The sequence below is a fragment of the Daphnia pulex genome, chromosome 10 (assembly GCF_021134715.1).
Source record: "Daphnia pulex isolate KAP4 chromosome 10, ASM2113471v1".
Taxonomy (NCBI): Eukaryota; Metazoa; Arthropoda; class Branchiopoda; order Diplostraca; family Daphniidae; genus Daphnia; species Daphnia pulex.
Window position 1 is genome coordinate 10,138,609 of NC_060026.1, and position 66,769 is coordinate 10,205,377.

Here is a 66,769-nt window from a genome sequence, read left to right on the forward strand (position 1 = left end):
ACAATGTGTCATTTGTTCGCCATTTGTGCGCCATCGCATAAGGGGATAGCGGATAGCTGTGCTACCCTAGTTGTTGCTCGATCAGAAACCACCAATCTCATTCCACGCCTTCAGAAAGTCGGTGGGAGAGTAAGTTATACTCTCTCCAATCTGAATTTTTAGAACTGAAAGACAGTTGCTAGAAAAGGCCGAGCCCTTTCTCGACCGCCACCTTTTCGTCAAGAAAGTACCCAAAGATTGTGACGAATCACGGATTAATAATTTTTTTTTAATGTAATGTATGGCATTAACTCTTTTTTTATTTTATGAACTTTTTGCTCCGTGTGGGGTTATCTTGGCCAGCCGTATGGTTGTTGATTTCAATTACCATTCGTTCATCGTAATATTCAACGAAAGAGATTCTGTTCCTTCAGTGCTTTAAAAACAAGTACATTTTTATAAGGGGTCAATAGGGTCAGCTCATTGCAAATTTCTACTCGAGGTCATCCTTAATTGGCCAGGGTCACCTCCTTCTTTGTAGAGAGGGAAGGTTAGGATTCCCTCCAGATCTACTAGAAAAGTTTGCGACGTGCCCAGTTTGTTTCGAGATTCTTGTAAGAATGTCGACACCAAAGAAGAAGAAGTACGCTCCGGCGGTGGCCGAAAACGGAGCATTGGTTACCGCAGTTACTATTAAATTGAGAAAAGTACTCAATTTCCGGGCGAAATTGAGGATGTACGCTGACTACGATCGCCAGCATCGTCGGTGTGGAATGATAATAAAGTCCACGAAGAATAGAGTTTGTTTTATAAGAAAAACCACACCGAGAAAATCCAGCAAGTCCCCGCAATATTTAATAGTCGAAATATTTAAAAAATAAATTACAAAATTTTGAATTTTTGGGTTAATAAAAAAGAAAAAAAAGCGGGATGCATTCATATCTTTTGTACATTCTTATTCATAATTAACGCTCATTCATCGTCTCGCATCGTCTCTCTCTCTTATACGTGTTTTTCCTTGTTTTTGCCGACTCTGTAATAATAGGATTATATATTCTGAACTCGCATCCTGCAAATCTCCACTTCTTTTTTATTTTTTCGGGAGCTTTTCTTCTTTTGTTTTTATCCGGTTATGGCCAGACCTACATAACAAAACAAAAGATTGGGAGGAAATTAAATAAAAAAAAATCTATACTGATGGAATCTGCTGAAACAGCTAATACTACATTAATTTTCGTTAATTTTCAGATTTAACAGAAGATTGGCGATCTTCCCCGCATGATGGAATGTCCCCAATCTAAAGATGGCTTTGGTGGTGCAGGCAAAACAGCAAGAAAATAATTTCAAGGGAGGAAATTGAGGAAGAGGAAATTGTCAAGCAATGTTTCGAGTATTCAAAGTGGTTGGTCAAAAAATTGTCAAAGTGGTAAAAATTTCAAGTTGTAATTGTCAAAGTGGACAAAATTTCAAGTTGTAATTGTCAAAGTGGACAAAATTTCAAGTTGTCATTGTCAAAGAAGTGTAAAAATTTCAAGTGGCCATTGTCAAAATGGCTGAAAAGTTTGAGTCGAATTGTAAATAAGAAAACTTTTTCTAAATGTCTTGTACGAATAAATTTACAATCAGGTTAAACATTCAGTGATGTTACATTACGAAATGGGTAAATGGGTCAACTCGTGATCGCTCTTGGTTTTCCACCAGAAGTTTTTTCAAGCCTCGCCAGCACGTCAGTATCAAGAAATTTCTTGTTGACTGGTTGCAGTGAGAGCGGGATGGAGCGGTGAGGAAAATCTTTCAAGAAAAATTTAAAGTTCGCAAAGGGTAGGAGAAGTTGAGAAAATGTACACTAACGTGAATCAGTAAATGTTTATGTTTTTTAAATGTATTAATATAATTTTCTAAATGTGTATTTTCTTTTTCGTGCTAAGACGTCATATCCTTCTTTTTATTGGAAGATGCAGCCGCTAGAAAGCAGCTGGTGGAGCTGACTGGGAGATTGGCGAATTTGGAGGAAAAGGAAAAAGATATGTTGGAGTAATTTTTAAATGTTTTTTTTTGTTTGTTTGGTGTTTTTCTAACATTTCATTCATTCAAGATAAATATAATATCCTTTTAAACAACTCCTTTTTATACTTTTTCATTCTAAAAATAAACACACTTTCTCGATCTGTTTACTTTACTCAGCCTTTAAAAAATGAGAACGGAATAGAAATCTTTTGAAAACTATAACTTTTAATACTTTGTGTACTGTCTACTGTGCTTGGCCTTTGCTTTTGTTACATTTTTTCGCAGAAGTTTCCACGGAAAAGTGCACTTTCTTTTGAAGTGAGCTGCAATAGAAGAAAGTAAGTGGGTGCAAGTTTGTGATTTGGGAATGAAATTCAAGCAATCCACTACAGAATTTTATTCCAGGTATGTATTTTCATTATTCCTGCTTCTATTTGTACAAACGTTAGTTTTAACAATTGTTAAATTCCTGTTAGAATAAGAGAAAAAGGCATTGGAAAAGTGCGGCGTCCAATATCCGATTTTGTTGGAAAAATTGCTGCACTGCTTCAGAGGAGGGCATGGTTTTCATAGTGCAGGACACTGTTGCTTTACAGGGAAATAATAATGGGATTGCAGTGGGTGTGGGGGTTAGGGCGGCAAATGTAGATGGTGGGGAAAACTTGGCTATAGATGGGAATATGGAATTTTTGGCTGGAAGAAATGCTGAAGTAGATGTTGGCGGGGCACATGCAGCAGGTGGCAAGAAGAAGAAGAGGAACAAAAGGAGGAAAAATTTAAAAAGAAAATTTCACACGTTGTTCGTCCCGGAACTTTCCATGACAGAGGTAACCCAGGATACCATATTCAACCCGTTAACTTCGTCACTGCGAGTTAAGCCTCCCCAAGAAGATGCACCTTATGTTTTTGGGTCTGCACCAGTTGTCGTGTGGGTAGGTACTGACGTGTGTACTGGTCGTGATAGTCCGGGTGGAGGCCCCGTTGCTCGTCACGTTGTTCGTCCCGGAGCTTTCCATGACGACGGTTACCCAGGATACCAAATTTGACCCTATAATTTCGTCACTGCTAGTTAAGCCCTTACCTCGCGCTTTTTCTTCTTCAATTCGGAAACACTGCCGTTATTAATGGCATTGCGAAGGTTATCCAGGACGACTTGCAAAGTAACTTATTTGCATACATCCATTTCCCTTTACGATCGATCCGAGGTCGCAATCTTAAAGATTCGGGTTTATGTTTTAGTCAGTTGCGTGCAGACATTGCTAGAGTAAAGGTGTGCACAGCTGTGAGAGCAAAAATAACTTTTCAATCCGCTTCTCACTATTCAAAGTCTAATATACTGGTGCTGCGACTGCCTTGTACTGTTGACAAGTGACTGTTTCAAGTAGTAAACTGTGAGTTTGTCATTTTATACTAACGGGATGCAATAAATGCAAGTTTTGCATTTTTTTTTTCCTTCAGATGATTCTGACTGCAGCAAAATTGTTTCTTGCTTCTACGTTGATTGGTTCTTCTGATGAAGAAATATTAATTCAAGGATACCTTGAAGAAGCAAAGAGCACGTCCATTTTTCTGCAACAAGTGGCTGCGTTCAGAGAGATCCTGAACATCATAAGTTGGAAGTTCACGAGCTACAAGAAAGGTACGTCAAAGACTTACAAACTGTTGTGTTGCATCTTACATAACTCACTTTCATTCATTTTATTAAATTAAAATATTTTGCAAGAAATCCAGGAAATCAAGTTTGCTCAAGCCCTCCTGTTGCAAATTCAGCAATCTGTAAAGCGCCTCAAGTTCTCAAAAGTACGGAACAAAAAAGGATTCAAAGCAGGCAAGAAGAACAACACACCCAACAAGAATAAAAGAGGAAGAAAAACAGAAAGAACAAGAAGTTCTAACTTGATTGTCCCAAGGGGATTGCATTTCCTCACTATAATCCCCCATTTTTCCTTATAACGTCTACCCCAGTTGATCTTTTGGTGCCTTCTTCCTCCAAGACATGCATCCAAAATGGCTGAATTCCCCCTTCCCTAAACATACATATAGGTTTCTAGAAAATCTCTCTATTTCTCATAACTTTTTATGGGAAAAGAATTTAAAAAGGGGGTAGTGCTGCAACAGTGGAATGTTGAGAGAAGATTGACTCTTTGAAACGTTTAAGGCGCAGAGCGTGAGAACTCTGCTCAAAAACTATAACTTACATCGATTCCCGATGCATCGCAATCTTACAGTGAAAAGTCGTTTGTCACTGTAAATCGAAGACAACGACTTTGTCGAAACCATGGCCTTAAAACTGAAGAAGATGTTTGCTGAGAAAGATGCCGAACTGACTGCAGTCCAGACGGAGCTGTTTGAACTAAAAAAAGTGACTCGAGAAGAGAGAGCCTTACCACAACCGTCACCTTTTCGTAAAAAACGTGCCGAAGTTTTACTATCTGGAAATTTCTAGAAGTAATGCTACGCTTGCCTCTCTATAAAGAAGGAATGACCCTAACCAATCAATGACCTCGAGGGGGAATGGATCAATGAGCTGACCCCATTCCTTCTCCTCCCTGAGAGGTCAGCTCACTGCTGTCGACGAACATTTTGTAATTGGCGTCACCGACAGCATCTATCAAAAGATGTCTGAGAAAGACGGCGAAATTTCTAAGTCTCAAGACGACTTTAAGGTTAAAAAAAAGTTGCTTTTGAATCGGTCCAAGATGCGTTTAAAAAAGTAAGTTTTTTAAACGAGGACGAAGGCTCTGTAATTTCCATCTTCAGCAAATTAAGAAATTTGTAGAACAAAAAAATTTTGAACTGTCATCTGTTAAAGGTGATTGTCATCAACGGTAGGAAAGTTATTAAACAAATTTGTAGCAGGCAGAATGTAAAATATGTAATGCTATATTTTTATATTCTGTCCTACGAATGAAATGAATCAGGCACATAGACTGAAAATTTCCAATGTATACTGTGAATCCTATCCCTAACATCCCTCTATTATTACTTCGAAAATATATTGTATTGCAAATATTTTAATTTTTAAATCTTTGCGTATTTTTATGAGCAGTAGTGAGACATACGTATGAGTAGACCCAAAATGTAAAAATAAAAATAGTATATAAGATATTTATAACACCTTTTCCTCATAATTTATTTAGTTATCTTATTTCATAAAGTGATGATAAGTTAACGGGATCTCGTTCCTGTTGACATTCGAGTTCCCTAACTTTCTTCGGCATGAAATGAAAGTTTTCTGCGCTACTCACTCTTTGGGAGGGGAGGGGCGACGTTGTCAAGTTACAAAAATGCCAAAGAAAATTTTGGTTTCCAGAAATTTCAGAATATCGTCAGTAAGTCAATTCCAAATTTTGCTTACTTGACGCCGTTGCCCTAAGAAATTTTCACCCTGAATTTCAAAAATATTTCAAATTAGAGTATTAGTGTTCCTAATTCTGGGCACGGACTATGACACATTTGCGTTTTATTAGATTGGTCAAACGTCTTCCTTAATTGAGATCAACCATAAATGCCCTTGCCAAAATTCGGGACAGTCACTAGCGCCATCCATGATTAGGAATTACAACTCAATAAAAGAAGTCGAATATGAATAATTCGACTGTGACACATAAAAGTATAACATGACTCCATTATAATAACACCTGTTTATCTTACACATAAGTTTAAAACTTACATCTAAAAGGGATTTACAAATGGTGGAAGAGGAGGACGTGCTGGAAGACCCAGGAATGTTGTTGGTTGTGGTGGGAGATGTGGTGATGGAAGAGATTGTACTAGAAGAGATGGTGCATGTTTGATTCTTTACCCCTTGTACCTGCCATACTTCCGTAGAGTAAAAAAAATGTTTTTGACTGCAATTTGCTTGCCTTTTGCCTGCCGTTTGCCTGCCATTTACATGCCATTCGCCTTCCTTTTGTACTGTTTGTCATCTTTATTCTCTTGTATCTTCTGTTTTTTTTTGTCCCTTGAAGTACAGTCAAAATTAAAAATGATTAGTTTGTAATCTGAAAAGGAAAGGAAAGAAAACGTTACGTTAAATGTGTACACAAAAACAAACTGATTTTAACGAAATACCCAAAGTTTTTAACTTTTACGTAACTTAAGATAGAAAAGCAAGCTTATCAGCTCGCCGCGAAGGGATAGTCGTAAGCCAGTTGAAAACTGTCTTAAATGACAAATGACCTATTGTTAAGTCGGACTTATTCACAATTCACACTTTTTTCACAGACTTTTTGGTCATAAGACGGGATTTTTCTGTCACAGTTCAATATCCTTGCAAGTTATTTACGTTTAGTTTGCTCAACTCATATTTTCTTATTTTTACACATAAAGTTCAATGATTGAATTTTAAAAATAACCATCTTTTAGTTTAATTACTGCAAAACATAAATGCAAATCTGCTTGTTGCGTCATGGTTGGGACATACAGATTGCGTCATCACGGGGATGCTATGGACATCTGGCGGTGATTTATTTTGACCTAAAGTAAAAAAGTCGTAGTCGCCACCGCCAGATGTCACTAGTCATTAAGCTGTTATTTTAGCAGTTTTTCATTAATTACAGTCCTGTAATTAATTAATTAAGTCAATCCGCGCCAACTCCACAAATCGGTGGCGCGATGAAACCTCCGATTTTCTTCAAATTTGCAGTAGGTCAAAAACTACTGTGCAATCACAACCCCCAAAGGATTTTAAAAAATATGTAGCCGTTAAAAAGTTACGGGTGTTTTAGTTTTGATTTTTGACACTTTCCCGTGGGCCGCTTTTGAATACACTTTTTTTTAATTTTCATTTTGCCTCGTCCCCTTATTACTTAAACATATGGCAATACAACTATTCGATAGAGAATTTGATTTTCTTTCGAATGCTTATTGAATTTTTAAAATATTTTCAAAAAAAGAGGAGTTATGTGAAAAAAAGAGTTCAAAAGTTTGCCCACTTAAAAAATTAATTGTTATTAAAGCTGCTAACCGATTTTTATAATTTTTTCTTTTAATAACAGAGCGTTTTTAGAACTGTTAGCTGATTTTTTTTTGAAAATTGTGTTTTTGGTTGTTCTTCTGTAATAATTCATCAAACGCAAACCGTTTTCCGGCTTTTCACCGGTTTCCCCACACCTTGCCCTTGAAAGGGGGTGGAGCCTAATTCTCTTCGGGTTTGGCCCGATTCCATTTGCGGCTGTTGCCGTAAATCTTATTTAACAGAATTATAACTGTTTTCCTCGGTGTACCAACACAAAAGAAGTAAATCTAATAAATGAGCTTTATTCATTTGGGTTTACTACGAATTATGAAATAAGCGAAATATGTTATTTATACAAAGAAACGTCATTTTATGGACTAATTAATTGCGACCAAGGACATGGTTGGAAGCTCCGCGTAATGGTTACTCGGAAGGGTCAGAACCCTTCTGTTTTTTCATCAGATCACTTTAAAGTTTCAGTCGCTTTAAATATTTTGTGCCGATCAGTGAGCTGCTTACGAGAACTATTATAGCAAATAATGTTGTATAGTATAATGAAGATGAACGATACAATAAATAAAGTCGATAGATTCTCACACAAGACAATTACTTTAATTTTTAATGTTAAATTTAAGCGAAAAACCTATTTTAAAAAACCTGGTAATCAGCGTCCCGTGCGGAAGCCCCAATTTTATTTTCGAAAATTTGCAGACGAAACTACTAGAAATCGACACTTCGTAGACCTCTAAGCTTATAGACCATGGTACTATACCGCTATTACTGCTTATGTGTAGTTCGGTCTTCCAGCTATTCCCCCATTAGTGTAACAAATGCTACCCATCCCCAACCTGACTGGGAGGTACCGCCTCTAGCGTTTGCGATTCACTTACGATTAAATCTACAGCTCAAAATTGCAAACTGTTAGCGCTAGTGGCGCCACCAATGGATTTGGTTGGTTTGGATTTTTGAAGAAAATCAATACAAATCCAAATCAAATCTTTCAGTTTAAAAATTTTCAAATCCAAATCAAATCTTTAAATATTTTGGATTTGATTGGATTTGATTGATTTTTTTGGTCAAATCTAATACACTGCTTCCCCATCTTTTTTAATATAAATTTCTTATGCAGCGACATTTCTGAAATAAAATTGTTTGAAAATTTTGACCTTGTCATTAAATTTTGAACTTTGGCACTTACCTTAACACATACTTATTAATAGCACCGATACAACTACAATTTGAGTCATCATCCCAGGTTTTTGTATTCCTTGAATTTGGCCACGTATCCCATTCTATTAGGTTTCCACACAGTAAGGTTAGATGACTGGCGTTTTGCTCTTTGTGTGTGCTGTGCGCGGTGGTAATCATGTCTAGCCGCCTGATTCCCCGGCCTTGGACGGGCCTAGGTATACTAGTCTTTTGTTTATAACTATTCGCGCGCCCACATTTCAAAATACCAAAAATAAGCGTATGCGAGTGATCGTCGCAGGACTCGATTCTGCAACCTTCGGATCCGAAGTCCGACCCCTTATCCATTAGGCCACACAACCATTAACAATATCCATGGGTGCACAATCACAAATTCCTAGCAACGCTGCTGTAGGTTGGGAAAAATTGACGTTGGCAGCGATAGGATTCCAACCCATACCCCCGAAGAGACTGGTGGCTTAAACCAGCGCCTTGAACCACTCGGCCACGCTACCACATCTGCAATGTTAACGTGCCTCTAAATGATACTTTAACATGATCACATTACTCCGCATCTGATGGCCCTGCACTGGCTCCCGATTAAGAGCCGTATAGTGTTTAAGATCCTCGTTTTAACGTTTCACTGCCTTCATGGATCCGCTCCAGCTTACTTATCTGAACTCATCAAGCCCTATCGCCCAGCATTGCAGTCCCGATCGGCAACGTCTCCTAACCTTCTATGTATCCCTAGGATTCGTCTTGAGACGTACGGTGCTCGCTCTTTCAGTCATGCCGCTCCGACGCTCTGGAACAAACTACCGGAGGATATTAGGGCGATCAATTCTATGTCGTTGTTTAGATCTCGTCTCAAGACGCATCTCTTTAAGATAGCATACATGTAGTTACGCAAGTTTGTCGCTGCCCAATGTAAGCGCTTTGACCATTTCATGAAAAAGCGCTATATAAATTCTGTAATAATGTAATGTAATGTAATGTAACATGTCGTATACTTTAACTACTCGTATGAAATATGGCATGGGCTCATCCGGGATTTGAACCCGCCCCGCGTTCAAAAACCACGCTTACTCTCTCTCTCTCTCTCTCTCTCTCTCTCTTAGAGACCGTTGTTGCGCATAGTCGGAAAAAGCTAAGTGCATTGCGGCTATTGTAGCAGGCGAAAAGCATTCTGGAAATATCTTTTCTACTCTTTTAAAAATTCGAAATCTCCATGAAATAAAATGGCAGTGATTAAACTGTTAGGTTTCAAAATGATCCAATTTTCGTTTTTCAATTTTTATTTTTCGTTCAAAAATTCGTCGCACTCACTTCAATTCTTTTTCACACAACCATTTATTACATCCATATAACCTTGCATGTTTGCGGTGCTTAAGTATGGTCGCTGTTATTTTGCGCAGTCCTGTCTCAAAAAAGTCGTAGAGTTGTTTTTCAAGCAGATGTTGGTGGTTGCATGATGAATCACCATTAAACCACTTTTCAGAACGTTTGCTCATGCAATTTGAAAAACGTTGTTTTATACATATAACTCAAGCTACGTTCTATAGAGGTATATCTTATAGATATCCTGGAATGTCCAATAGCTGGAAAAACCATTGAGGACAGTCAGTTTATAAATATTGAACCAGGTGGGATGTGAACAGAAAACATTTTTGAAAAGAAAAGCTGTAGAGTTCCTGGTACTTCAACATGTTAGCTTTGCGGTCATAATAATGTAAAAAAAAAAGTTAATCTACGCATGACAGACTATAAAAGCGTGAATGAAATATAGTTCTAAACATGAGTTGATCGTCTCATTACCAGAATATTAGTCTTCTTTCGAGAAGTGTGGGCAGATTTTTAGTTTAAAAAATTTATGCAATGTCAGGTTTTTTCTACTTTAATATGCCGATCCTAGTCGGTTTATTTTGTTTACTGGTAATATAGAAACACATTTCTTTACTTTAATACTATACATAAGTTAGTTATCATATTCTTTCTTGTATAAATACGTTAAGAGAGATAAGGAATATAGAGTTACAGAAAAAATATAAAATGTAATAACCAATACTTATATATATATATTAGATATTTTTATCAGTGATTTTTTTTTCCATTTTTTTTATATTTGTATTTAACAGATGCCAGATGTGAGCGCCTTTTTAATAGAAGGTATGTTGAAAACTTATGAACTTAAATAAGTCCCAATTGAAGTTCAGAACAGTCCAGACTTATTACCAATTGTGAGATATATTGTTTTATTCTACCAATTAAAGATGACTTGCTCGCATCTCTCGTCAAACGGTTCGAGTCTGAAGCTTCACAACGGTCAACAGAAGAAATACATATCCCAGAAGATGAGCTAACGGAGGCACTAAGAATTGGCAGAAAATATGTAGATCAGTGGGAGAAACTGGAAAACCAGATTTCAAAGGAAGTCCGCAAAACAGAGGAAAATCATGGCACAACCAATGTTGGAGAAAAGAATATGAATTATCCGTGTCGCCACGCTTCCAAACCACGTGATCCAGAAGTGGCGGCAGAGTCAAAAGAAGCCGCTGTCTATTTAGTTGCTCGGAAGTATTTGAGTGATAAGTGAGATTTTTACACAAAAATGGCAATAATAAATCCCGTTTTAAGGGGATTTTATTCATTTTTGCACCTTAATTATTATTATTATTTTTTATTATTCAAAAAAAGATTGGGAATCCCAGCTGAGAAGATTGGAGATTTTGGTCAGACGACAAATTTTAGAAACGGTGCTGATGACCGACAAACCTGCGATGCTACATCCAAGTTCCGTAATATCGATGGAACGTGTAACAATTTGGTCGTTCCATCTTTTGGAAAGTCAGGTTCTATCTTCTCTCGTCTTATTGTCAACTCGAACGAGGGTTATGGTGACGGTATGAAGTATATTGTTAACCTAACTTTTATAGGTGTTCTCATTTAGCTTTTATATTATTGTTACTCGGAAATAAAAAGGTATTGGAGCGATTCGTACAAGCAAGTTGACGAAAAACCCTTTGCCAAGCCCTCGTTCAATTTCAACTGCCGTTTTGGTGAACGACAGTGTTCCAAATCCCGCAGTAACTCTTCTGGCGATGCAATGGGGCCAGTTCCTTGATCATGATCTAACACTTACTCCCACTTTCAAAAACAGTAAGGACATTGAAAATAAGTATCAAGACAGCAAATAATAACATAATCCTTTTTCAATATTCATTTCGAAACGGGGAATAGATGGGCAAAGAATTCGCGTGCTGCTCAACGGATAGCATAGGCACTACTCTTCTGACCACTTCTCATCCCGAATGCCTTCCCATTATTATTCCTCTGAACGATTCAACTTACAATCCATCGGCCGACGGTACTTTCACTTGCATTCAATTCATACGGTCATTATACGGAAAAAATTTGGACCGGCCCGGGGGAAGAATAGAGGGAAGAATAGGGGAGAACAAAGGGGTCCGGCGGTTTTCCCTCTTCTATTCTTCCCCCGGGCTAGGATTTCGTCCCTGCGCCACCAAAATTAATCGGAATTGTTTTTTAAAAAATCGGGAAAAATCAGAGTTTCATTAGAAAAATTTGAAACTTTGTCCAAATGTAGACGACTATGTCGTCTACCGTTGGTAAAAGTTTCAAGTAAAAATTGATTAATTTCAATTTTTTATGATTTTTTAACTAGCATACACTTTAGCTTGGAAACATATGGCGAGCGCGCCGATGTTTCCAAACTTTATGTCTAGCACTTTGGGGCTAAAGTTCAATTTACTAAAATCTGAAAAAAATCATGGTGAAAGAAAATTCTTTCGTCACCAAGAAGATTTTTTTAAATTTGCTTTGCGATAACTCAAACGTGAGTTATCGCGAAAAAAGGGAGACACATTGGCCCGTAAGCCGCCGTGTTAGAAGCGCGGAAACACTCGCCGTGTTTCCAAACTTTGTGAGGGTACTGTATATGTTTAGGCAAATGATTAATAATTTAAAATAAATAGTCAGTTCCGTACTCATGAAATTTCTACGCTACAAAACAGAATCTACTCAATTTGATATTCAAGTGAATAATAGTGATGAGCTTTTTAGGATACAGGAGTCAGCGCAACCAGAGGAATCTGGGATTGAGACAACATGCAGGTATCCTGCAATTCGGTAACTCTTGACGTGGTTGAAAATATAATGGATTTTTATTGTTCTGTTTTAAAAAAAATTATACTTATCCTTTGTACGATATGCGTGCTTGTAGAATGGTAAATGCTAACCAACATATAATTTAGAACATTTTTTTATTCTATCAATAACACAATAAGCGTCATTCATCAACTGGGGCTGAAACCGTAGTATGATAAACAAATAACAATTGAATGAGGAAATATAATTCCGTAACTTTCTTATTGAGTCAATAAAAAAAAATAAAGATCTAAATTAAAATTGTTTAAACTTCTGGGTTTGCTTGAAGAAATCATCAAAATTTGCGAATCCATTATTGTTGTCGTTATTAGAGACTCCCTTATAGCCACCTTTATCTGTATCTGCACTGTTTTTGTAGGGATATGCAGGATCTGAATATTGGGGAGGATAAGTAGGTTCGTTGTAATAAGCCGACGGTGTTTCAGGATAAATGGAAGGGGAGTAAGCTGTGGGATCATAGCTTGTAGCGTATGGGGGAGAATAAGGTGCTGGGGGATTGTAGACTGGGGAACTGTAAGCGTGAGGACTGTAAGAGGCAGAACTATATTCAGATGAACTATAATCTGGGTGACTGTATTCTGGAGGACTGTGATCCGAATAAGGACTGTACGAAGATGGGTTGTAAGCTGATTGGCTATAACCCGGAAATGGTGAAGCCTTATTGTTTGGCTTGGGTGCACCGTATTGTCCCTTGGGTGGCCCGTGTTGTGATTTAGGGGCTCCATAATTTGGTCTGGGTCTCTTATGCTTGTCGTGTGATTTCAACGGATGTCGAAGATATTCATTGTAACCGCCTTGGTAACTGTCATGATGATCACGCCTCTCTGATTGATTTTTCTTGAAGGAGTGATCCATTTTTGGTTCAATCATTTCGTCGCTTGCTGCAGATAAGATTCCATCAAAGCTAACCAATGTTAAAGCTAACAGTATCGGTAAGATCATAGAGAACAACTGTGCGCAAAAAAAAATTCAAAAGAAATACAAAAAATACAAAAAATTACTAGGCTATCTACATAAAATAAAGAAGTGCCCAGCTGAACCTGATATACATACTTATATACAAAACTTATTACCTTGGGAATGCCGTGTTTCATGCTGATGAAAAATTAAGCGTTTGATATCTTTGTATTTCTTGTTATGCTAGATGAATTTCGAAGCTAAGAAGAAGCCTCGGAAGAAGCTTTGCAATGAAACTTGAGAACTGATAAAAATACAAAAAAAATGTTAACGTATTTATATCCAGTGTGTACATCCAGAGAAGTCTCCGCCTTCTCCAACCGATCCGTCTGCTTCCTTGTTTTCTCTCGTGTGGTTTACTGGTTTGAGCCACCCATATACTTCTGGCGTTTTCCAAACATATTTTCCGATATTTTATAACCTGAATTCGGCAGAACATTCAATGGCTTTCTTTTAGTTTCTTTTGCTGATCGATCATATTGGAGAAGATAAAACCAGTCTGAGAAAGGTAAAGAATTAGTTCAAATCGATTAACCAATACAAGGACAGCTATCCGAATAGCACTTTGTTATGCTGGCTTAATCGGGCACCTCTTGAAAATTTTAAACTATCGTGTTTCGAAAATAAAATCTTTTTTTAGTCCCTTTTATGTAAAGTCAAGACGCTAGCTCCAGTTTATTATAAGCAAGGGGGAATCGTCAATACCGCTAACGATCTTTTTGTTGAATGAAAGGTCCAATTCAAAAAATAAAAATTGTGCGACGTTTTTTTTTAATTTGAACGCAAAATTACTATCATTTTATTAAGTAAATGGAGTAGAATTAATCAGGATCGTAAGATATCTAACAACAACTGCTGATCCAATCACGGAATGATCCGCTAAAATAACAAATTTTACCTTTCACGCTTAAATACGTCAAACAATTTTTTAAGTTGTTAATTAAATGTGCTAAATAAAAACAGAAGTGTAGCGGATGTGGTTCGTGTCGTGAGCACACAGCGCTCGGCGGTATAGTAACCATAAGAATCAATACAGTTAGTTCCGCTCTGATAGAAAAAATAATAAAATTTAAATTTACCTCTCATTCAAGCTCACATCGGACAATTGTTACTTATTAGATTTAATCTGACGTTATGCAAGTGTTACAGTTCTGAATTATTCAACATTTCCGTTATTGTTGGCGGTGGTGCTTATTACACGAGACGGAGAAATGTTGCTCTACACGAGCTGTGAAGAGCGTGCCATGAAAAGCTAGATTCAATTTAACCAAAATGTATTATCTGCTCAATAAGATAAAGATATGAATTGGAAACGCAATAGTGGATTTAAGGCGGATCGGCCATTCTTTTGCACTTCGCTTCTAGGTTCCTTATACCGTTCCATGTTCCAAGAAAGTCTAAAAAGCTGATTTTATTTTTCTAAAGCTGTTAATAATCGTTTTTATCAATATCGTTTTTTTTTCACTCAAATATATTTTTGCCTCAAAATGCCCGATTCACCTCAAATCCGCTTTCTAGATTCCACTTTTCCGATTCCGCCTTTGGGTTAGTCCTGAATTTGGTTCGTCAACAATTGTTTTTTCCATTTTTGGCGTGTTGTTTTCAATAATTCCCTGGTGTAAATAATTCCTGTTATTTACAAAAACTTGTCGTTTGCTGTTCCGATTACCTTGCGTGTAGACGGCAAGTGGGAAAACGATTCGATCGTAACTGAACCTTTCGCGGACCTTCCATATCCGCTTCCTACGTATTTTACCACTCGTCGTTCCTACATTTCTCAGCTTATCTTTTACATATATAATTATATACAGACTATATATTAAGTTACTATGAAACACTAAAAAATGATTCGATTGACGAATATCTGTGCCCATCATGCTGGCCTTAATTCGGAACGGGTTATATTTGTTTTAAGCCATCCGGAAAAGGTAGTGAAACCATGGTGGTGAAACTAATTTCAGCTTGCATGCGTGACCTCAATTAGTGTTTTGATCTCCGAGGGCTTTATAATGATTAACATACTTGTTGAAATGAGTACAAATATTTTCTCCGGTGCCTAAGGTTACTTATTCGGGCTTGGTAAATGAGACGTATAGTGGAATATAGCCTTTATTGACATTTGTAAAGCTTCTCTACTGCTTTCAGTAGTTGGTGGACTCGTCGACTCCGCAGTTGCGCGGTTGGTGTATTTGATTACAAATAGCAGACGAATCGTCCACGTCCATAGATCGCAACCACAACAAATGGTAGTACAGGAAGCAAGGTTTAGCTTTCCCACAACTAATTTTATGTGCGTTCAATGGAAACGTCAGGTTTACAGATTATTAATGTAATAATTTAGACTTCATCGAGGTGCTTAAATCTATATTTATTTTTAGACAAGATGTCCTCAATCCTTGCCCGTATATTATTTTTCCCTTCATTAGCATACAATGTAATGATGGAAAAGATATCAAGCAGACAGTGGTATAATCACGTCGACAATCATGTAATTCTGGGAGCATTGCCTTTACGATATAAAACTCGAGAGGTACTAATCACTTTATAGAGGTATTCTTTCATTAACATGTTTTACCACTCAATCTCAAGTTTTGGAATTTTTAAACAGCTCGTTGAACAAGAAAAAGTGAATGCAATTGTTTCCCTTAATGAAGATTATGAAGTTAGATATTTAACAAATCAACCAGAGGTTTGCTTATTTAATTTGTATTAAACTTCTATTCATAAAAATATTTCATTACAACAGGAATGGAAAAAGCTAGGTGTTGAAAATATTCGCTTTTCTGTGGTTGATATGTTTGAAGCACCTCCTCAAGAAATGCTCCTAGAGGGTGTGGAATTCATGAACAATACAGTCTCTAAAGGCGGTGTGGTATATGTGCACTGCAAAGCAGGTCGATCAAGAAGTGCTGCTCTAGTTGCCTGTTACTTGATGAAGGTATTTATATTATTGATTGTCATGTATAATAACAGCAATAAAGTAAAAATATTTCTCTGTAATACTTAGAAACATGGCTGGACTCCAGTACAAGCTATTTTGCATCTCAAATCTGTGAGGCCACATATTCTCCTTCCTCCTAATAAAGTTGAAGCCTTGGATACTTTCTATAAAAATGAAGTTTTGTGCAATTCAACATAATGTGTTATTGTGACTAGATGGTAAGAAGTTCACTTTGTCTCAATATGCAAAAAAAGGAAGAAAAATAAAGAAATTTTAATCTTATCAATTTTTTTAACTCTACATAGCAATAATATTGTCCTGCTTTAATTAATTTGAATAACTACTGTATATACATACTACCATTTGATTATCTAGAAAAGCTGCATGATTTATAAAGCTATCGCCTGTTCAGCTTCTCCCCGCAACTGGCAGTACGAAAAAGATACAGAAAAATTTCTGAATTCCATGGTCGTAAACGACGGCCGACAAAATGGCAAAAAGAATTGTGCAATCCCTTTCCGCTTTTTCCCCTCCAAATTTCAACAAAATGGTTACAAATAATAAGTGAAGCAACAAATTTGATCTAATAGTTAGAAAACAGTACAGTTGTGGGCTTAGTGTGGACAGGACATGGTGCGCTTATTACCTCTCTTCAACAAGCAATTTGATCTTATTGTTGAGGTAATTTATGTGGTCTTAATCATCACAAACACAGGTACGATTTAAATGAAATTTGTTGTTTACTGCCTAATAATTCGTGATTGATATTATTCATGTAAGGTTTATTATATCAAGACAAAAGATGTGCAACAGATTTTTGCAGTATCTCGAGAAGAATTTTTCTTGCTTCGGTCAAGACGTAAACGACGATAATTCAGCTGAGGAGCGCAGTGACAGGGATGATGACGATCACAGTTCTTCTCAGAGTGAAAACAGTTCTTCTGAAAGAGAAAGTTTTCAAAGTTACAGTGATGATGACGACGATGAGGAAGGCGCGGGAGAAGACGTTGTGGAGTCTACCGGAAGGAGCGCAACTCGGAATTCAAGCTATGAGGATTGTTATTCCAAAGCAATGGGTTCAACAACGAATAGTATGAAGAATGTGGAATCCCTCAAATCTTTCAATGGACCAAGTAGAAACAATTCACCAGAAGAAAAAAAGAACAAGTACGTACCGGTAAAAATTAGAAGTAACGTAAGAAGCCAGAAAATTAATCAGGAGATTCCAGAGAAACTATCAAAAAGTGACACCCGTCACGCAAAACAGACCCGTCAGCAGCCCGAGGGCAGCCGGAAAGTTTCAAGCAAAACCGCCACAACAACGCTGCCGAAGGAGGAGATGAAGAAGAAAACTCAGAGCAAACTTTCGAATAAGGCGCCAACTGCAAAAGAGGATAAAAATTTCAAAAAGAAAGATGACAAGAAAGCAGTAGGTAAACAGGATCGCAAAAAAACGCCAGCTGGTGAAAAGAAATCTCCATTAAAAAGCAAAGAAGAAAACAAGAATTTCAGAACTAAATCGGTCGAAAAACCTAAAGAAAAATTGGAAAAAGAAAGGAAAAGTCCCCCAAAGGAAAAACGGAAGACGGAAGAAGTTAAGCAAAGTGGGAAACATTTGGAAGCAGTTACAGACAGCAGCAAGAAATTGAAATCAAAATCAAACAAGACTGAAATAATGAAATCGGCTCCATTGCAGAACAAAACTGTCGCTAATAAGAAATTGGAACCTAAAATGCCCATGAAGAATGGATTGAAAAAAAATAACATCAGTAGAGCTGGTACGTTTGCTAAAAGGACAAGAAGTCTTCCTGGTCGGAGTGTTCCAAAATTTACATCAAAATCTATCCATAAAAGAAGACTAACAAAATAAAAATAACTTGCTAGACCTACTCGTGATGATGAAATTATTGAAACCAAAGCTTCGTTTCCCACCAGCGACTTGCCATTCTAATATGTCCAGTGTTATAAAATTGTACAAACAATGTTGGTTGTTGTAACATTTTTGGATTTTTGTTACAATATAAATTTAATGTGAATTTTTTTTCAAGACCTTGACCTTTTTTTTTACCTTAGCGAAAAATTACATGCAACATTTTTCAAACGTTTATTAGGTCTCGCAACCAGGTCGCAACTGAGATCGCGTAACTTCAGATTTCAAAATTTATCTTGCCCTATATGGAATTAATATAAATCTTTTATGTACTCTTAATTTTATCCGTTTTAATGAAGCATTTTATTTACCTCAACTTTTAATTAAAAAATTCTTACGGATTTCCTCTATGAATCTGTACAAATTTTCGCGCTCAGTCCGAAAAAGCTATTGCAACGTCAGGCTGACGTTGCTATAGTGTATTTTGGCTATTGCAACGTCAGGCCGCTAGGTGCGCTGCAGTCTGACGTTGCGCTATCCCAGCGCATAGCTATGCTGGAGGCTTGGAGCAACGTCAGGCCGCTAGGTGCGCTGCAGTCTGACGTTGCGCTATCCCAGCGCACTGAGTCCCTTTCGATAGCTTGGAGCAACGTCAGGCCGCTAGGTGCGCTGCAGTCTGACGTTGCGCTATCTTAGCGTACCCGAGTCCCTTTCTTAAGCTTGGAGCAACGTCAACCAACTACTTAATTCTAAAATTCGTGTATAATGTTGTATACCTGCATCCCGACCTGCACAGTATGTATAAACTCCTATAAATTCATAGAGAATCAATCTGAATTTGCGCTATCATTCTTCACTTCGTCAGCCAACTCATATTTTAATGCTACGATCAGGTGCGCTGTTGTCTGACGTTGCGCTATCGTAATGGGCCTCTTAGTGTAGTAAAGTATTTCCCGGAGCAACGTCAGGCCCTTTAATTCTTACGTTTGCTACCCTCTACTGCTAGGCTATTACCCCCGTCATAGGCGCTGGATCAAAATCATTGGACATATGAAACTAATGCTTTAATTTTTAAAAGTGTCCAAAAAGAAAAATAAAGAGAACCAGTAAAAGTTGTGCAAATCGGTGAGCTAACGGAACAATAATGAGAATACCATCTGATGGAATTTCTTCCTGGCGGGATTTGGCAAAACATTCATACAGTATTTAAGCGGGATCCTGTTATAGTATTATAAAGCTGTAAGAATGGAATGGGATGCAATATGATAGCGCAACGTCAGACTACAGCGCCTAGCGGCCTGACGTAAGTTCAGCATGGTCATAAAGAGAGGCTCAGCGGTAGGATTAGATTAGGATCAGAGATTCGGGTAAGCAACGCAAACGCTCCAGCAATATATGTATAATGTAGGAATATATAGCGCAACGTCAGATTGATTCTCTATAAATTCATAGGAGTTTTAACATATTATGGCAGTATAAAACATTATACATGAATTGTAGCATTAAGTAGTTATTTGACGTTGCTCCAAGCTTAAGATTAAGAAAGCGACTCGGTTGCGCTGGGATAGAGCAACGTCAGACTGGCGACTGCAGCGACGAAGTCAAGTAGGATAGAGACGATAAAGAACGTCAGATTGATTCTCTCTGACATATTATGCAGCTATTACATATTATTAGCATTATTTGAAATTTATATTCTCTACATATTTTGTAGCATTAAAATCAAATGGTTCATTAACGTTGCTCCAAGCCTCCAGCATAGCTATGCGCTGGCATAGCGCAACGTCAGACTGCAGCGCACCTAGCGGCCTGACGTTGCTCCAAGCCTCCAGCATAGCTATGCGCTGGCATAGCGCAACGTCAGACTGCAGCGCACCTAGCGGCCTGACGTTGCTCCAAGCCTCCAGCATAGCTATGCGCTGGGATAGCGCAACGTCAGACTGCAGCGCACCTAGCGGCCTGACGTTGCTCCAAGCCTCCAGCATAGCTATGCGCCGGCATAGCGCAACGTCAGACTGCAGCGCACCTAGCGGCCTGACGTTGCAATAGCCAAAATACACTATAGCAACGTCAGCCTGACGTTGCAATAGCGACGACCCGCTCAGTCGCTCACTTACGTGCAACGCCATCTACACCTTGAGTTGGGTAGCATAACATTATTTACGTCGTTATCCTTGTCTGTCGTTCGCCGTCAAATCCAAAACAAGTTTGTAGAACTTGTAGAACTTGTAGAACTTCCAAAAGCGGAAATTTAGAAATGTTGGAGAGAAATTCAGGGATTCCTCTAGGTAAATCACATATTTCCTATATCAAGAATATTCGTCGTACTAGCAAAAATGTTGACTCTTTTTAGATCTTGGATGGGTAAACCGCTCGTGTGTCAACGATCAAGCTGTCAAGGGAAGGATTCAAGACTTGCTGACGAGCCGCTCAATACATGCTGACCATCAAGTGGAATGGCTGGCAAGATCCATCCAGTGTATTGACCTCACTACACTAGCTGGTATTAAATTATGGCCTATGTATGTATGTGGTTATTGGTATTTCAACTTTGATTATTTCATGCAGGTGATGATTGCCCTTCAAATGTGGCAAGACTTTGTTCTAAGGCTGCCTATCCGTTGAGTGATAGTATTGCCAGTGCGCTTCACATTGGTAATGGACTGCTAACAACTGGAGCAGTTTGTGTGTATCCTGCTAGAGTAGCTGATGCTTGTCTAGGACTAGAAAGGCTGGGAGCAAATATCCCAGTTGCCTCTGTTGCAACAGGATTCCCCACAGGACAAACATCTCTGAAAATTCGATTGGCAGAGATCGAGTTTGCTGTTCAGAGTGGTGCCAAGGAAATTGATATTGTCATCAACCGAGAACTAGCTTTAGCTCAAAACTGGAAAGGTATATTGTTAGTATAAATTATCAATATGTAAATATATTTTAAAGATTTCAAAGATTAATACTATTTTTTGCTGGATTAGAGTTGTACAATGAGCTTGTTCAGATGAGAAAGGCATGTGGTGAATCCCACATGAAATCCATTTTGGCTGTGGGAGAATTGTGCAATTTAACCAATATCTATAGAGCTTCCCTTGTGGCCATGATGGCTGGTTCAGACTTTATCAAAACTTCCACTGGTATGGTTTATTTTCGATATATTACTAAACAGAATTATATCGTCAATTTGTTTAGGGAAAGAGACTGTGAATGCAACACTGCCCATTGGTCTGGTCATGTGCCGCGCCATTCGAGCTTATAACAGAAAGACGGGCTTCAAAGTATTTTATATTAACAAGCTTATCTTTAATGTTAATACATTTTTTACTGGTTATGAAGGTAGGATTCAAGCCTGCAGGCGGTATTCGAACTTCCAAGGATGTGCTTCAGTGGATGACGCTTATGAAAGAAGAACTGGGTGATGATTACTTAACACCTGAGCTGTTCCGCATAGGAGCATCGGCTCTGCTTAACGACATTGAGCGCAACCTGACCAACCACTTTACAGGCGGTTATTTTCTGGCGGAAGAAATGCCCATGGCTTGAGAGACAATTGGACGCACACATTCCCATATGCTACGCTCTGTTTAAAACCCAGAATCTCTGTAGTTATTTGTTATTGAGCTTAGAATAATACATTATATAGGATCCACGGGGAGGAAACAAATTATATTGATTTTGAAGACCACATTTATTAAATAATTGATTCGAAATTTCAAATAAATACGGGATAACAAGGTTAATGAGTGAACTAGTATCAACATGCGTCAAATGCGAATGTTGGAAAGACGAAAATGTGAAATTAATGTAATGCAATCATTAGATTTCTAGCCACTGTACTGGACACCAGCACGGTGGCGGACTCCCCATTTGAAATTGGCTTTAGGATCGGTTTTGACAAAGGTGTAGACAGGTCCAACATGCCCTTTGTAGCCTTTGCCTCCTGCAGAAGGTGATAGAAACTTGTCGTCACGAGTGACACGCACATTTTGGGGTGCTACAAAGAATTTCATAACACTAATGACCAAATATTTAACTCGATATATTTAAGGGAATTTATACCTTCCATCTGTCCATTGCTTACGACAAGACGAGGATTCTCTGCGGGATAGGCATCGGCCAAAACGACGACAGCAAGCATAACCAGGGCAACCTGAGTTAAAGACAAAAGAAAGTTTAAAAAATGGTTGCACATCAAGACTAAAAAGCTGTCGAAATGTTTTACAATTTTGATGTACGACATTCTTGGTAGCTGGCTGGAACGAGTGTGCTGAAAAACAATTGACAACCGAAGTTTTTATAGGAAGCCGTCGTCGTTATGGAATCAGCGTAGCAGGGAAGTTGTCCCACATTTTTCTTATAGGTAACGAGTGGTGGGGCGGGTGGTTCACGTTTCTGCAGAGACACGCGACGTCGTGAGTGGAGGAAATAATAATGGCTAGCGGCGTCATTGCACTTTGAAAACTTCCTCCTCCTTGCTGTTTGCGTGAAGAACCGATTACCGATGGCTTTATTTCTGAGTCATCGACTCCACCGACTCAATCATCCAAGGGATCACGCGCTCACTCAATAATATACCGCTTGCGGTCAAAAGCCAATTGAAACGGTCCCGACTACTGTAGGTCAAGCAAGGCGTCGAGTTTATTTCAATTATCTCGGTAGCTAGATATCTGAACAAAATTCAGAATTTTGGGAATTCTTTCTTATCTTCTTTTAATAATGGTTCATTATTTAATTTCTTTGTTCTCTCTGTTTTTGTTCTTTTCATGACTGTAACCAGGTTGATGAAAAAACGTGAAGGTCAGTGCTCATTTTTATCCTGAAATTGCATTGTTTTCGACGAAGACCATATGCACACGCAAAAATAACGATTCGCGATTTTTTTTTTTTTTTTTTTCTGAACTGGGAAGCTATAAGAAGTTAAGAACACACCCGTTAGGAATTCGGGATATTTCGCATGAAACATATAAACACCGCAAAAAAATAGTACCCTCCTGGCGTCCAAACATTGATTCTTACCGTAATAAGTACCGTTTACCTATGTTTTTTGCACTTTTTTTGGCAACTGTTTTTTCCGCAGCTCATTGAACTTTTAACTTTGGTTTTTCTTGTTTTAGTTTTACGAAATAAAAAGCCGACATTTTATTATGATGACCATTTCCGTCACGCTCGACATCCTTTTTCGGTTTGGCAGTGACCAAAAAAAAATGCTCAAGTAGGAATTCTTATTTTTAACTTGCTAAAGTTGCTCAAACAGGAATATTCGTTTTTAATTTACTAAAATTGTTCAAATAAGAATTCTTATTATTAATTTGTTAAAATTTCTCAAATAGGTATATTTTATTTTTAACTAAGTTTTTCTTACTCAAACTCTTGAACTTCTGCTACAAGTTATGCGCTTGTATTTTTAAATTATAATTCTTTGTCTAGTGATTACCGAAGTTGAAGTTTTATTTCAGATGTTATGGAGATAAATTTAGAAATGTATTCCGATCGCAAAAGATGTCTATCGATAACCAGGGTAAGTTAACGACAGGCATATTGAAAAGAAATGGAACAACGATGATGTTTCACGATTCAGACGATGATTCAGAAACGGATGAAAACAGATGAAATGAATGTGGGAGCGTGAGATGTGGGTCCGTCAGTTTCTCAAGAGCCAGCTTGAGGGTTTTCTGGGTTAAAGGAATCGGCAAGAAGCATTCCGCTTAACCGGCGTACTGAGATCCAGCGCGGTGACGGACTCCCCACTTGAAGTTAGCCTTGGGGTCGGTCTTGACGAAGGTGTAAACGGGTCCAACGTGTCCCTTTCCGTAGCTTCCACCACCACTTGCGGCGGCGACGTACTTGTCATCACGGCGAACGCGCACCAATTGAGGGGCTAACCAAATCGTAATCAGATTTTTTAGTTACAAGTTTTGGGCGATATTGTAGAAATGTAATTTCATTATTACCCTCAACTTCGCCATCATCCAAGATAAAGTATGTGGGAGCGGCACTGACTGCTGCCACCAGAACAACCAAGAAAGCCCACAGAGCGATCTGCATGCATGCAAGAATAAAAATATATTTAAATACTTTCACAGTTGATTTCAGTAGAATGTTATAATATAACTTAGAAAGAGACTTACCATCTTGATAGAAGCCATGTTGTTGTTTATTGTTGGGGAATCGGCGAGTGAATGAATATATCGGACCAAGACTGCCGCTTATATACCAAGTTTCCCGGCCTACATTTTCTCCGTGGAAACCTCATTTTCTCTAAACAGCTGGCGCTGGGATCTCGGGCTGAACACGGTGCCCAATCGGGTACACCTTACATTACATGCATGGCTGTATACTGCACCCCTCTGGAGCTGTGAAGAACTCATTCGCGCTCATTCGTTGTATATAGTGTAAACCAACTTGATCTTTTTCCCTATTTCTCAGCCGATCGATTTCTTTCTTTGTTTAACATCTTTTTATTCGTTTTACTTGTGGGATTTTTCACTCTTTGTTGAAAATCGTCCGATGCGGAACAACATTTTTGGCGACAGTTGCGCGCATTCGTTGTAATCACATTCGAATCGTATAAGGTAAAATAATTGGGGCCACGGAAACCATCGTTGTGCAGGGCGCCGTCACGAGACGGCAATAATTGCTGGCCGTCTTAGAGGTTCTTGACAGTGCTGCAGAGTTCAGAACTGTAGGGAGAAGTAGACCAGAGCTCAACCTGCGGGCATCATTCACATCATCTTCTTCCCAGTGGCTGGCTCTTTATAGTTTATTGCTGATATTTTTACGTCTCGTTCTATAAATATACTTCGTACTGTACGTAATAGCGTTTTCGTGTCGGTTTTCATCAATTCTTCTTCGGAAACCTGAAAAGAACATATCACGACAATTGATTAATAATAGCGGCACCAGTTTTCTTCTTCATTTGCTCGAAAATAAATCGACATTAATGTTTTTTCTTTGTGTCGTTTTTGTGGTAAGAGGATTGAATTGAATTTAAACCGATTCAATTGGTTTAACGTTTAAAGATCCAGTTAAGCCTATATGCTATACCCTTGTGCTTTCTGGAATATGGGAGAAAGTAGAAAATAAGGAGAAAACGCGGTACGAAAACAGGTGTTTTGTGGCTAGTCCCATTTTGATTTGAAATTGTTGTCTAATTTATCACACATGCCTGACTTAACTTTTCCTCGGCTCGTTAAGTCTTTCACTGTGTATAATTTTTGTATCCTCGATCTGCATGGATGGGCAACCTAAAAAGTCGTGTTCATCGAAATCGCTGCAAAAATAGATGACCTTTAATCGAATCATAATCGAATGGACTCGATACAGTAGTTTTCTGGTTTAGTCTGTCGGATTATATATCAATGCTCCACTCGATACTAAAAAGTAGAAAACTAAGCAAAGATAACATTTCTGAATTCTGATGTTAATAATAAAAAAAATCAGAATTTTTTTTTTTTTTTTTTAATTTGAAATGAATAAAACTTGCATCTTGTTGGCATTTTGATCAATCTGGCAACACTGATTGGCTTCTGCTGTTGGCGGTAAAGTCCCGTGCACAAGAACAACGAGAACAGCAAACTCATTTTTATTATTGTAATTATCTCTCGTTTTATTTTACTGGGAAAAAGGAAATCGTAGCACAAAATGAAATGCGCTATTCCTGAAATATCTTGGCACAACCGTGATCCAGTATTAAGTATCGACTTGCAGCCACAATCTAGTGATGGCCTTCTCAGATTAGCAACGGGAGGGACTGATTCTCACGTTTTGGCAAGTTTCTCGTTGTGTCTTGCTTTTATTTCACAATTGGATTCCAATCTTATTTTATTTTGTTCTTATTAGATGTGGAGTGTAACTGTTGGAGAAAATGGAGCAGGTTCCGTGGAATTCCTTTCTGATTTAGCAAGACATTCAAAATCTGTCAATGCAGTCCGATTCTCACCAAATGGAGATATGCTAGCTTCTGGTGATGATGGTATTGTTCATCTTTTAAGAAGCTATATTTCATGAATTTAACGTTGAATTAATGTTGAATGTTTCAAATTCATAGAGGCTGTTATTATGCTTTGGATGCTGAAACCTAAGTCAGACATTCCTGATTTGTTTGCCAATAAAGATTCAGAAGCTGAGAATAAAGAAAACTGGACTGTTCTAAAAGTTCTTAGGGGACATATGGATGACGTGTATGATATTTGCTGGTCTCCTGATTGCTCACAGATTTTGTCAGGATCTGTGGATAACACAGCCATTTTGTGGGATGTCATCAAAGGTATGAATAATCAATCTATAAAGTGATATTAATTAATCAAAACACTGTTAATTTCTACTTTTTAAGGGAAATCAATCCAACTACTCTCAGGACAGAAGGGATTTGTTCAAGGTGTAACGTGGGATCCAAAGAACAAGTTTGTTGCAACATTAAGCAGTGACAGGAGTTGTAGAGTTTACTCACTTCAGACAAACAAATTAGTTCAAAAACAAAGTTCGGTATTTCATTTTATTCTTCAACTTATTCCATTTCGAAAAAGCTATTTTGTGTAACTGGAATTTGACTATTCTTACAGATGCAATTAAAAAATGCCGATGGTGAAGAAAAGCCTTACAAACTTTTTCACGATGATACCCTCAAGACATTCTGTCGTCGCTTGAATTTTTCGCCTGATGGTAGGATTCTCTTTGCCCCTTGTGGCCTTTTGGAACTTGAAGGTGTTACCACTACTGATGAGAGCGAATCCACCAAGAAAGAGAAAAAAATCCACACCACTTACGCTTTTGTTCGCTATGATAATTTTTCGAAGCCAGTTGTATATTATCCATCAGAAGATGGCTTTACGGTTGCTGTTCGCTGTTGTCCGATCCTGTTCGAATTGCGACCTGGCCAGCCATCTGTACACGACATTCCTTACAGAATGATTTTCGCTATTGCAACAGAGAGCTCCATCCTGCTCTATGATACCCAGCAAAAGGCACCTTTTGCACGAATTAGTCGTATACATTACACCCGCCTTACCGACGTGGCCTGGTATTTAGTCTATATTGACACTTTTCTTGCATAAATTTTTTTACATTTTCCACGTTTCTCTGTCAGGTCTAGCAATGGACGGATCATAGTCGTTTCGTCTACGGATGGCTACTGCTCGATTGTAACGTTCAGTGATGGCGAGCTTGGAAAACCTTATGAGAATGTGAAATGTGTGGAGGAAGCCGTCTCGCCAAATTTACCTTCCAGTTTCCAAACATTACTACAGGGGGAAATATTCCAGGAAAATGTTCAGCCGGTAATCGACATGGCCGATGACGAAGATTTCCACCTGGCCTACGAAGACACCGAAATGACCCTGGACACTCCTGCTGCACCTTGTCCTCCTACCAACAACAAGTTGAATTCCGAATGCTCGACCGCCCTGAAAAGTCCGAAATGCGCCAACGTTCGCAGCAGTCCGAGACGTGTTAAATTAATCACGCTTTCCAGTCCCAAGAAATAACCCTACTCTGTAGATGTTTTATTTCGTATGTACGAATCCTCCCCCAAACAAACCCCTTTTTACCTAAAGTTGAGCCTTATGTTTGTGTTCAAGTTCGAATATAACTTGCATTAAAAAGATACGCAGATGAACAACCGGGAATTTGTTTAATAACCGCGTTTATTATTATCCATATTTACACACATATTACGAGGATTGATCATCAATCGGTCAAGCTTAATTAATCAACAGATATGATGTGGTTTTTCTTAACTTTTCATAAAATAATAATCCATAACTTTTTTTTTTAATGGCGCGTTAATATCACTACTGACCCTGGGTTGTGGATTACAGATTTGCTATTAAGTTCCTGGAAAAATGAGAAATTATTTTCTAGTATAGAGGATCTATTGTCTTAATAGAAAATGTATTATAATGCAATAAGGGGTACAAATCTATCCTTAAGTTTAATCCAGAATGGGGTGGGGTGCATTAATGTCTGAATTCTGAAATCATTTGTCCCAAGGTCTTTCATTGAATCATTCGATATGCACGTGTTGGAAATTGTATAAAACGCCCCCATCCAGACCTTCTAGACATCAGTCTTCGCCCACTCTTCATTCTTGCTAGTCATCTTTAGTAGCTCCCGATTTTATTTTATTTGAATTAATTTCATTGTTGGACAGGTAATTTTTTTTAAATAATTTTCTTTGTATGTTCTTATAATTTGGTTTGTATGTTGTTCTTGTAGCATTGTTTTCTCGAAAGGATAATAATATTTTCTGTTTGCTCTTTTCATCACGTAGGACTACCAAAATGCTTTCCGTAGGAATTTTGCTGATATGCTTATGGACTTCTGCCATAGCTGGAAACTCGTCCAGCGCTTTAAATGCTACCGGTTCTAACGCTTCCGCCATATCCACCAGTCAGCTACCCTTTGGAATCAACATGTCTGATTTACCCAAATCCATGCGTAATATCAGTTATCACACCATTCAAACCATCCTAGCGTCGCATCCAAAGGTATTGCATTTGAATTTTGTTTGTGATTCTCACAATGGTTAAAGCTAACAACAATGTTCTCCGGTTGTTTAGATGAGAATTCCCAATGTGGGAGCCAAGCACAACAAAACAGTTATTGTGGCCAATGCGACCGATGCGAGCAAGACGGCCAGTGACGTAACGCTCCCGACTACTTTACGCAATCTGACACAGCACATCAAAAATGGCGGTCATCGTTCCAGCTCTAGTCGACTTCTGGATCGATTGGCATCGAAAGTCTCTCTGGTTAGCTTGACCTCATCTAAGGTTAGCGACGTGTCGAATAAAACGTCACCGCTGAGAAACGAACGCGCCTCTATCAATGCCACGTTGATTGAACTGAAGAACGCCACTGATCGGATCAACAATAAGACTATTGAGAAGCGTTCCGCCGACAACACTTCTATGACGGACAGGGCTTCGTCTTTTTTCCAGACTCTACCCGGCATGCTGGCCAATACCACATCTAACGTCACTTCCTGGGCAAGGAGGCTGTTTAGAGTCGACAGCGAATCTTCAAGGAACGCGGCTACGAAGAAAGTTACTCGAGACACAGCTGCTGCTGAACTGGAACTGGTCAAGGCGCTGGTCAACACTTCCGCACTCAACTCTACTTCAACGGAAAAATTGGGCTCTACTGTAGCTGCCAAAAAAGACAACTCATCTCTAGCAACCATCATCGAGCGTGCTGTTGGGAACCTGACTGCTGACATCCCAGCAGTAAAGGAAAGCAATTCATCGGCTGTTAATTCTAGCAAGTCAGGAATTAAGGGCGGTGCCGGATCACAAGTTGTGGAAGTTCCTCTTAAGAGACAAAATGACAGCACTGTTGAGGGTGAACACAAGGTCGCTAAACTGACTGAGGAAATTCCTGAGAAAACTGCAAATTCTTCTTTGATCGCGAAATCCTCAGCTTCGCCCGACAATCGTACCAAACGTCATTTGAATGGTGGGAGGGGAAGCTACAACGTTATTCCTTCTCGGCCGTCTCCTGGCCGAGTTCCAGTATACGGAAGGCCTCCAGCTGCTGCTTCTCAAACTTATGGAATGGTTCCTCCTACAGCTTACGGAATGACTCCAGCTTCCCCAGCTACAACTACTCCAGCTGTCCCAGTCTATGTTTATAACACTCCGGCATCTTATGCTCCTCCTGCTACCTCTGCTCCAGCCTATGGAATTGCTCCTGCTTCCCCGACCTATACTACACCAGCACCTGCAGCTCCCGCTTATGGAATGGCCCCTGCTGCTCCCGTTCCTGCTGCTGCTTATGGAATGGCCCCTGCTACTCCTGCCCCGGCTCCTGCTTATGGAATGGCTCCTGCTGCTCCCGTTCCTGCTCCCGCTTATGGAATGGCGCCTGCTGCTCCCGCTCCTGCTTATGGAATGGCTCCTGCTACTCCTGCCTCTGCTCCCGCTTATGGAATGGCGCCTGCTGCTCCTGCTCCTGCTTATGGAATGGCCCCTGCTGCTCCCGCTCCTACTTATGGAATGGCTCCTGCTGCTCCAGCTCCTGCTTATGGAATGGCCTCTGCTACCCCTGCCCCTGCTCCCTCTTATGGAATGGCTCCTGCTTCTCCCGCTCCTGGTGCTGTTTATGGAATGGCTCCTACTCCCGCTCCTGCTCCCTCTTATGGAATGGCCCCTGTTGCTCCTGCCCCTGCTCCTGCTCCCGTTTATGGAATGGCTCCAGGAGCACCGATCTATGCTACACCGGCACCGGTTGCGGCTCCTGCTTATGATCAGACCACAGAGTCATACTACACTGCTCCCGCCCCGTTGTACACAACTAATATTCCGCCCAACTTACAGCCTACTCCGAGCCCTTATGGAGCTTTGCCTCTCCCTATTTATCCTGCCCAACCTTACGGTTCTATGCCGTCTCCCCCATCGCCTACTGCGTCCCCGTGGTATTAAGTTAATTATGCGTGCGTCAGCTAGATTATTTCCCAATCGATTCTGACTTTGATTGTACAGTTTTACGAATCTTCTTTTATTTTCATTACCATAATGTACTAGCTAATATGTACTAATATGTTGGCAAGGTTGGATTTTACTTACTGATTATTACTTGATAGAGAATGGTGTTCATGCTAAGATATTGTTCCAGAAATGGAGATCCGGGTTTAAATGTAATACAAGATTTTTCCGAAATTCTGAATACGTACATTTGAGTCATTTTTAATTAGGTAAACGGAACAAAGCATTTATGCATTTTTGATTTTTCCGAAGTACAGAATATCTTTCAAATGGGATTTAAAAATGAAGAAGGTAATAATCAAAATTCAAATTTAATCACTTTTCCCCAATTGGAATTTTACAGCAGCCACGCAAAGAAAAAGTATGCCTATTAAAGGATGAGAAAAATAACGTTTCATGAGTTGACTGAATAGTAGCTAAGGTAGACTTTAGTTTATATAATCTTATAAAATGAAGTATCTTAGTCGACTTACTTTTCCATGTCGATGGCCTCTTGAATATTATTAGGAAGTGGGAGATTGTTGGTTTCCGGCAGTAAGAAACACAAAACACCGACAGCGATATTAGCTATAGCAAAAACTATGTAAGGAAAAGCGGGATCAATTCTGCTACCCTTTAAATTAAAAAAACAAATAACCAATAGGAATTTGACTAATAAGATGATGCTCATAACTTATAATAGACATACAGCGTCAGCTAAAAGAGGGGCCAAAATTCCCCCAAATCGTCCGGATGTAGAGCATATCCCCATAGTTATCGCCCTTGTTTCCGTTGGAAATAATTCAACCGTCGCCGCATAGAGGGCCGCCATAACGGTCGAAATGAAAAACTTTCCAATTAATGAGAAAACAACTTGCGTAACCTCCTGATCTATTCATTTGAAATTGCGTTAGAAAATTTTCAAAATGTTATGAGAAAGTTTAAATAGGTTAGGCAAACCTGCTGGGAGCAGCCCAGTGATAAGACAGCCAACACCGCTGATCAACAGCCCTACACTTAAAGTAAGTCTTCTGCCAACTTTGTCTGTTATGTAGATGCCGAATATGTAAGCAGGAATCTCAACTAACCTTAAGTTTGAAAATATAATGTTATCGAATCAGACAGAAAAGAAAATGTGATTTTTAAAATATTACATTATTAGCTCGTAATTGATGTAAAAGCTTGAAGATAAGTTGTTTGCCGCAAATGTGATGCCGTAGTAACCCATCACAGAAGCAAACCTGCAATTATAATTAGCCCACATAAGGCATACATTTGATTCAATTTTAGAAAATATTAATGGGATCTACCAAGCTGCCATTAATATAACGATCCTTTTGACCATAACCGTGGATCGTAAAATGTCCATAACACCTTCTTCGCTATTTTCAGTAGAATCTTTTGTGGTACTCGGTCTTTTTTCATCGTTTAATATTTCTTCAGCTTGGATGGTGAATATGGCCAGCATCCCTTTTTCTTGCTATATTACAATAATAATATGTTGTGACTTGTACTCTATTTCATAACCATATAACTTTCAGAATTAGGGGTTAATGTATCAACTAAATAATAATTAATGATATGGCGGTTAATACAGCATGTATACTTGTTCTGATAGATGTTGATAAGGAATTACAAGCAAATGATCAGGAATTGATCTCTTGTTCACTTTTGATGCCTTCAAGATTAATTCTTTTGCTTCTTTGTAACGTCGCTTCGCAATCAACCACCGAATCGATTCCGGTACCATCCTTCAGAGAAGTTAAAACGTTAGAGCTTCATACAGTAAATTATGATATATCATAAAATGTACCAGTATAGTGAAACAAAGGTGAAAATAGGAACTCCTATGATGAGATGTAGTTTACGCCAATCTCTTACAAAGTAAGCGATGATACCAAACACGGCAGAACCAGCCGTAAAGAGCAATTGAAACATAAAACCAACAACAACTCGGTAACTTTCCCCAACAGCTTCAACACCTGCAGAAATTATTTATAACCTATAGTAAAATTAAATCAAAGATTTAGAAGATAGATATTAAATTATACCCCAGACATAATAAATGTCAAAGAACCCAATATTGCAGATTCCGCTTAAAAATCGCAGTAGGCTAAAGGTTATTATATTCGTTGAAAAAGCTGCACCCGTGACCAAAATGAACAAAATAAAGACGCACAGTGTGAACGCTGGTTTTCTACCAGTTCTGTATGACACCAGAAACCAAATTTTAAGTAATAATTAAATTAGATTATACCGAGTTAGATTACTTGTCTGTTAGGAATCCAAATAGTAGGGGGCCGAAGACGTTGCCTGCCATGCCAGGTATTGGTCGCTTATTCTCGTCGTCACAGACTAGTTCAAACTGATTTTTTAAATAGAAAAGTAAGGTTATTCCAATTGGAAAACGTATAGAATTTTTAGTTACATCAGTGACTACAGTAGACCCGAATATTGAGTCGTCATAGACCCATTCGCTGCATTGTATTTCTTGATCGATACCGACGTCGCTGCCGGCGAGACACTCTTCAACATTACATTGTTCCATGTGTGATTGTAAACGTAACATTGTCTCTTTATTCGGTTATCAGTTGATGAAGACTCGCCTTCCCATCCGGGAATGGTGTTATTCAACCAAGGAGGGGAAAAATAATCCAATCCGTCCTGTCCTTGTGATTCGACATCATCACAACCGTCAACAAAACATCTGATTCCACGTCCATAACAACCAATAATAGATTTTTCCAGCTTTAAATGTTTGGTTAAATTTTACCTGTAATCGGGTACACCGCCAGTGAAAGTGAGCGACATGGTGACGAAAGCTGGAAATAGCGCCGGTACAATTAGCCACAAAACAGTTCGCAACTGGAATTTTCCTAGTTGTCCCAAGTGTTCCAGAATGTCATCATAGTTGAACGCCTCTCCCTTCAAGTTCTCTTCTTCTTCTTTTGGTTGTCCATCTTGTTGTCCTGCCGGTTTCGGTTGATCAGAGTGATCACTACTCTCCATTTGAGTCTTCTTGTTGTATCTAATTCACGTTTATTACCAACAAAATGTAAAGGTCTTTTTAAGAATATTGGCACTGATATAGCCTACTCATACTTATCGTCTTATACACATATGTTGATATCTTCAACGTGTTTTTATCTTTGTTGTTTGTTATGAGTCTTACCGTGTGATAGGAAGGAATAGTTTTTGCGTGTTTTGGGGCGCTTTATATCCAATAACGCTGAATTTTTTTTAGATTAGGTATTTTTACGCACCGGTAAATTTTTTTTAAACGTTGAATTAAATCGAATTAAATTCCTCTCCCTCTGTCTCTATCTCGTCTGTTCTTTCTTTCACCCGCTTATTGCGTCCTATTTTTACTCCGCTGATGTAGACGAAATTATCAATTCCGGTACCCAATAAAGCCGCCGTTCACACTTTTGAGCTCTTTTGACTTTCTTTTGTTGAATTTTTATATTATCTTTCCTCGTCTTCGTTAAAAGAATGCATGGGGTTCTACAACCGCCAGTGCTAGCTAGAAATACAGTGAATAAAGATATATCAAGCACTCGTCCTTGCGAAATATTCATTCACGTAACGAAAATAATGGAATAAGTTCAGTGGAAATTATAAGCTTTACATCGTGTAAAATTATATTTTTCTCTGTTTGTTTCTACGATAAAATGCTGCTGCACATATAAGTTAAACAAGAATGATACAACTAAGTAAATATTTATTTTCGATAAATTCTTTTCAGATGAGATATTTTCAAGATTGTTTTAAAATAAATTATGTGATAAGTTGGACACTTGTCTATATGTTTATTTTCTTTTATATTGTTTGTTTAAGACCATCTCCGATTCTTTTCGAAAAGCACAATCAGAAATTTGTATTTTTTACATCTTTATACTTTAAACATAGTGGAGTAAACTCCACTGTACTCAGTTGCGACCTCTTCCGTTCTTCGTATAGCCCATATATAGGCTGCATACGGGGCTACATACCAACGTGGCTATAATATTAGGCCGCTATACAGTTCATTGTTGCTTGTCGTATAATTTAGTGTTACCAGTAATAGACGAAAAGAGGTAACGAACATCTCTGATGTATTCTGATTTATGCTGGCTTTGGGTTCCCGAATGTTCTAATTTGACGCACGTTTTTAAATGAAACAGCAAATCTGTACCCTATAGGCTACTGGATTTTTTTAAATCTTGTTAAACGTAAATATTGAGAATGGTAGTGACAAGCTAAGGAATAGACAGTACAATGTCATCCGCTTCTCTACTAGTCCTCGACTGTTTGGTTCATGAAATGTTTAGGTTAGATTTATGTATGTGTTTTCAAATTTCAAACATTGTTTGCATGTATTTTTAAAATATAAAGCGACGTGCTTCTACGTTGGTTTGAAATGTATTGCACGTTATAAGATGCTCCGAATATTACATGAATATGAGAGCATCGTGTATACTGATTTCGAATGGTTATTCGCTCCTGCTTCTCCCGCTTCTGCTTCTGCTTATGGAATGGACCTGGCTGCTCCTGCTCCCGTTTATGGAATGGCTCCAGGAGCACCGATCTATGCTACACCGGTACCGGTTGCGGCTCCTGCTTATGAACAGACCACAGCGTCATACTACACTGCTCCCGCCCCGTTGTACACAACTAATATTCCGTCCAACTTACAGCCTACTCCGACTCCTTATGGAGCTTTGCCTCTCCCCATTTATTCTGCCCAACCTTATGGTTCTATGCCGTCTCCCCCATCGCCTACTGCGTCCCCGTGGTATAAGTAAATTATGCGTGCGTCAGCTAAAGTATTTCCCAATCGATTCTGACTTTGATTGTACAGTTTTACGAATCTTCTTTTATTTCCATTACCATAATGTACTAGCTAATATGTTGGCAAGGTTGGATTCTACTTGATGATTATTACTTGATAGAGAATGGTGTCCATGCAAAGATATTGTTCCAGAAATGGAGATCCGGGTTTTAATGTACGTAATACAATATTTTTCCGAAATTCTGAATACATTTTTATTATTAGAAATAAATTAGCCTACCATGATATCTAAAAAAAATTATTGTTCATTAATCTGCCCTACCCTAATTCACGTAAAACTAATAAAGAGATACAGGTGAAGCTGTTTGTTTCAAATTTTCAGCAACGTATATGACAGCTTAACTAAATATTTAAATGAAAGCCCACAGTCTTTATTTTATTCTTAAAATAAATGTGAACGAAACAAAACTAAAAACTATGCTGAGTTATTTTATTAATGCAACTTGATGGACTTTTACAAAATGTAGAATATCTTTCAAATGGTCATTGAAAAGTGTAGAAGGTAATAACAGGTTATAGCGTCGAAATTAAATTCAAATCACTTTTTCCCAAACGGCGGAATGACAGTTTCATCGTTCTTTTTACAGCAGCGACGCAAAGATATAGTATGCCTATAAAAGGATTAAAAAAAACAAAATCTCATGTGTTGACTGAACAGTAATGTATAAAACAATCTTATAAAATGAAGTAGATCTTAGTCGACTTACTTTTCCATGTCGATGGCTTCTTGAATATTATTAGGAAGTGGGAGATTTTTTGTTTCCGGCAGTAAAAAACACAACACGCCGACAGCGATATTAGCTATAGCAAAAATGATGTAAGGTAAAGCGGGATCAATCCTGCTACCCTGTTATTAGATTTTCAAAGATTAACCATTAAGTATACTCGACTAAGTTTTTATGCTCAAATAGCCTCGTAGACGTACAGCGTCGGCTAAAAGAGGTGCCACAATTCCCCCAAATCGTCCGAATGTAGAGCATATCCCCATAGCTATCGCTCTTGTTTCCGTCGGAAATAATTCAATGGTTCCCGCATAGAGTGCTGCCAGAACGGTCGAAACGAAAAACTTTCCAATTAACGAGAAAACAACTTGCATAACCTCCTGATCTATTCATTTGAAATTGCGTTAGAAAAGTTTCAAAACGTTGGAAATTGTTTTTATATAGGTTTACCTGCTGGGAGCAGCCCAGTTATAAGACAGCCTAAACCACTGATCATCAGCCCTGCACTTATGGTGAGTCTTCTGCCAATTTTTTCTGTTATGTAGATGAAGAATACGTAAGCTGGAATCTCCACTAACCTTACGTTTTTAAAAATTAATATTTTTTTTAATCAGACAAAAAATTTTAATGTTTATAACTTACATAATCAGCTCATAATTGATGTAAAATTTGGAAGATATGTTGTTTGCCGCAAATGTGATGCCGTAATAACTCATCACACAGGCAAACCTGAAAGCAATAATATAATTTGTCCTCGTTAAGCCAAGCTGATTATACATTTTTAGAAAACATTGGTAGAACCCGAATATACCAAGCCGTCATTAATATAACGATTCTTTTGACCATAACCGTGGACCGTAAAATGTCCATAACGCCTTCTTCGCTATTTTCAGTAGAATCCATTGTGGTAGTCGTTCTATTTTCCTTGATCAATATTTCTTCAGATTGGATAGTGAATACGGCCATCTCTTTTTCTTGCTATAATACAAAAACATGCTGTGCTTATATAGTCTTATGCTTCTTTTCATAACCAAATGACTTTCAGGATTAGAGCTTAATGTTTCAAAAGCAATAATTAAAGATATGGCGGTTAATACTTGTTCTGATAGATGTTGATTGGGAATAACAAGCAAGTGATCAGGAATTGATTTCTTGTTCACTTTTGATGCTTTCAAGATTAATTCTTTTGCTTCTTTGTAACGTTTCTTCGCAATCAACCACCGAATCGATTCCGGTACCATCCTTAAGAGAAGTTAAAATATTTAGTGATCACATACAGTAGATTAAAATATAGGTCATAAAAATACCAGTATAGAGAAACAAATGTGAAAATGGGAACTCCCATAATAAGATGAAGTTTACGCCAATCTCTTACAAAGTAAGCGATGATACCCAACACGGCAGCACCTGAAGTGAAAAGCACTTGAAACATAAAACCAACAGCAACTCGGTATTTTCCCCCGACGGCTTCAACACCTGCATAGATAATTTACAATCTAGTTAAATTAAATCTAAGATTTATACAAGATAGATAATTCAATTATATACCCCAGACAAAATAAATGTCGAAGAACCCAATATTGCAGATTGCACTTAAAAATCGTAGTACGCTAAAAGTTATTATATTCGTTGAAAAAGCTGCACTTGTGACCAAAATGGACAAAAGTAAGACGCTCAGTGTAAACGCTGGTTTTCTACCAGTTCTGTATGACGCAAAAAATCAAATTACGAGATAATAAAAAAAAAAATTATTATTTCATCGAATCCTTGAATCAAAAAATATACTTGTCTGATAGAAATCCAAACAATACGGGACCGAAGACGTTGCCGGCCATGTAAGCCATGCCAGGAATGGGGCGCTTATTCTCGTCGTCACAGACTAGTTCAAACTGATTTGTTAAATGGAAGATTAGGTTGTTTCAATTAGAAAACTTATAGAATTTTTAGTTACATCAGTGACTACAGTAGACCCAAATATTGAGTCATCGTAGACCCATTCGTTGCATTGTATTTCTTGATCGATACCGACGTCGCTGCCGGCGAGACACTCTTCAACATTGTTCCATGTGTGATTGTAAACGTAACATTGTCTCTTTATTCGGTTATCAGTTGATGAAGACTCGCCTTCCCATCCGGGAATGGTGTTATTCAACCAAGGAGGGGAAAAATAATCCATTCCGTCCTGTCCTTGTGATTCGACTTCATCACAACCGTCAACGAAACATCTGATTCCGCGCCCATGATAACAACCAAGACTAGATTTTTCCAGCTTTAAATGTTTGGTTAAATTTTACCTGTAATCGGGTACACCGCCAGTGAAAGTGAGTGACATGGTGACGAAAGCTGGAAATAGCGCCGGTACAATTAGCCACAAAACAGTTCGCAACTGGAATTTTCCTAGTTGTCCCAAGTGTTCCAGAATGTCATCATAGTTGAACGCCTCTCCCTTCAAGTTCTCTTCTTCTTCTTTTGGTTGTCCATCTTGTTGTCCTGCCGGTTTCGGTTGATCAGAGTGATCTCTACTCTCCATTTGAGTCTTCTTGTTGTATCTAATTCACTGTAATTAACAACAATATGTCAAGGACTATTTTAAAATATTGGTACCAACATACACATGCTTATCGTCTTATAAAGTTGTTGATATCTTCAATGTTTTTTTATCTTTTTTTTTGTGTTATGAGTTTTACCGTGATAGGAAGGAATAGTTTTAACATGTTTTGGGGACCAGTTGCTGCGCGTTATATAATAGGCTACAATAACGCTGTTTTTTTTTCTTCTTTTGATTAGATAATGTTATGTAATATTGTTTTTAACGTCTGTGAAAAATCGCTCCCTCTCTCTCTATCTCGTCTGTTCTTTCTTTCATCACCCGCTTGAATCCTATTTTTACTCCGCTGATGTAGACGAAATTATCAAATTCAGTACCTAGCTAATATAAAGCCGCCGTCCACATTCGAGCTCTTTTTGGCTTTCTTTTGTTGATTTTTTATATAATCTTTCGTCGTCTTCGTTAAAAAAATTATGTTCTATTGTTCTATACAACCAGCAGTGCTATCTAGGAACACAGTTAATAAAGATGTATTACGCACTCGTTCTTGCGGAATATTCATTCAGCTAACAAAAAATAATGGAATAAACTTATAGTGCACTAAGCTAATTAGTGTAAATCGTGCTTTATCTTGTAAAGTTTTCTATCCCTCTGTTTGTTACCCACGATAAAATGCTGCTGCACATATGAGTTAAACACGGTTAAACAAGAACAAGAATGAAACGACCAATGTAGGCTAAATATTTATTTTCGATAAATTCTTTTCACACTCTTGTTTATTTTCTTTTATATTGTTTGACTATAAGACTATCTCCGATATTCTTACAGTAGCACAACCAGAAATTTTTATTTTTTACATATTTATACTTATAGTTAAGAAAAAGAAAAATTTATTTTTTGAATCGGTTTTTGTTTTTATTTTGAAATGAAAACAAAGACCGATTCCTGATTGAGAAATCAGGAGAGAATTTTATTATGGCAGGCTTGGCAGCAAACTAAAAATTTTTTAAGGATGCGGATTGCAATTTTTTAATCAATTAATGTTTGTTGAATCAATAGCCTTTACATTTAAACTGTTGATCGCTTTTGCAGCTCAGTAATGCCAATTTATGACCCAATATGGCCCGATTATTTAATTCTTCTGATTCATATTTTTAAATTTTTTTGTAACATTGTTGGATTTTATATTTCTCTGTCAAACTACGAAGCAAATTTCAATCGAGTTGTAGCAGTCGTTTAAATTTGTTGGTATTCAAGCATAACCTAAATCGCCTCATTTAATAAAAAATTTTAATCGCAATTTTCTTCTTCCTTCTTCCTGTGGCAGCAACGGTGAAGAGAAAACGTGTACCTTTTCAAATGCAAAACATTATAATTATAGGAACAAAAGAAAAGATTGTTAATTTATCGTATTATAACACTAAAATAGAACAAACTTTTCCATATCAACTGCCTCTTGAATAGTAGTAGGTAGTGGAAGATGATTTGTTTCCGGTAGTAAAAGTCCCAAAATACCGACGCAAACGTTGACGATGGCGAAGATAATGTACGGGAAAGCAGGGTCAATTTTTCTCCCCTGTGATTGTACAAGGTCAGATTGGTTAATAATGAATAAAACTGGATTTTCTCGCGAAGAAACGAGGATTATTTAGATTATTATTGTCTACAGCATCGGCTAAAATGGGAGCTACGACGCCTCCAAAGTGACCAAGGGTAGAAGAAATGCCGACTGTAACGCCTCTTGTTTCCGTAGGAAATAATTCCGCAGTGAAAGAGTAAAGCACTGCCATTACAGTAGATATGAAAAACTTTCCAATCAGAGAGAAAGTGACTCGGATGAACGCTGGATCTATTCGTTAAATGTGCATTTTAGAATTAAAATTTAAAAAAATAAATGAAAACAATGAGTGCTCATGAAAAATGAAAATAAATATGGTATACCTTCTGGAACCAATCCGGTGATCAGACAAGCAAAACCACTTATAATCATCCCAGCGCAAAGAGTTGGTCGCCTGCCAACTTTATCTGTTACGTAAATTCCGCAAAGGTAAGCGGGAATTTCTACTAACCTTCACCATTTAAGAAAATCTAATTTAGGCCAATTAAAATTAATAAAAAAACAAAGAGTGCTTCGAAACTTGCATGCTGAGTTCGTAGTTGACGAAAAAATTATCAGACAAGTTGTTGCTGGAAAATGTAATACCGTAGTAGCCCATAACGCCACCGAACCTTTATTCGCCATAGTAACATTATTAAAACCGTAAAGAAATGTTATGTGAAAATCAGTTATTATACCAAGCTGCAATCATGATAACGAGCCTTTTCAGTAAAACCGGAGAACGTAATACATCGATGAGACCCTCGCGCTTCACAAATGAATTTTTTGTGTTTTCGTTAAGGGCAGTACTAGAAATCTCCGCATCTTTTACCACCTACATTTTATTTACATTAATAAAAATTTTAAAAAATGTGATTTTTACTGTTTGGCATTAATACATTAGATTACCGATTGTCCATTAGGAATGACCAGCAAGTGATCAGGCACTGATTTCTTATTAACTTTGGCCGCTTTCAAAATCAATTTTCTTGCGCTTTCGTAACGTTTCGTTGCTACTAACCATCGAATTGATTCCGGAACAAGCCTTATAATCGAAAAAATTTTGACACCAATATATAGCAAAAAAAGTTTCTAATATATTTTATAATACCATACCAATGGAGAGCCAAGAGTAAAAATATGGGAGCTCCTATAATGATTTGAATTATTTGCCAGTCTCTTACAAAGAAGGCTATACAGCCCATAAGTGCAGAACCAACGGTGAAACAAAGTTGATAAACAAAACCACAAATGGTTCGGTACTTTGTACCAACTGATTCAATGCCTGGTTTTATTTACATGATATCTGTTACTGAAAAACCTATTATTGCTGGTTTGCAAAAAAGTATACCCCAGACAATGTAGATTTCAAAGAGGCCGAGATTGGCAAGTCCGCTAAAGAATCTTAAGACGCAGAAGGTGATCAGATTCTTGGACAGAGCCGAGCCGGTTACGACGCAACCCATAAACAATATTCCCCATGTGTACGCTGCTTTTCTTCCAAATCTATTTACAAGATTACATAAAAGACCACGAGTTTACGGACATCTAGGTTGTCAAACTATATCCTTCTTCCCTTTCAAGGGCTTACTTATCTGCGATAAGTCCAAATATGAGAGGTCCAAATATATTTCCAGCCATGTATACGGTACTGGCTATCGGTTGCTTATGTTCGTCATCACATGTCAACTCAAACTGATTGTGAAAGTTTCAAGCGCAAAGCTAAAATAATTATATAGGTTTAAAAGGCAAGACTCATGTAACAAAAGTGATTATACTTCCGTAACGATGGTGGATCCGAATATGGAGTCGTCATAGACCCATTCGCTGCACTGTATTTCTTGATCGATATTGACGTCGCTCCCTGCGAGACACTCTTCAACATTGTTCCATGTATGGTTGTAAACGTAACATTGCTTCTTAATTCGATTGTCACTTGATGAAGCGTCATCTTCCCATCCGGGAATGGTGTTATTCAACCAAGGATGGGAAAAATCCCCCTGTCCCTGAGATTCGACTTCATCACAACCGTCAACGAAACATCTGATTCGATATACAAAAATTAATATTTTTTTCCCCTAACGAAGTTTGATTGATCGAATTATACCTGTAATCGGGTACCCCACCAGTGAATGTTAAGGACATTGTTATGAGGCCTGGAAATATAGCAGGCAGGCATAACCATAGAAATGCTCGCAGTTGGAACTTACCTAATTGCCCCAAGTGTTTCAGAATGTCGTCATAGTTAAAAGGTTCTCCCTCCAAATTCTCTTCATCCTTTAATTGAGCACAAGATGTTGATTTATTGTCTGTTTCCATTGCTAATCTTTTCAGCTTGGCAGTAATGTTGCCACTAGGTGACCATTGAATCACTGTATTGTCTGCGGCCTATTTCTTTTATCTGCTTAATCTTGTGAGCAGCAGTAATCAATCGAACGCAGTCATTTCATGACCTACTTGCCAAGTTGTAGTTTCAAACGCGAACGCTTTAAACACTTTACTACGCTGCAGTAGCCCGCATACAGATAACGACAGAATTGAATTGTCGCCCAAAATTTTTATTTCACCCAAAATATTTCTTTGTTTGGTCTCTACGTTATTTACTACTAATACCTGGACACACTGAACTATTGTTTAATGGCTTCAATGTATGGCTTCATATCCATGCCAAGTGCTTCGTAACGAGCGGCAACGGCTGCAATGGTCATGGGCGTCCAGTACGAATGCCCCGGTTTCGGGAACCCCAAAATGCAACGCTGCTCGACAGTGGCTTTCGCCACCAGATTCTCTAAGGGGAGATTTTTGCGCATCATTGCCCACGCCCAACCAATGTGCATGGTGCTAAATTAGAATTTTAAAGTCTGTAGCATGCCACTCAAGAAAAAAATCTGTTGATAAATATTATGCTAACATGTTTTTTGGTTACCTTATCCATTCGGCTATGGCTTTGCGATACGTCATGTTGACGACGACACGCAAGCAGCCCGGCTTGAGCTCTGTACCTCTATGCCAAGCGTCCTGTCGGTAGAATAGCACTGTTCCGAACCGGTAGCGAACCCGCTTTTCGCGGGGGTACAAGTGTTCGGCACGGTATTGTGCCACCTCTGGAGCTACTTCTCGTAGGTAGGCTTCAGCTATATTCCGGTTGTTTTTCCATTCGGTCGTGCCGAAACCCGGCATTTGAGAAAGCGGATATGTATATGCTGGATCATCTGAATGTTGTCAAAATAGGTTTTAAATTAGTCCATTCCAATTAATTTAAAAAGCAAACGATCTTTGTCTTTAGTTCATATGTGAGTTTAGTTTACAACCCTCACAACTCTTCTCAGGACATTAAGTGGGCCCTGATGCTGAAGATGATATACCTTTTCCTGTGCGAGGTACGACGGCTGTGGCACCGTAACACTCATCCACGTCCGAAAGGTACAAGATGATAGAGACTGCATCAGGTTCGTCCCAAGGAGGCGGATGCGTAAGCGTGTGACTAGGGAAGTCGCAGTGCATGCGTTGGTCAGCATTGTCCTCTTCGTTGTTTTCGTGACTAGAGTCGTTGCGACCGTATTTGGGCCAAACTTCCGTCTGAGTGAGACGGACGTCAGTGAGGTCCTTCATGCCGAACAATTGTGCCACAGCGGCCATCATGCGTGGGTGCAGCGGTAATTGATTAACCGAGTCGTAAGTCGACGGGAAGTTGACGAAACCTCCGTAATAATTAATTTTTTTTGCTTCTTCGGATAACGGTGATGGGAAAACATTGTTGCAATCATTTGCCACCAGTTTTAACAGGTTCTCAGGAAAGAGATCGTTCACTAAACAGTACCCGTTCTCCCGCCAAGTATTCACGTCGGATTCCGTCAGAACAGGTGCGCTTGTACCAGACGAGGCTGGAGTAGCCGTCATAGTAGGCTCCACCCATTGAATTTTTTCGTCCATCTTCCAAGACAACTGAAAATGGTATTTTGCAAATTTCATTAAAACATATTAGGGGAGAGTGGGCTAAAAGACCTGGGGGGCAGGTCGCTCTTTTCTAATTATTTAGCTCTGTATTTAATTAAAAACATTTAGCTTTTTACCATGGGTGCCTAATTATCATGAGCACTAATATTTGAAATTTCAAGAATATATGACTAGCCGTTCTGAAGATAAAAAATAAAAAACACTTTTTGACTTTTCTGATGTAAGATTTTTCGAAAATCTGTTTCAAATAATTTCTTTCGGAATATCTGTTTCAAATAATTTCTTTCGGAATAATGATAAAACTATTTAAAAAAACTAGTGAAATAGAGAATTTTATCTTCTATCGACTATATGTAAAGGCGTCAACAGAAAAACTTAATTATAGTGGCTTAATATATATTTTGTGTAGACGACCTTGTTGGGGCTATTTCTGCCTTTCACCGTGGGGCTAGTTGGCTTATGAAAAACTGCCATTGCTGACTCAGCAATGCTAATCTCAACTTTAAACAGAGATTACGGGGGGAAATAAAAATGAAATAAAAACTATAATTATCATTATTTATATCCAGTCATGATTGGAACGTTGAAAATTTCTTGAGCAGGCAAAAAGTTCCTCTATTTAGAATTTACGGAAAAGTTAAAAGGGGGAAAGGAGTAGAAGATGAAGAATAAGCGCAAAAGAAATTTAAATTAGGGTAATAGTGTTAATTTTAGAATACATTTTTGTCAAATTCAAACAAAATCATACAGCCATTTGCCTGCTCGAGAAACTGCCAAGCATGACTGAATAGTACCGTACAAAAAGTAATATAAATAAATCCGGTTAATTTACCTAGCAGTAATTCCTAAAATGAATTTTTTTTAGCACTTGCTACAACAAAAGTTTAGAAATAATGTTATAAACTAATAAAATTACCGCTGAGAAGCACAAAGACTGCGTAGCAACTGAACACATTTTCTATTTATATGTATTGTTTTTTTTTTCTATTTTTTGCTTTGGTTTTTTAAATGCCAAGTTTATATCACTAGGGAACAAAGGTCTTTGAAATGGATATCTATACTCCTCTGAACCAAAAAGTAACATTATAAAATTGTTTGAGATTAGTCTAGATATTTTATTTGGCTTGAGTTCGAGTCGAGTCCATTAACATGCTCAGGGAGGGGTCTATTAATATATACATAGGAAAACAATTTGCGCTGGCTGGATAGGTAGCCTACTTGGCACGAAAACAATTCTGTTATTGTTTTCAACGAAAAGGTGAAACATAATCCCATTTATCTTCTCTACCACAGTAAAATAAAAAGTTTTTTTCTTTCTTTTTCCCTTTTTTTGCTCCACGTATACACCAAGTCGACGAAAAATTTCCCTATGTATAGAGGAGGGCGGGGTTATCTTGGACAATTTTTTTTTTAAATCCATTATTCAGAAATTTGTTGCAATAGGCTAAACAAAATTGATAAACTGGTGGTTCCAACTATGTTCAGAATTTTTTCAATATTCCCCGTGTCGAATTTATTTAATTATAGTATTTAGAAAAACACGAACAAATTTTGAAATCAAAAATATTGGGGGTGGACAATTTGGGTGTAATATTGGACGACCCCCCAAAAACCATCTATTCATCAGTTTTAGTGAAAATAAATAACATACATCAATTTGTAATGTTTATTTTGTTCTTTTGTTTAAAAACTTTTTAAAATTCAAGCAATTAGTTGCTTCAATTTCAAAATCAAAATAAAAGGGGTTGAACTGGACAATTTGGGGCGACGCCGTTAAAAAAGGGGGCGTTTTACCCGGCGGGCTTTTTCTCCGTATTCCCTTTTAATGTAACTAAATTACATGTCATCATAACTATAGTTTTACAATTACCTCAGCCTCAACTTCTCCATTTGTGTTGCTTTCTTCGTCTGAAGCGACATTATAGCGTCATGTTCTTCAAGAAGCGATATTCTAGTGAAAATGCACTTTGTAAAACTTGAAAAACATTACTTTATTAGCTTCATCAATGATTTACATAATGTGTTTATACGTACTCGACCACATCAGAATCGAATGGGTATATTCCGCAAGCTTTAAAGACATTAATAACTATTTGCGGAGAAATTCCATCCCAGGCTCGCTTGAAAACCTGACGAAAGCGAGGGTCTGTTGGGTCTGGGGTCCCTTTAGGGTCTGTTGGGGTGGTCTCCCTCATAACGTCAGCCTACACCTATCGAGAGGGGGGTGGTCACCCCAACAGACCCTAAAAGCAAAGAGGGGGAAATTTTGCTTTCGCGAGCGCTAGGTGGCTTATAGGATGAAGCCCGGCATGGCCGAAAAACGAAGAAATTTTTAGGAATTTTTTCCAAAATTTCAATCGTTAATATCTCGTCTTCTGAGCCGAGCATCGAAAAAAATGGTTTGAAGAGGTGGGCTATCCCATCATTTTGAAACAATTAGAATATTTCTAGGTGCAGCAGTTGACGAGAAAACTGCTGCACAAAAAACGAAAAAAAGTCCAAATTTCGGCTACCCCCTCTCAGTTTTTTAAAAATATCTCCTAAACTACAAAAGCTAGGCGATTGCGGTTTTTAGTAATCGACTTAGCGAAAAATTTTGCACAAAACCCATCTATTCGTTTATTTTTAGAACCCCCAGCGACGATTTCCGCTAAATCAAAACCCCCCAAAACGGCCTCTTTGAGTGGCGGATCGCTTGTTAAAAGCTTAATGTAAATCGTTTTTTTGTACCAGGAGGAATTGAGTTCTTGACTGCCGTGGGTACCCTTTCGTATGGGAAAAACAAAATAAGTTGGCAAACTGACACCTGCTGAACTACATGTTCCCATACCTAAATTTGGTGTTAATATTTTGTGTTTTTGTTAATACGTAACTTTAGTACATCTTATCAAATATATTATTTCCTGTGACAGATCGCTTTGAATTTCTTCGTTTCACAATGGAAACGTTTCGATTCCCTTAGACATGAGAAATTTCACACTTTTAGCATTGGGTTACAATTGAATCCCTACTTCATCAGCTGTGAACAAACGAGAAGGTTGATCTAAGATTTCCGGGCAATTTTCGTCTTCCAAAAAGGAAACCATTACGGTAAACAAATTTTTAATAGCTTCCTCCGTCACCTGTTAACAAACAGTTGTAACTAAAAAATATAACTGAAACTAAATTTTCAAAAGATAGAAACATAATCGACCTTGGTCTCCCTCCATCAAGATATTCAGATCTCCTCAGGGACAGTTTATGACGCACTTTCAATTTATTTACCCACCCCATTGAAGGCTGGTTATTCTTGAAGGAGGTCTTTGCATCAATTTTGCAATAAATACCCTGTACACAGTCAAAAAGTTCTCTTTTTGTAACAGGAAAGCAAAGTATTGCCCTTTGGAGTACCCAATTGACAAGCAATTCTTATTCCTTAAATGGAAGAACGGTACTCCTACCTTGAACAGGGATTTCTTCGTTAGAATTCAGTCACATATCTTTACACACACACAGATACCTTTAAAATTCCGCCTTTATTGAGGGTGAGCACCTCGCTTACAGCCGATTAAACGCAGATATTGAGCGAGAATACCGTACAGCAGGACAATCAATTAGATCAAAAATTAACACTTCTTCTTAATTCCGAGCAAGACCGTCCGTCTCTCCTCTCACTTCTCACCCGAATGCCTTTCTTTTCTCTCTTTTTCTCCTTCTTCACCTACGCCGGCCCGTCGTCCACCCGTCGTCCAGTTCTTTCGCCTTCTTCACCTACGCCGGCCCGTCGTCCACCCGTCGTCCAGTTCTTTCGCCTTTTTCTTCTCTCCGAATGGCCTTCGTCTTCTCTACGTTTCTTTCTTCCCAGAACTATAACACTTGGCCTTTCCTGACCATGATTTTCTTGACGAAAATCCGCATTTTTCCCGCTCCTCGGGGAAGAATCTATCTCGAAGTAATCGTAAACGACTGGTAGCTTTTCTTGGCGTCCACTTCTCGTCCGTTTTCTTGCCGACGAAGGTGGGTCTCTAGCTTTTGTTCTTTGAGGTCCGGCGTCCCACTCCTCGTCATGGGGGACCTGAAAGGGTTTCAGCTGGCTGACATGGGCCGGAAAGCGTCTCCGGGTCTTCTTTTTCCTGCGGGCAGGTACATCCTCGATGAGATAGGTTACTGGAGTGATCTGGTTGACAATTTGATAGGGCCCTATGTAGAGAGGAAGAAACTTTTTCGCTTTTCCCTTTTTACGGACATCACGGGCCACCAGGACGAGTTCACCGAGCTCATAACGTCTGACCTTTTTTAGTTTCTTGTCTACCTTTTGTTTGAGTTCTTCTTGTCGTTCTTTCAGTCTTTTTTGAAATGTCAAACTGAAATCGTCGAGTCTTTTCACGAAGTCAGAATTAGATTCTCCTTTTTCTTCTGGCCATGGAAAGAGGCGTTCATGGGGAAGCTCCGCATTTCCGTCCATAGAGGATCTCGAACGGGGTCAAACCAGTACTAGACTGTTTGGCCGTATTCAAAGCTACTACTGCTTCAGGTAGTAGTTCATTCCAGTTCGATTGATCCTTGTCGATAAATGACTTCATGGCCATGACGATCCTTGCGTTGGTTTGCTCAACTTGCCCATTTGATTTTGGGTACGCGAGTGAAGCAATTGTGCGTAACTCCCCATTTATTGAGAGCTCGCTCCAAATCGATCTACGTAAAGGCCGTTCCCCAGTCTGAAATCAACCGTTTGGGAACTCCGTGGTGAGCGACGATTTTGCGTTGCAGAAACGACACTACAGGACCTGTCGGAACGCTAGGGACTGGGGCCGCAATCACCCATTTGCTTAGCAAATCAATGGCAACTAAGAGATATTGGTTCCCTCCCAATATGATCGATTCATAAATACGCTCAAACACTCTTTTGGTGGCTCAATTTGGAGCAGTTCTCCCTCCAACCAGTTTCGTGGACGTTTGTGCAATTTACAGAATGCAAAGGAAGACACATAATTTACCACACTCGTTTTCATGTTCGGCCACCAATAACGTTCATTCAGTTTGGCTCATGTCTTCTCGATACCAAAATGTCCGCCTGTGGGCGCGTCGTGGCAAGCTTTAATGATGTCTCTTCTTAGGATCAACTAACGAATTCTTTCTACCTTTGCCCGTTGTATTTATCTTGTAGAGAAGTTCTTTCACCAAGCGGAATATTCCACCTTCTCGCTCCTTCAGTGTCACATCCTTCATTAGTCCCTGGAGGCGAAGCGCTGGCGTCTTAATCGAGTCGTCTCCCTGTTGCCATAACGCAAACTCTTCCGTCGAGTATCCGGTCGGCTTCAGCACACAAACTATGATCTCAGTACAATCTCCGCACTCTACGGGATAACGAGAGAGAGTATCCACGACGATGTTCTCCGTCCTCTTTAGATGGTGGATTTGAAAATCGAATTCCTGCAGGTCCATTATCAAACTGCAAACTTTCCTTTTAGCTCTTTTTTTTACTGCACAGCCACTTTACTACCTTGTTGTCTGCCTTAACTTGAAACCGTCGACCAAATAAGTAGTAACGAAGTTTCTTCAACGCCCATACCAACGTTAATCATTACAGCTCATTTGGATGAAAAATTTTCTCTGCGTCGGTCAGTCGTCGACTAATATAAGCTATTGGGTAAAATATCCATCCTCCGGTTTGCATCAGCGCCGCTCCTAACCTTTTTTGACTGGCGTCAATTTGCAACTCCATTTCCACATCGTCCAGACGATGTGCTAACACGGGAGCGTTGATGAGCGCATTTTTAAACTCAGCAAATGATCTTGATTGATTCGGCCCCCACATCAACGCTGAACCCTTCTTCATTAGTGCATAAAGTGGAGTCGCCTTTTCCGAAAACCGCTAGATAAAATTCCGATAGAAAGAGACCATTCCAAGAAAACTCCGTACTGCCGCTACTCGTTTCACTGGGTGGATATCTGGGGAGGGAAAATCAACGACCGCTCGAACGGCTGGGCCTCTCTTCCGGAAACTTTATGGCCGAGACATGTAATCTCACCGGCTACGAATAAACATTTCTCTGCGTTCAAAGTTAGTTTGGCTTTTTCTAGGGCCGTCAGTACTGCCGTTAGCCTGTATTGATGTTCCGCGAAATTTCTTCCCATCACGACTAGTCATCAAGATACACTAAGCATGCAGTACATTTCAAGTCGCCTAGTGCAAGGTCCATTAATCATTGGAACGACGCCCCACCGTTATGGAGCCCCATAGGTGATCGAGTACATTCGTACATTCGAAGAAAAAGAAGAAGAAACTCTTTTATCACATTCTTCTTTTTTATTTTCGCCACCTCCTCCCTAATTCTCTCTCTCACCATGGGGGAAACGTGAAACGGTGGGAAACTTATTGGCTCTGAATTTCCCGTGTCGATGTGATGCTCCATCAGAATCGTCTGTTTTAGAGGACCGTAGTCATCCAGGAGTGAAACACATCTATGACAAGACTTGGAGATTTGGCAAACGACGCTTCAAGGACGTTGCCGTGCGTCAGGGTTGACACCCTAGTGGTATTGTATCAAAGCGCAACAGCCGAAAAAATGAATGGCGGCCAGGCTTTCCAATTTATGCATAGCCGGTAAAAAAATGGCAAAATGCAATAAATCAATTCATTGATAAATTGCCTTAATAATTTTACAAAGTAAACTGTTAAGACTATACCAGTCATCATCTATTTCATATCAATAAAACCCACATAAGTGAATGGGCTAGTATGCATGCAATGACACTTAGATTTCATGAAAAATGTCTAAATACCAATTACCTTAAGCACCCAATCGAGATAGGATGCTGAATATTGCAGACAAACTACATCAGTTAAGTGGCCCAGTGGTAAGCAAGATCTAGCAGATTTACAAGTGCTTGAAACGCTTTGTTACGTTTTCAACTGTTATTAAGATTGTAGTTGGCAGAACATTCAAAATTTACTTCCTTAGAGGCTTGTGCCACATCTTTTATCCACGAAAAAAGTGACGTTGGTAGCGAAGCAAAGCCAACTACGGAGAAAGCATTTCTTCTCCTTGTCAGCAGTGGCCATCCACCTTATTTCCTCAACAATGTCACGAGTCTATTCATTAGTTTTCGCCCTTCCTGCAATGATATCTCTAATTTCATCGCCAATTTTTGTTCCCCCTCAAATGATTTCCCCTTTGTCTTAAATTTAATTGACTATATTGTGTCCAGACATTATAAAACCCTTCCATTGTCAACAAATTTTCGGATTGTTGATGGTGGTTCTACAATGGAAAAATATATGTTAGATGGGTTGGGGTTCCGTTAGGAAGTTAAAGAAAAAAATCAGTTGTCACTTGGCGTTGTATTTTTTTATGTATAAAGGGAAGTAAAAAAAGTATACACTGAAAAATTAAGACAAAAAATTTTAAATGCAACTAAATATATGTAATTACATAGCATTACATGGAAAATTACATGTTGGGTTACAAGGTGGAATGGTTTTTTGGGGGTAGGGTCCCTACAATCTATACTTTCAGTATAGATTGTGTATGGCTAGGGATTTGACCCCTCCCCAACCCCCAAAAAGGGTCAATGTCAATGTCTCAAATTTCGGTGGAAACGTAGTCATGATAACATTATGTTCCCTGGCCGTAGAATAGCGACCCCGTAGAATACCCAATAAATTTAGGATAGGGTAACACAATTTTGTTTCACCGTAGTGGGGGAAGGGATTGAAGCGTCTATGAAAAAATGCGAATTTATTTGAAAAGGGTTCTAAAAGAGGCGAGGAAAAATTTAGACTTATTGACGACAGATCGATCGTATACTTCAGTATAAGTCTGAAAGTTCAAGAGTGTACATCAAAATGGAGCAGATCGTAAGCAATCTCTGTTGGTCATTTTAATGCGAAAAGCTCGAAAGAAACGTATCTGTTGTCATGGAAATTTTCAGATTTTTTACAATGTGCACTAAAAAACTAACTGCAGACCTCAAGTCAATGCTGGTCATTTTTGAAAATTTGAGTAAGACTAATTTTAAATTAATTAATATTTCAATTACAAGCAATTTTTTATTAGTAGTGTTCATTTTTAACGATTCAAATCACCTGTCCCTTGCCCGTAAAAATGTGGGTATCACAACACAGTTAACGAAGTTGTTGACAAAATGGTAATTTTTCGGGAACCGCAAGGTGCTATTTGCCAAAATTCTGCACATCTCAGATATTCTGCAAACGTTAGCATGGAAAAGGAATTTTGTGAAGCTTGCGTCGACTATGGAGCTCCAATGAGATCGAAAAACGTTTTACGTGTTGCAAATGCCAACTACTTGTCCAATGTTATTTGTATTATTTGCATTGTATAATAAAGAGGTTTACGGTCAAGAAAATTATTCAATGAATATTTGACGACGCTGGAACTCAAACATTTCATCTAAGACATTTTGGTTTCCAAATGCATAGTATCATATTGGTGTTTCAGACATCCCATTTTTCAGTTCTTTTAGATGATGAAAATTCAGACGTTTACTTTTTCAAATGACACTTGTGAATGTTTCTGTAGTAATCATGTAACCAATTTAATGAAGAATGTTTTTTTTTCTGATTTTCTCATTAAAATTTTTAGTTTCCATTTCACATAACATTAAGATTCCCATTTACTTTTTTACGTTTTATAAACAATTAAATATTAATGACAAATGAATTCAATTTTCCCAATTATGAAATAAAATAACATGAAACTATTATTTCGTCCCCTGAATATAGGAATACGCTACGACATGGATTGATTTTTCCAATTCTTGCTGTTAAGAGTAAAGAGTACTAAGGCTTACAATCATCTGAGGGGAAATGGAAGCAATGGACTCCTTCCCTTGCCATCTCATAGTATAGCACCATTCAAAGTCTAGTAAGGGGTATACTCGGTTGATTTGGACTAAACGACTTTTCAATCGAAACAATAGCGCGTAACTTAACGTGAAAGGAAAAACATATCTGAAACAGTTCTTTGGTATGGGATGAGATTTCTGTCAAAAAAGGACTCAAGTTTTCAAAACAAAACATTTATTCGAAGGACTCGTTGATTACGGCGGAGAGAGTATGATAACAAACAAGAGCGAAAAACTGGCAGATTATGCTTGTGTTGATGTTTCGATGCTACAGATCTAAATGGGCCCAACATACCGCTGTTTACGCAATGAGTGGTGTGGCCAGTTCTATTGTTATTTAAAACATTGCTGTCAAGGCAATAAAAGCTTTGAAAAAGAAAGGCGCAATTGTGAACAATATTTTTTGTGATGGTCACCACCCTTATAAAGGAGTACAAAGACTCTTTGGTGTATCTGGAGAAATGGAACACGTCACAAATTTTATTAAACATCCTACCGACTCAAATCTATTGCAATTTTTGATGTCCCCCACATTATGAAGTGTATTAGAAATCATATTTTCACGCACAAATATATGCAGTTAATAATTATTTATATGTCGTTTTCTAAAACTATCTCGTAAAATTTTAAATTTTTTACAGTTTCAAGGAGAATTCAACTTTCATCACTTCCAGAATCTCGATAATGCTGAAAAGAAATATCAATCAGGAATATTCCCGAAGTTATAATCACGAAGTAAAATGCGTCCTTGTAAGGAGTGTTGTCCCCCTATAGCCTATACCCTAACCGCAGTCCCACTAAAAAACGTTGCACCTACTTCTCCTCCTCCCAAAAAACACTTACCACAATTTAACAAGGGGTCTTATGGGACTACGACTGTCCCAATTTTTTTCAATATGAAGGGGTTATGCTACCTAGCAGGAAATATATGTGTTAAACTTCAAATCTCGCTCTATTTTGGGGTATAATTTGCTGTTAAATTCCCTAACTACCAAGCTTATAAAAAATTAAGAACCTTGAATACGAAAGTGCAGAACACATTTTCTTGTTGTTAATGCAGCCTCATTTCATCCTGAATTTTTTGGCAAGACAAAGGGTTATGAAGATGGCGGCTTTGATCAAGTGGCTTCACTACTGACAAAATATGAAGGTGCGCATTCCCAGAAAGCTTCCAGATTTATTCATGGGGCTGGTCCTATCTCGATAAAAAAAAATTTATCCCAATATATAGAGCGGGTTTCGAAGTTTAACATATATATTTTTTTACCTTGGGATACGTAGCTTAAGACTTACTGCGCGATTTTTTTTGCCGATAATTGGCTGCTAGTGATAATCGCTGAAAAATAATCGGCGGTTTAATTTCCGTGGGAAAAATTAGATTTTCCTTTAATTTTTGTCGATTGTTTTTCCGATTGTTTTTAACCTCCATCTAGCGCTAAAAAATAAAATTTTTCTGAAAATTTGACGAACAATATACACGCTAAGTGGCTACTATTTCAATGTTGAATTTATCATCCTTGGGTATAACACTTATAGGACATCAAAAACTTTTATAAAAGACAACACACATTTCTTTTAGTCATTTCCAATAGATAAATGGTCGAAAAAGACATGTAATGAACAAAAAGAAACTGCGTGAGATTTACATAACCGCCTTAAAGATTGTGTATTTGTAAGCCAATAAATGGAAATAACCATCAACTAAAGTCTATCATTTTTTATGATGACGAAGATCCCAATTTCTTTAAAGCTTTTAAACACGCGCATTAGCTTTAAAGCTAATTCGTCTAGAATTATCATTGAAATGTCAAGGAAATACGATGTGAAAAGCCCCCTTGGATTTTTTTGCAATCTGGCAACTCTTAAATATGTGCTTAGTTTGTTTGTGTTAAGTGATGCGTAGAAATTTCCGGTAGAGGGCCGCCAAAGACGAAGAAAGAAGATCTCATTCCGGCTAGCACCGGCATCTAGAGAGGTTATCTTTTGTGGCCGCGCATATCAAAATACATAATTACAGTAAACATACCAAAGACATGTTCTTTTGATATATTGGGCGTTAAAGACGGCACAGCATTGTAATTGAATTGACCATAAAACACGTATGAAACGTAATTTTATTAATATTTAAATAAAAAGTTTTTTTTTCGGAGATAATTCTCTATTCGTAAAATGACAGACAGAAATAGTTCAATTTTTATACAAGTGTCTTTATTTCGACAAACACAGGGATTGATACAATATCAAGACTCAATGATTCATCGGCTCCGAAACCAGGTCGAGTTTCTTAGCCGCCTCTTCGAGTGTTTCGACTGTCTTGTCCTGCCTAATTGAATTTAGGTCTAGATTTTTCAGGAACTTTTCTTCTTCGTCCGCCGTGAGTATGAGCTCCGGCTCTGACTCGGAAGCTGAGTCCAACAACCGGCGGGATCTTCGTGGGATCGGGCCAGGCAGCTCGGTCGTCGCTGCTGCGGTTTGCTCCTCCGCTGGAGTTGAGGCCTGAGTCGGGGCCTTATTGAGGATTGGTTTCTCCTTAAGTAGCTCTTCTTCGGCGCTGTCCGTTTCACAGAACAGCTCCTTTGATTTGCCTTTTAAGTTAACCGGCTCAGTTCTGGGTGTCTTCCCTTTGCCTGGCTCAGGATCTTTGGCAGATCTGAGACTATTGCGCCTCGCCGTCTCTTTTCCTGCCACTTCTAACAACTACTTTGAGGGAGGGTTGATGGCTGACTTTCGTCGGGGCCTCGGGAGCTTCACCAGTGTAACACAGGGATTCTCGTCGTCGAACCTTTTGATGATCAGCTTCAACTCTTTGGCGGGCGTACTTTTGACGGCTGGCGCGTCTTTTGCCGCGGGCTTCGACCGGGCTACCGCCTTGCCTTTCGACGGCTTGGGCGATATCGGACTCAGGAGAGCCGTAGTTTTCAAAGCTTCAACGTTAACCCTTTTCGGGGTAGACGCCTTGCTCTTACTTGCCGCTGTACGCTTTGGAGTCGCTTTTGGAGTCCGAACCTGGCTCGTCGAGGCCGTTGGTGTCGGTGTCTCTACCTGGCTCGTCGAGGCCAATGGCATAGGCTGATCTACTTGGGGTGAGTGCTTTGTAATCACTGCCGGTATCTCCGAGGTCACCGGGTTACTCGCCGTACCCGGAATAGGGAATTGCCCAGCAGCGATGGCCGTCTGCAGTCAAAGTCTTCTCGAATCTTATACCAGTCAGAGTCTTCTCGACTCCTTTTAGCACCACGACTGCTCGCCACGAATTTCTCTTTTTGGAGAATTTCTTTTTATATTTCCTTCCTAAGATGTTCACTTATTATAGTTTCTTTTTCTTTCATTAGATCATTTTTCTGTTTAATTACAGCCATCAGCTAAGCCTATAACGATAGAAAAGCATTAACAAAAGTGCCATAAAAAAACGAAAACAAATCTATACCTTTAATTCAGCGAGGTGTTCGTTTACCTCCGCCCAAAAGCTTTGCTTGGCATCGGAGAGAAGAGAACTTAAAAAGAGTAAAGATTAACAATGAGTAATAAGTAACCTCGATCCAAAAAGGCCTACATGAAAATAAAAAAAAGTGCGGGAATGAAACAGACTAAGCCACATCTTTATCCATTTTATTTATTTTTTACTATTAAAAAGTAAAAAAAAAAAATAATAATTCTAGAAATTCTAGATCCATTGTTTACCGTTTATTCTTTGTAACTCGTTTATTTAAACCTAGTCTCAGCTGGCGCGCCAGAACAATACGTCTGTCTACAATGTCCTGGCGCGCCAGAACAATACGTCTGTCTACAATGTCCTGGCGCGCCAGTACATTACGTAGGGATCGTCTAGCTTTTTCCCTTGCAAAAGCATAGGCAGATCCACACCGTTGCCATACCGTTGCCGTCATGGCGTCTTCCATACTTTTTTATTCAGATATTATTCGCTTTTACTCAATAAAAAAATTGAACACATTTTCTAGTCTATTTAGTATAATTTCATTTTTGCGGAAATTTAGTATTTTATTATCAGTCAGCTGAGCGCCAGTACGTTCCACTGTTTGTTATTGCTATTGACGTCTGTATTTCTGAAAAAATTGAATTGACAGCTTCATTTGTAGTAAACGTTTAAATTCGTTAACAGAGCTTGAATTATTAATTATTGTCGCGGAAAGAGTATAGATTTATACTATTAATCCTGTTTTATTTCTATACAACAACCATTTCTTTCTTTAGGAAAAGCTGAGAGCGCTCTTCGTGACTTCAAAACACCCAGAAGGAATGGATTATTTTGATATCCAAAACAACAAGATGCCTGCAGTAAATTAAAGCCTGTCTTAAGCAAGTGTAAAACAAGTTTCATGGACTTTTATTATACCACACGGACGTGGGTATAGGAGATATAAATATGCATAGAGCTATAGATATATAACGAGGGATGCATCAATGAATGGTAGGGGAAGTCCGATTTTTGACTGAAGCCAGTGAACTGATTATGAATGCGAACCTTTTCCTCTCTAACCCTCCAACTGACACTTTTTAAATCTTCATTACAGCGCACAAAAAAGTGGAATAAATAAAAAAAACGAAAATAAAAAAAAATTTCTCAGGTAACTTTAGACATTTCGCCGAGAAAATTGTAATCATCTGGTTCTATTGGCGCCCTGTTTGAGGATAACAGCAGGACCGATGGAGTGGCAGGCGGGAAGAATGATATATAGAGATGTCCAAAAAAAGGGATGTTATCCAAACAAAAGAAAAATTTAGTCAAATACACACAAACAAGAACACAAACACGATGCTGGCGCAAAGCGGAGTACCACGTGCCCACGGGAATGAAAATAGCAAAAAACACACACGCTCAGGCAACAGCAGCAATGGTGGATTAAAATTTCTTGGCGCAGCCGACTAGTCCAATTGCAGAGCACTGTGTGTCCCACTTGTGAACGCTGCACACAATTCTACAAAATGGCGAACACCCAATCAAGCAAAACCTACCCACCCACCCCTAGGCACACGTACATACACTCCCTCTCTTCGGACAGGAAATGACTGCTACCACCTATATGACCATGCTTTGGAGTGAGAAAATATGCTTATTGCTGGAGTGAGAAAACACTCCTTAAAGCTGTTAGAAAAGAACGACTTGAAGGCCTGCTGGGCAGTACTGGACCGTCTCTTTCCACAGAATTTCTTCTATCGTCTGGGGATTACAGCTCCATACTCAGACGGAAAAGAAAACCAAGCCACGAATTTTAAAGGCCTTACGCAGGCAATCATCCGCAGAGACCACTTGAGTTCAATTCTGAACATCTGAGTCCAGAGGAGAAAGAGGTTTTCAAACTTGAGGAAGAAAAGCATCGTAAAGAGACTTTAAAACAAAGCAGTATCTAAAGCCGCACTAGTAGAAGAGCAGTCGAAAGTGTTGATGTAGTTGGCCAGCATCCATAAAAGGCAAGCAGGCATAGAGAAAGAGAAGAAAGAACTGGCACAGAATTACCTCAAGAAGTTGCTGCCCACGGGTAGTAACAGTTTTGCTGTGAGTAAAATCCATTGCAGAGAAGCACAAAGAATCAGTGTTTGCCGGAATCAAAAAAGAGCCAAAGCAGAGAAGACAGCTAAAGAAGAAAGAGACGAAGAAGCATTATTGGAAGAGGTGAATGATATGGAAATTGAAACTGTAGATCAGTAATGATTGGAAAATAAAAATATTGCAAAATATTTTTTCCTTTGTGTATTAACCGTTCCTCCATCTCTTTGAAATAGTAGTCCTTTAAATTTCCCAACAATTTTTTCTCTATGAACTTGCACTTGATTTTGGGTGCCTTCCAGTAGGTTTAACATAGGTTGAATTCCGCTATGTTGTGACGACTGGTTTTTCCTTTCTTTGCGGAGAACCCACTGATCCTTAATACTTTGTTGTCTATTATTTCCTTGTTTGCGTTTCTGATTGAGCCTATACGTATGAAGGAGCTCTGGTTTCCGCAATCCATCAAGCCAACCAACCTTTTCAATGTCCCGTCTTGTAACTCAATATATTCCGTAAATGTTGGTAATACCCCGTATGGAGAGCCGATGCAAGACTTGGGAGCAGAAGTAACTGTTTACCACCTTTTTATTCAACAAGTCTTCCACGTTTTTCTCTTGATCGTGTTTTCCCAGGAGGTGTTTAGTGTTATCTGTTTGAGATAGGGACTCTGAAATCAGTGTTGTTTGTCTACGTCTGAATTTGAATCCGAGCATCGGATAACGGAGATGTACGAAACCAGTGTGTTGGCTTCCGAACAACATGCCTCAATACGGTGTACGACTGGCCGTTTCCGTATACCTCTATGTCGCCTCCAACGATAAGGATAAACATTAACTCTGAACGACGACTTTTTCCCTTGAAAAATTCTCTTTCGGTGAATATAGATGAGAGTTTGATCCAAAAAGCACACCCATGCCTGGTTGGATCCTTGTCATTGGATCAAGCATTGTGTCGCACTGCGAGAAGATCCTCAAATTTATTTTCCTTTTGGCGTGTGGATCTTTCCAAGACAATGAGTCAACAGTTGACAAGCTGTCTTGGATGCGATTGCAGAAATGGACCAAATTTAATAAGATTAAGTGGTTCCATAGTTTTTATCCTCTAGAGACGAGGAGAATTTCCACATTGTGAAATATCAGGTCCTAACGAAGTATCAAATCGTATTAAATTCTAAAAAATTGAGTTATTTATTGATTTGAACTCGTTTAATCGTCAGACTTCACTAAAAGTAAATTAGAAAAATTAGAGTATCAAATAGAATACCGGTATCAAAAACCAGTTATGTTTGAATGCAAAGCAGTAATATAAGAGTGGATATAGCAACTATAGACAAGAATTTATTTGCACTGTAAGCTGCCGTTTTTACTCGCCAGCATTTCGAGTCAAAACATCTATTTTCTTACTTATTGATTGGTTGGATTATGACAATTTTTGGAGCTCAGGGTGTTCCTGATGCAATAGAAGAAGAGCTGAGTTGCGCTTTCTTAAAAATCAGCCCAATCCATCTGAAAAATACGTCCAGAGATAAGGAGACGAGACTCTGAATAGAAAAAGCCGCCATGAAACATTTTGGCGCGGCTAATGTAAAAAATCTATTCTAACGGCTAATTCACCCTCACATTCACATGAGTGTACACGAGGACAAGAGGAATTTAAGGGAGGCGAAGAAGAGATGAATTGTACCGACACGATGGATTCTTCTTCAAATGTGGTGCTTATTACCTACAAAATACAAGAATGATTAGTATGGAAAACATTTATGAAAGCCACAAGTAAAAATAAGTTGAAAAAGAATGAGTAGAAATATTTATAGATGAGAGAATATAAAGTCTCCAATGGAGCACACTGCACACCCACAGGGCCACAGGTCATGTAAATCATCAAATTAAATAACAGATTAAATGACGTAAGTGTGGCAAAATGAATACCAAATTGACGAAGCGGACAAGCTGGACACTGCTGCTGATGACGATGCTGATGAGGTTGAATGATGACAAGAAAACCTTTAATTCTTGTTAATGATGATGGCTGGCTCGACTCAAGTCTGCAAAAAAAAAAAAAATTGAAACATGAACTCACACTGAAACAAAGTAAATAACACATCCATGCCATGCACTGTCTGGTTACATGATAATTGCTCCTGTGCTCGACACAAATCAAAATTTTACAAGTTATTGAACCGTGATGTTCCATTTATTACAGCCCCACGAATCATCCTAATTAATTCTAAACTATTTCCCTGCTATGTAAACTACATTAAACTATCGAGGAGACAAGAGAAGACACGACCGACACGACACAAAGATCAGATTTTTCTAATTTTCTGTGTTGTTTCGTTTTTCGTAGCCAAACGAAATATTTTGTGGCCACAATGAGTAAGAAGCCAAAAGTGCCTTGTAAAAAAGAAATCTCTTCCTTTTTCACTATTGTAGCCACCTCTGCTGCAAATTGGTCAGGGTCTTCAACCCATTTCGGATAACCTAAAGAAAAATCACACATAAAAATTCATTATTTTCCTAACAAAAGAAAGACGTTACTTACCTTTGCCCAAGCAGCATGATAAATATTGTAACAGTAGAAGCAAAACCGAACAAAACCACCTTTACTCGATAATCAAAGCTCTCCATGATGAATTGGCTGTAAACTCAAGCTAAAAAACAAGAAAGACAAAACATCAGTTCAAGACCTGCTGCAGCATGAGAAGGCAGAACAATTAAAGTTAAACATGTCATACAATACATCTATGTGACATTCAATGCCACTCACTGCTGCTCGGCGCAGGTTCGGCAACTACCTGCGGGAACAGTGCGGGCATAGCGGAAGCCTCGAAGCGGTGCAGCGGCAATCAGACGGCCGGAAATGGCTCAGCTGGAACTTGCTGGGCGGGTCCAAAGTTTCCCGAGCTGAAGCACAATGAGTAGAAGTCATCACATCAAAAATAGAACAAAAATATTCAACGATGGGATCTTCTGAAAAAGCAGAATCCTTTATGTCTTTTGCTCCTTCCAATCCCACCATGAAGAAGGGGGTGTTAAACAATACTTGAAAAGCAGCATTTACTTAACAGGTATTCTTTAAGTTTTTGAGAATTAAACAAAGGACAAAAAAATTTGATTTGATGCCAAAATGATATAAAAAGACTGACATAACCATATGGTTGAATGTAATCAGATGTGGTTAGAACTCTCTCTTGGCGATAATTCTTTTTCGATAACACCCTTGAACCCTCTGCTACCTATTTCCTTATAGAAATTTGATACAGCAGTGAGTACTCTTAACAACTAAATCAGCCCCTGGTGAGGATGGTTTTCAGTTGACCTTCTTCTCTTTAGCATTCCTGTGATCAAAGGCCACCTTTTTTCTATCCTTAATGCCTGCATCCTACTTTGCTTCTTCCCAAAAAAACTGGAAGTTTTCTAATGTTGTCGTCATTTCCCTCAACAGCTTAAGACCTATCAGTATGGTTTCAAATCTTGCAAAGCTCCACGTAAAGATCATTCTCTTTTGACTTGTTTGGTCAGTCACTCATTGAATTGGTTAATCAACTCCCAATAATACGGATTCAGATAATGTAGTTTGAAATAGGATTAGCCGCCCAAGACCTCGTTACCCTCGTTGAGTCAGCTTTTGAGGAACGGAAAGTGTGCTCGACAACCTTTTTGGATATAAAAAATGCATTTGACTCAGCTTGGCACCCCACAATCATTGCCTCTCTAGAATCGTTCTTGCACTGCCTTGTCAAAAGTGTCTTTCTGCAGCGACTTTTTAATCTTTCTCAAGACAAATTTGTGGGCATTTTAAGTGTGCAACCCTCCGCAATATAGCTTAGGGTCATCATCTCTCTCCTCCCTCCATTTTTTCATATTGTTGTCCGTTATTCCAGATTGTCGTCGTAGCCTTAACACTACCACACAGTGCGGCTCTTATTTATACTTGTTGATAAATATTAAAAAAATTGCAGTTTTATATGCAGCTGTTATGTACAGGAAAAATTTATGATTAAGAAATAATTTCTGCCAACGAAGTCCCCCAATTAATGTTAGATTCCCACGGAAGAAGTGGATTCATTCCTTCTCTGCCAGGGTGTCTTTTTCGACTTTAATGTTGGACGTAATTATAAAAATTCAAATTTTTAATTTTTAAGCATTGTAATAATATGTATAACTTTTCAATAGCCGACAGATCGGAGTTAATAAGGCTTGCCGAAATCGATGTGAGTCATCAACTTGACGAAATTTTCCTTCCAAACACTGAACCCCATAAGTACCGCAAAAAAGGTTAAATACGAAAACCATTAAAAAATAAATATTCTCATGATATAATTGCAATGGCAAATTCCCTTAGTATACTTGTGAAAAGTGTTGTGGTGGCAGCCATTGTTTCCTTTTTTTAGCATTTCCAGAAGCATCCTTATTCCAGATATTTATCATCAACGTTCCGGTTTGTTTGTTTTACCTATTATATTTTAGTTTTTATGGATTTCATTTCAAGCTAGGTTCAAATTGCTCAAGTTCAGAGGTTTTAAGCTAGGCCTCAGATTTCGTAATGCAGAATGCACCGCGTGCAAGTAAAAGAGAACTTTCAGTGTTTTAAATGTGGAAATGTTATTCCTGGTCCATATTCAGCACTCACGCGTCATTTTCTTACCGACTATGGTTTTAAGACAAAGAACGTAATGATGAGCTTTTTTGTGGAAAATACCAAAATGGATGCATGCTGAAATTTAATACCTTTGCAAATGTTTACCATCATTTGAATGTGTGCGAAAAGAACACTGATATTGCTGTAAACGATGTAAACGATCCTATTCCAATTAATTAAAATCATGATATTTTTGATGACCTTACTGATAATATGATAGATCATGATGAACATGAGAATACTGCGACCAAAGAAAACCACACCAATCTTTCTTAGGAAAGCTCTTGCTTAAGTTAGTTGCCCATTTCAACGTAAGCGAAACTGCGATCAATTTCCTTACAAAATAACTTCTGAAAACAGTTCGTGAATGCGAGAGTAGTAAGTTAAATATCATTGAATGCATAAAAAAGTTGGAAACAACTCAGAAAAGAAAGACATTTTACAGTAAATATTTGTAAACTGAACGTTCGGGTAAAAATAGAAATGGGCAGTGAATACCAAAACAAATCAAGCAAACGTTTCAATATATTAGTATTCTTCGTACTCTCTCTGGGTTGTTTTCAAATGATAATTTTTTTGAAAAATATTTTTCTGAAAAAAAGTCTGAAGGCTCATTCATCACATGTCACAGATATACAATCAAGAAAAAACAGCATTATTGCATAAGGCCCTCTCGGGCTTCCAAATACTTACGGTAGGTACTGTATATACGAATTGTAATTGTTATATTTTGAGTTTTTCTGTCGACAAGTAAAAATTGGCTGGCTGTGGGAGGTATTTCGTACGTACACGTTTATCGATAACAGCCTTCTCAAATAGGTGCAGCGCACAGATTCGCACAGGGAATTTTCGTTTAAAAAAGGAGATATTATTTTAATCCGGCAGAACACAATGCATCTTAGTAGGCATCTTCCCTGTCAATTCCGTCGAGGTATGTAGAATAACAATAATACACTTCCAATACCATAACAATGGGTTTTTTAATTAATATCTGCCTTTAATTCAGATAATACCCTACGATGGAGTAAGATTAACCAACCGTAAACCCAGCGAAGGCAAAGTCAGAGTCAAATTCAATTTTGTGGCGCAAATTGAATTTTCTCTGGTTAAAGGGGAATGGGTAGCTAAATCATCATGAAAAAAGTGAAAGAGCACTGGCTAGAGGGTCAAATTGTTCAGCGTCGTGGCAAATTCCCCATTACATATCTCGACATTATCCAGCCTTGTTGTTCACCTACTTCAAAACCCATTCAATTTCACTTAAGATTTTTCCGTCCAAAGATGTGGACTTTTTCTTTTTTTTCAAATTTCATTCAGATTTCAAGACCCCAACAACAAGTGGCACTGTCTAATTATGGAGTACTTATAACGGATCTCTCCGTTCACCCCCCATTCATAATTTTCAAGCCTCTGGCCCTGATGCTGGCCCAGTTGTCGCAGTGCCCTGCATTGAGCCCCCTACCGTTTACTCTTTTTAATCTACCGGTCCTGATGCTATCTCAGTTGTCACAGTGCTCTGCGTTGAGCACCTCCCGTTCACACTTTTCAAGCCACCGCTCCTGATGCTGTCCCAGTTTTCGCAGTGCCAGCGGACGAAGTTGAGCCCCCTTCCGTTCACACTTTTCAAGCAGAGCCGGCTAATGAACCAGGACCCAGGATGTTCCAGTTGCAACGCCTGAACTGAAGGTAAACAAAATTTTGACTTTTCCTAGTTTATTTCTTAGGGCGATGTGGGTAATGTTTGCTTTTCCGTGTTTAGCGTAATGTCCTTCACGTGAGTAATATTCCTCATAATTTGACGGAACAAAAACTGCAACGCATCTTCGAGTTGGCGTCGTGTACGTCGAGATCATCCTTGAATTCGCATTTGTCCACTTTGAAAGTCACCTGCAATGATTTAATTTTAAGATAAACGGCCTCAAAGTGAATCCCCACCAATTTAATTTCAAATATTTTGGACCAAGAGTTCTTATACTTCATTTCTTCTAAATTGTATAGCAATTGTTCTATGCCCATCCGTTCCCAGAAGTAAAATCCATGTGTCTTTTTTCATCTTTTTTTTGCATTTTTTTTGTCCTTTCCTTTCAGTTTGAAGTTTACTAGACTATGTTAGTTGGTGTTCTTGAACTTCTGGTGACCAAATTTGCATATGTAGAACACACATTTATTTTTCTTTGTAAAAATGTAAAATATCATATCAATCTATTCATGTTCATTAAATTAAATTTAAAATTAATTTCGAAATATTTTTGTCTTGAAAGGATCAATCCTTCAATAATTGTTACATTGTTCAAGTGTCATACTTTTTGGTCGGCGCTTCCATGCTATTAGATAGGGGAAAAGCCGGCGCGCAATCCCACTAAAGGGTCAGAGTTTAACCGTGGAGACCATGCTGTTCTAGAGTCTTAAACGAACTGCTTAAATATTTTACACGAACTGCTTCTTCCAGGAGTAATTTGATTTTTGACAAAATAAACTAATCTAGCTGTATACACGAATATTCAGAAGAATCAGAATCTGGTGTTTGTGTATGTAGTGACTGTGGAGTAGAAATAAATACTCACCATGGAGGGTAATTATTTACTGTCAATTAAATATCTGATATCAGGATACATGGCCAGAACCTAAAATTTCCAAAATGGATGATAGAAAGGGATACTATGCCTTGTTCGATGAAACAGATTGGACTTCGGCTCAATTTCCAGCAAGCAAGTATCTTGTAGCCCAAACTAGCACATAGAATGTACCAATGCAAGCAAATATCAATGCTATCTTTGACAGTTCTGGTTGCAAGTTGGACATCACAACGGGACAGAGGAACAGAACAATGGAGGATAAGCTGCTGAAGAAGTCACTGTAATATTGCTTCCACTCCAGAAGGACACAGAAGATAACATAGAAAGCGACGCGATTTCCAATGTAATTTTTTTTTTTGTAAAAGTAGAGCTCATTATTGTTTTTTTTTTAAATTATTATTGATAGGTTTTGTTGTTTTGAACTTGTCGCTCACTGTTTTGAAGGACAACGTTGAATAAGTGACATATTCGGCACAATTGAAAGTGTATATCGTCCAAGAAACTTGTCCTTCGTCCGATGTTTGGAAGTGGATAACGAGAAGAATGCCCTAAATTGCCTTTAAGATCACGAGTGGGAGGTAAGATAAGAGGCCCACTTTGAAAATGTAAAAAAAGTCAGTCAAGAACGGATAGAAGAAATCTATGCCGCAACCGGAAACTTCACAATAACTACCGAAACCAGATTGCTCTATCGAGGAGATCTTAGTGGCAATTGCGGATCTTGAAACCGAAAGAAGAGAGCGTGTAAGAAAACATTTAAATGTTATCTTTCTCAATCATTAAAAATTTTCATTTAAATATATTTCAGACTTGAGGTGTGGGTGAGCCGGTTGTCCAACGGTCGGATCCAGCGGTGTTGAGGAAGGGATTCAACTCTAATGACCCTTTTGTTTTTGTACCATTCTCTAGTACAAACAGCTACCCCTTTAAGCATATTTCGATATTTTTGTTCTCTTAATTCTGCCCCTTAGTTTTTGTACGATAAAGGATTGGGATATCATAATG

General features: G+C 38.5%; 11 protein-coding genes and 2 long non-coding RNA genes across 22 annotated transcripts; 5 read left to right on the forward strand and 8 right to left on the reverse strand.

The window, feature by feature from the left end:
- The first annotated feature begins 9,926 nt into the window (after positions 1-9,926).
- On the forward strand, positions 9,927-11,418 carry LOC124204974 (chorion peroxidase-like). The gene is made up of 6 exons (XM_046602234.1): positions 9,927-10,066; positions 10,270-10,300; positions 10,405-10,723; positions 10,829-11,034; positions 11,114-11,290; positions 11,372-11,418. The coding sequence occupies exons 1-6, from the start codon at positions 10,010-10,012 to the stop codon at positions 11,404-11,406; spliced, it is 825 nt and encodes a 274-aa protein (XP_046458190.1). The 5' UTR covers positions 9,927-10,009; the 3' UTR covers positions 11,407-11,418.
- A 979-nt stretch (positions 11,419-12,397) lies between these two features.
- LOC124204975 (proline-rich extensin-like protein EPR1) lies at positions 12,398-13,535 on the reverse strand. Its single transcript, XM_046602235.1, has 2 exons — positions 13,393-13,535; positions 12,398-13,270 (listed from the first exon to the last, which is right to left on the reverse strand). Exons 1-2 carry the CDS (start codon positions 13,411-13,413, stop codon positions 12,554-12,556), a joined length of 738 nt encoding a protein of 245 aa, XP_046458191.1. The 5' UTR covers positions 13,414-13,535; the 3' UTR covers positions 12,398-12,553.
- Positions 13,536-15,420: 1,885 nt separating this feature from the next.
- LOC124204976 (phosphatidylglycerophosphatase and protein-tyrosine phosphatase 1-like) lies at positions 15,421-18,253 on the forward strand. Of its 5 annotated transcripts, none has more exons than XR_006879175.1 (7): positions 15,421-15,566; positions 15,655-15,806; positions 15,885-15,965; positions 16,023-16,214; positions 16,284-16,435; positions 16,593-16,932; positions 16,998-18,253. XR_006879175.1 is itself a non-coding variant. In XM_046602238.1 (5 exons), the coding sequence occupies exons 1-5, from the start codon at positions 15,576-15,578 to the stop codon at positions 16,413-16,415; spliced, it is 570 nt and encodes a 189-aa protein (XP_046458194.1). In that variant the 5' UTR covers positions 15,427-15,575; the 3' UTR covers positions 16,416-16,499. The 5 variants fall into 5 exon arrangements, 3 of the variants coding, with proteins under 3 accessions (XP_046458194.1, XP_046458192.1, XP_046458193.1); XR_006879174.1 differs by having other exon boundaries at positions 15,427-15,588; XM_046602238.1 differs by lacking the exons at positions 16,593-16,932; positions 16,998-18,253 and having other exon boundaries at positions 15,427-15,588; positions 16,284-16,499.
- Positions 18,254-20,161: 1,908 nt separating this feature from the next.
- LOC124204977 (deoxyribose-phosphate aldolase-like) lies at positions 20,162-21,748 on the forward strand. Its single transcript, XM_046602239.1, has 6 exons — positions 20,162-20,375; positions 20,441-20,590; positions 20,656-20,982; positions 21,063-21,218; positions 21,274-21,359; positions 21,418-21,748. Exons 1-6 carry the CDS (start codon positions 20,345-20,347, stop codon positions 21,622-21,624), a joined length of 957 nt encoding a protein of 318 aa, XP_046458195.1. The 5' UTR covers positions 20,162-20,344; the 3' UTR covers positions 21,625-21,748.
- Positions 21,749-21,754: 6 nt separating this feature from the next.
- Positions 21,755-22,425, reverse strand: LOC124204978. Its single transcript, XR_006879176.1, has 3 exons — positions 22,304-22,425; positions 22,141-22,231; positions 21,755-22,075 (listed from the first exon to the last, which is right to left on the reverse strand). It is a non-coding gene; the product is annotated as an uncharacterized LOC124204978 (long non-coding RNA).
- A 1,115-nt stretch (positions 22,426-23,540) lies between these two features.
- LOC124204979 lies at positions 23,541-24,342 on the reverse strand. Its single transcript, XR_006879177.1, has 3 exons — positions 24,210-24,342; positions 24,033-24,120; positions 23,541-23,959 (listed from the first exon to the last, which is right to left on the reverse strand). It is a non-coding gene; the product is annotated as an uncharacterized LOC124204979 (long non-coding RNA).
- A 1,247-nt stretch (positions 24,343-25,589) lies between these two features.
- Positions 25,590-27,694, forward strand: LOC124204983 (chromatin assembly factor 1 subunit B-like). Its single transcript, XM_046602249.1, has 6 exons — positions 25,590-25,848; positions 25,921-26,053; positions 26,129-26,347; positions 26,414-26,565; positions 26,643-27,100; positions 27,167-27,694. Exons 1-6 carry the CDS (start codon positions 25,723-25,725, stop codon positions 27,561-27,563), a joined length of 1,485 nt encoding a protein of 494 aa, XP_046458205.1. The 5' UTR covers positions 25,590-25,722; the 3' UTR covers positions 27,564-27,694.
- Positions 27,695-28,073: 379 nt separating this feature from the next.
- Positions 28,074-35,434, forward strand: LOC124204980 (flocculation protein FLO11-like). 5 transcript variants are annotated; one of them, XM_046602243.1, is made up of 5 exons: positions 28,114-28,228; positions 28,349-28,565; positions 28,638-30,063; positions 30,097-30,273; positions 35,097-35,434. In XM_046602243.1, exons 2-5 carry the CDS (start codon positions 28,359-28,361, stop codon positions 35,321-35,323), a joined length of 2,037 nt encoding a protein of 678 aa, XP_046458199.1. In that variant the 5' UTR covers positions 28,114-28,228; positions 28,349-28,358; the 3' UTR covers positions 35,324-35,434. The 5 variants fall into 5 exon arrangements, with proteins under 5 accessions (XP_046458198.1, XP_046458199.1, XP_046458200.1 ...); XM_046602244.1 differs by having other exon boundaries at positions 28,638-29,879; positions 29,952-30,273; positions 35,097-35,433; XM_046602245.1 differs by having other exon boundaries at positions 28,638-29,846; positions 29,925-30,273; positions 35,097-35,433.
- Positions 30,680-33,597, reverse strand: LOC124204984 (organic cation transporter protein-like). The gene is made up of 12 exons (XM_046602250.1): positions 33,313-33,597; positions 32,968-33,246; positions 32,810-32,904; positions 32,591-32,745; positions 32,353-32,521; positions 32,146-32,290; positions 31,850-32,019; positions 31,694-31,780; positions 31,500-31,627; positions 31,249-31,430; positions 31,034-31,173; positions 30,680-30,927 (listed from the first exon to the last, which is right to left on the reverse strand). The coding sequence occupies exons 2-12, from the start codon at positions 33,106-33,108 to the stop codon at positions 30,876-30,878; spliced, it is 1,464 nt and encodes a 487-aa protein (XP_046458206.1). The 5' UTR covers positions 33,109-33,246; positions 33,313-33,597; the 3' UTR covers positions 30,680-30,875.
- A 352-nt stretch (positions 35,435-35,786) lies between the features above and the next one.
- On the reverse strand, positions 35,787-38,706 carry LOC124204981 (organic cation transporter protein-like). Its single transcript, XM_046602246.1, has 12 exons — positions 38,387-38,706; positions 38,044-38,317; positions 37,878-37,981; positions 37,641-37,795; positions 37,400-37,568; positions 37,190-37,334; positions 36,904-37,070; positions 36,735-36,821; positions 36,543-36,670; positions 36,296-36,477; positions 36,078-36,217; positions 35,787-35,981 (listed from the first exon to the last, which is right to left on the reverse strand). Exons 1-12 carry the CDS (start codon positions 38,620-38,622, stop codon positions 35,909-35,911), a joined length of 1,860 nt encoding a protein of 619 aa, XP_046458202.1. The 5' UTR covers positions 38,623-38,706; the 3' UTR covers positions 35,787-35,908.
- A 664-nt stretch (positions 38,707-39,370) lies between these two features.
- Positions 39,371-42,728, reverse strand: LOC124204982 (organic cation transporter protein-like). The gene is made up of 12 exons (XM_046602248.1): positions 42,345-42,728; positions 42,016-42,280; positions 41,829-41,932; positions 41,589-41,743; positions 41,354-41,522; positions 41,147-41,282; positions 40,936-41,072; positions 40,783-40,869; positions 40,582-40,709; positions 40,308-40,489; positions 40,077-40,216; positions 39,371-39,991 (listed from the first exon to the last, which is right to left on the reverse strand). Exons 1-12 carry the CDS (start codon positions 42,554-42,556, stop codon positions 39,931-39,933), a joined length of 1,776 nt encoding a protein of 591 aa, XP_046458204.1. The 5' UTR covers positions 42,557-42,728; the 3' UTR covers positions 39,371-39,930.
- Positions 42,729-42,774: 46 nt separating this feature from the next.
- LOC124204985 lies at positions 42,775-45,217 on the reverse strand. 2 transcript variants are annotated; one of them, XM_046602251.1, is made up of 4 exons: positions 45,111-45,217; positions 43,603-44,182; positions 43,164-43,449; positions 42,775-43,078 (listed from the first exon to the last, which is right to left on the reverse strand). In XM_046602251.1, exons 1-4 carry the CDS (start codon positions 45,147-45,149, stop codon positions 42,865-42,867), a joined length of 1,119 nt encoding a protein of 372 aa, XP_046458207.1. In that variant the 5' UTR covers positions 45,150-45,217; the 3' UTR covers positions 42,775-42,864. The 2 variants fall into 2 exon arrangements, with proteins under 2 accessions (XP_046458207.1, XP_046458208.1); XM_046602252.1 differs by having other exon boundaries at positions 45,027-45,139.
- A 10,071-nt stretch (positions 45,218-55,288) lies between these two features.
- LOC124203510 (nucleolar protein dao-5-like) lies at positions 55,289-56,107 on the reverse strand. Its single transcript, XM_046600184.1, has 2 exons — positions 55,793-56,107; positions 55,289-55,738 (listed from the first exon to the last, which is right to left on the reverse strand). The coding sequence occupies exons 1-2, from the start codon at positions 56,105-56,107 to the stop codon at positions 55,289-55,291; spliced, it is 765 nt and encodes a 254-aa protein (XP_046456140.1).
- Between the last annotated feature and the right edge of the window lie 10,662 nt (positions 56,108-66,769).

Excerpts from the sequence above, each read along its gene's own strand:
- LOC124204977 (XM_046602239.1), top strand. The coding sequence starts at position 20,345 with ATGTTGGAGAGAAATTCAGGGATTCCTCTAG. Across the intron at positions 20,983-21,062 it reads TTTAGCTCAAAACTGGAAAG|AGTTGTACAATGAGCTTGTT; the intron begins GTATATTGTTAG and ends TTGCTGGATTAG. Across the intron at positions 21,360-21,417 it reads ACAGAAAGACGGGCTTCAAA|GTAGGATTCAAGCCTGCAGG; the intron begins GTATTTTATATT and ends CTGGTTATGAAG.
- LOC124204980 (XM_046602241.1), top strand. The coding sequence starts at position 28,359 with ATGCTTTCCGTAGGAATTTTGCTGATATGCTTATGGACTTCTGCCATA. Across the intron at positions 28,566-28,637 it reads TCCTAGCGTCGCATCCAAAG|ATGAGAATTCCCAATGTGGG; the intron begins GTATTGCATTTG and ends CCGGTTGTTTAG. Across the intron at positions 30,274-35,096 it reads CGTTTATGGAATGGCTCCAG|GAGCACCGATCTATGCTACA; the intron begins GAGCACCGATCT and ends GAATGGCTCCAG.
- LOC124204975 (XM_046602235.1), bottom strand. The coding sequence starts at position 13,413 with ATGAAACACGGCATTCCCAAG. Across the intron at positions 13,271-13,392 it reads TGAAACACGGCATTCCCAAG|TTGTTCTCTATGATCTTACC; the intron begins GTAATAAGTTTT and ends TTTTGCGCACAG.
- LOC124204985 (XM_046602251.1), bottom strand. The coding sequence starts at position 45,149 with ATGTGTTCAGTTGCTACGCAGTCTTTGTGCTTCTCAGCG. Across the intron at positions 44,183-45,110 it reads AGTCTTTGTGCTTCTCAGCG|TTGTCTTGGAAGATGGACGA; the intron begins GTAATTTTATTA and ends TACCATTTTCAG. Across the intron at positions 43,079-43,163 it reads GCCATAGCCGAATGGATAAG|CACCATGCACATTGGTTGGG; the intron begins GTAACCAAAAAA and ends ATTCTAATTTAG.
- LOC124203510 (XM_046600184.1), bottom strand. The coding sequence starts at position 56,107 with ATGCCATTGGCCTCGACGAGCCAGGTAGAGACACCGACACCAACGGCC. Across the intron at positions 55,739-55,792 it reads AGAATCCCTGTGTTACACTG|TTGTTAGAAGTGGCAGGAAA; the intron begins GTGAAGCTCCCG and ends CCCTCAAAGTAG.
- LOC124204981 (XM_046602246.1), bottom strand. The coding sequence starts at position 38,622 with ATGGAGAGTAGAGATCACTCTGATCAACCGAAACCGGCAGGACAACAA. Across the intron at positions 37,335-37,399 it reads ACATTTGTTTCTCTATACTG|GATGGTACCGGAATCGATTC; the intron begins GTATTTTTATGA and ends ACTTCTCTTAAG. Across the intron at positions 36,822-36,903 it reads GTTATATTAATGACGGCTTG|GTTTGCCTGTGTGATGAGTT; the intron begins GTATATTCGGGT and ends TATTGCTTTCAG.
- LOC124204974 (XM_046602234.1), top strand. The coding sequence starts at position 10,010 with ATGTCAGGTTTTTTCTACTTTAATATGCCGATCCTAGTCGGTTTATTT. Across the intron at positions 10,067-10,269 it reads TCGGTTTATTTTGTTTACTG|ATGCCAGATGTGAGCGCCTT; the intron begins GTAATATAGAAA and ends TGTATTTAACAG. Across the intron at positions 11,291-11,371 it reads TACTCCCACTTTCAAAAACA|ATGGGCAAAGAATTCGCGTG; the intron begins GTAAGGACATTG and ends AACGGGGAATAG.
- LOC124204983 (XM_046602249.1), top strand. The coding sequence starts at position 25,723 with ATGAAATGCGCTATTCCTGAAATATCTTGGCACAACCGTGATCCAGTA. Across the intron at positions 26,566-26,642 it reads TAGTTCAAAAACAAAGTTCG|ATGCAATTAAAAAATGCCGA; the intron begins GTATTTCATTTT and ends CTATTCTTACAG. Across the intron at positions 27,101-27,166 it reads CGCCTTACCGACGTGGCCTG|GTCTAGCAATGGACGGATCA; the intron begins GTATTTAGTCTA and ends TTTCTCTGTCAG.
- LOC124204984 (XM_046602250.1), bottom strand. The coding sequence starts at position 33,108 with ATGTTACGTTTACAATCACACATGGAACAATGTAATGTTGAAGAGTGT. Across the intron at positions 31,174-31,248 it reads CCCCTCTTTTAGCTGACGCT|GGTAGCAGAATTGATCCCGC; the intron begins GTATGTCTATTA and ends TTTAATTTAAAG. Across the intron at positions 30,928-31,033 it reads GAGGCCATCGACATGGAAAA|GCATACTTTTTCTTTGCGTG; the intron begins GTAAGTCGACTA and ends ATCCTTTAATAG.
- LOC124204976 (XM_046602236.1), top strand. The coding sequence starts at position 17,020 with ATGTGCAACAGATTTTTGCAGTATCTCGAGAAGAATTTTTCTTGCTTC.
- LOC124204982 (XM_046602248.1), bottom strand. The coding sequence starts at position 42,556 with ATGGAAACAGACAATAAATCAACATCTTGTGCTCAATTAAAGGATGAA. Across the intron at positions 40,710-40,782 it reads GTCAACTACGAACTCAGCAT|GTTAGTAGAAATTCCCGCTT; the intron begins GCAAGTTTCGAA and ends TAAATGGTGAAG. Across the intron at positions 39,992-40,076 it reads GAGGCAGTTGATATGGAAAA|GTACACGTTTTCTCTTCACC; the intron begins GTTTGTTCTATT and ends GCATTTGAAAAG.